Genomic DNA, 72,089 nt, shown 5'->3' with positions numbered 1-72,089 from the left:
AATTTCTTCAAATGTTTCATCTTTGTTCTCATGCTTTTAGGTGGTTGGTGGGTTCGACAGATGCCAGTAATAGCTCCTAGAATTACACTTGTTTACTGTAAGTTTCATTATATCACTATTGGTAAAGGATCACACGTAGGGTGGATAAGAGGAGGAAGAGAGGGTCACATACTCTGGGGGAGATGAAAGGCAGACTTATCAGAACACAGCTGATTATTCCCAAACACAAACAGCCACCAAAACTTTCTTTTTCATGGGGTTTTAACTCACACAACTATCTGCTTCCATTCCCAAGGGTTCTTCCTCTTCATAGAAATATGACATTCAACTACCTAATTTACTTAGTCCATCAACTTGCATATGTGCAGAGAAAGAAACTTTGCTTGCTGGCTTCATCAAAGAATTTCAACATTCTGTTTGAATAGTTTCTAAATTATAAACACAAAATACTGATCACTAATGCTCACTGCATCACAGAGCAATATAATACAGAATAACTAGAGCTAAATAGATAATAGTTACAATGAGCTTTTGACAACTGATTGAAAAGAATATCTAATTAGATTTGGTCCATTGAAACTCTCCTTTGTCCTAGTGCATTTTCAATTTCTAATGAATAGATGTTTCCAGCTGAGACCCTTCATCAGCATTGAAATGTTGACTGTCCATTTCCCTCCATAGATGCTGCTTGACATGCTGGGTTCCTCCAGCATTTTGTGTATGTTGCTTAAGATTTCCAGCATCTGCAGAATCTCTTGTGTTGGTGTGGGAAGAGAACCTGCTATCACTGATTTTCTAGCCGTGGCTGGTACAGATAAAAATAAACCTAAGGGAGTTTGTCCTGGATGGGTGGCTGGCTGAGCAGAAGTACTGGAGGAGGATGGAGAGGTCAATGGTGCACTTTGAGGAAATGGCCAAGGTGTTCTTAACACTTAGCCCTTTCTGAACCAGCTCCTTCTACCTCTCCCAGATTAAAAAATCACCATGCTTGCAAAATCAGAATGTCAGTGGTTCATCTCCAGTTGGTCCTGATCTGTATGCAGCTGCTGCTTTCTAAGGAAAGAGCAGAGTGATTGAAAGAATCTGACAACACAAGAAAGGATATTGGTCCATAGTAATTATCGTGCCTCTTGAAAGAAGTTTATATGAAGTAATTTCCCCTCTTGCTTTCCAGAATCAGAATCAGAATCAGAATCAGGTTTAATATCACCAGTATATGTCGTGAAATTTGTTGCTTTTGTGGCAGCAGTACATTGCAATACATAATAATAAAAAACTGTGAATTTTCATATATATATATAATTGACTGTATATAACTGATATATATTGATTACATATATTTAATTGTGAAGTATATGTATAAAATAGTTAAATTAAATAAGTAGTGCTAAAATGGAAATAAAAAAAGTAGTGTTCAAGTGTTCGCAGCAGGCCAGGCAGCATCTGTAGGAAGAGGTACAGTCGACGTTTCAGGCCGAGACCCTTCGTCAGGACTAACTGAAGGAAGAGTGAGTAAGAGATTTGAAAGTGGGAGGGGGAGGGATGGAGCCAAGAGCTGGACAGGTGATTGGCAAAGGGGATATGAGAGGATCATGGGACAGGAGGTCCGGGGAGAAAGACGGGGGGGGGGGGGGGGAAACCGAGAGGATAGGCAAGGGGTATAGTCAGAGGGACAGAGGGAGAAAAAGGAGAGTGAGAGAAAAAATGTGTGTATAAAAATAAATAACAGATGGGGTACGAGGGAGAGGTGGGACATTAGCGGAAGTTAGAGAAGTCGATGTTCATGCCATCAGGTTGGAGGCTACCCAGACAGAATATAAGGTGTTGTTCCTCCAACCTGAGTGTGGCTTCATCTTGACAGTAGAGGAGGCCGTGGATAGACATGTCAGAATGGGAATGGGATGTGGAATTAAAATGTGTGGCCACTGGAAGATCCTGCTTTCTCTGGCGGACAGAGCGTAGATGTTCAGCAAAGCGGTCTCCCAGTCTGCGTTGGGTCTCGTCAATATATAGAAGGCCACATCGGGAGCACCGGACGCAGTACATCACCCCAGCCGACTCACAGGTGAAGTGTTGCCTCACCTGGAAGGACTGTTTGGGGCCCTGAATGGTGGTAAGGGAGGAAGTGTAAGGGCGTGTGTAGCACTTGTTCCGCTTACACGGATAAGTGCCAGGAGGGAGATCAGTAGGGAGGGATGGGGGGGGAACGAATGAACAAGGGAGTCACGTAGGGAGCGATCCCTGCGGAAAGCAGGCGGGGGAGGGAAAGATGTGCTTAGTGGTGGGATCCTGTTGGAGGTGGCGGAAGTTACGGAGAATAATATGTTGGACCCGAAGGCTGGTGAGGTGGTAGGTGAGGACCAGGGGAACCCTATTCCTAGTGGGGTGGCGGGAGGATGGAGTGAGAGCAGATGTACGTGAAATGGGGGAGATGCATTTAAGAGCAGAGTTGATAGTGGAGGAAGGGAAGCCCCTTTCCTTAAAAAAGGAAGACATCTCCCTCGTCCTAGAATGAAAAGCCTCATCCTGAGAGCAGATGCGGCGGAGACGGAGGAATCGCGAGAAGGGGATGGCATTTTTGCAAGAGACAGGGTGAGAAGAGGAATAGTCCAGATAGCTGTGAGAGTCAGTAGGCTTATAGTAGACATCAGTGGATAAGCTGTCTCCAGAGACAGAGACAGAAAGATCTAGAAAGGGGAGGGAGGTGTCGGAAATGGACCAGGTAAACTTGAGGGAAGGGTGAAAGTTGGAGGCAAAGTTAATAAAGTCAACGAGCTCAGCATGCGTGCAGGAAGCAGCGCCAATGCAGTCATCGATGTAACAAAGGAAAAGTGGGGGACAAGTACCAGAATAGGCACGGAACATAGGTTGTTCCACAAAGCCAACAAAAAGGCAGGCATAGCTAGGACCCATACGGGTGCCCATAGCTACACCTTTAGTTTGGAGGAAGTGGGAGGAGCCAAAGGAGAAATTATTAAGAGTAAGGACTAATTCCGCTAGACGGAGCAGAGTGGTGGTAGAGGGGAACTGATTAGGTCTGGAATCCAAAAAGAAGCGTAGAGCTTTGAGACCTTCCTGATGGGGGATGGAAGTATATAGGGACTGGACATCCATGGTGAAAATAAAGCGGTGAGGGCCAGGGAACTTAAAATCATTGAAAAGTTTAAGAGTGTGAGAAGTGTCACGAACATAGGTAGGAAGGGACTGAACAAGGGGGAATAAAACCGTGTCGAGGTATGCAGAAACGAGTTCGGTGGGGCAGGAGCAAGCTGAGACAACTTTGATGTGCGCTGCTTGAATTTCCAGCATCTGAAGAATTCCTGTTGTTAGTGTTCAAGTGTTCATGGGTTCAATGTCTATTCAGAAATCAGATGGCATTGAGGAAGAAGTTGTTCCTGAATCGTTGAGTGTGTGCTTTCAGGCTTCTGTACCTGCTTTGTGATGGTAGCAATGTGAGAAAAGCACCACCTGGGTGATTGGGGTCCTTAGTGACAGACGCCGCCTTTTTGAGGCACTGCTCCTTGAAAATGTCCTGGATACTACGAGGGCAAGCGCCCAAGATGGAGCTGACTAAGTTTACAACTCTGCAGCTTATTTCGATCCTGTGCAGTAGCCCCCACCCCCTCCCATACCAGAGGGTGATGCAGCCACTTAGAATGCTCTCCGTGGTACACTGGTAGAAATTTTCGAATGTTTTTGGTGACATACCAAATCTGCTCAAACTCCAAGAGAAGTATAGCTGCTGTCTTGCCTTCTTTGTAGCTGCATCGATATGTTGTGTCCAGGTTAGAATCCCAGAGATATTGACATGCAGAAACTTGAAATTGCTCACTCTTCCCTCTTCTGATCCCTCCTTGAAGATTGGTGCGTGTCCCCTTGTTTAACCCACACTCAGTTCTTTGATCTTACTGACATTGAGTGCAAAGGTTGTTGCTACGACACCACTCAACTAGCTGACAAATCTCACTCCTGTGCGCCGCCTTGTCACCGTCTGAAATTCTGACAACAATAGTTGTATCATCAGCAAAACTATAGATGGAATTTGATCTGTGCCTAGTCACACAGTCATGGATGTAGAGAGAGTAGACCAGTGGGCTAACTGCAGGTCCCTGAGGAGTGCCAGTGTTGATTGTCAGCAAGGTGGAGATGCTACCTCTGATCCACACAAATTATGGTCTTCTGGTTGCACTGCAGAGTTTCAGAGGACGGTATAAAGGCCCGGGTTCTGGAGCTTTTCAATCAGAACTGTCAGAATGATTGTGTTAAGAACTTTCAGTACTTGTCCTTTCTTGTCAGTTTTACGTGCCTTTGATGCCATTCATTGCAATACTGTCAATTATGGCAACATTTCAAAGATAACATCAAAAAGAGCCTGAAGAAATTCAACATTACATCTAAAAACTGGGAAGACATTGCACTCGGTAGATACACCTGGAGGAAATCTGTTCAAGAAGGACGATTTCTGCTGTGCCGCAGAGAATAAGTGGCAGCTGTGAAAGTAGGGACTGAAAAAGCAGAAAACCCAGCCACTAACCACAACCACCAGTTACTCTTGCCCACACTGCTCCGGAATATGCAGATCATGGACCGGCCTCGACAGTCATTTGAATTCAACTTCAAATTCAAGTTCAACTTTAATTGTCATTCAACCATGCACAAGTATACAGCTAAATGCAACAGCATTCCTCCAGGACCAAGGAGCAAAACACAGCACGTACAGTCACACACAGTACACAGCACACATAGTTACCATAACACATACAGTCACAAAATAATATTAGCACAAGAGCTTGAGTGGCATGGCCTGAAAATTGATGGCGCATGGGACGTTGCCCTGGAGCCATGTTTCTTCAAGAACAAGTACACAGCAGTTCCTCATCTCGCGCTGGTTCAGCAATGAAGGCAATCCAGCTTGTCTTCCAGGGAGAGAATGCTGGAGAGCAGCAGTGATGAGAGTGGCCAGCCCTGACCCAACACAGATTCCAGTGCACCCGCTGCACCCTTGCTCTCTCCCATGCCTCCTCTGGTGCTTCTCCCCTCGGTGGCTGTAACAGGCATGCAGGCCTGCTCCAAACAAAAACTGAAGCCACGCAGCTTCCCCCCCCCACCCACCCCGACGTCGATCTTGTCAGTGAACCAATGAACCAAAACGTGCAGTATTTTATATTACCAATGTCCAACAGGGTCTTGCAATCACAAGAACAATGTCGAAGGCACACACTTGTACCATTTGGACCCAGAGAGGCTGTTGCAACTAAACAGAATCAGAATCAGGTTTATTGTCACTGATGTATTGTCATGAAATGTGTTCATTTGCCATCTTACAGGAAATTTCACCACTAATAGACAATCCCTCAGAAGGACATCATACTTGATTTGAATGATGATACTACCACTACTGGTAATACAATTTAGGAACAAAATTGCCATAGAGATGTTTGTAAAAATGAAATATGTCCATTATCTGTAATACCACTTCCCAGCTCTTTCTCTACAGTCATGGCAATTTTTTACCTTTCACAATAAATATCCTTTCCTTTTATTGGTTAAGGAACCTGGCTGATCCGTAAGCATCAAACCCCTCTGTTCATCCTAGGATTATATGCTTCCAGAATAGCTTCCCTTTAAAACATTTTTAATAATCCCCCATGGCCAATTATTGTGAGTTTATACAGGGTTTTGTCATTAATAAAGGCAATTATGTGTTCATTGTAGAGAAAGCCTGTGGGGGACTACTATTTACATGAAATTAGGTTTATTAGCTTTTTTTATGACATGTACATCAAAACATACAGTGAAATGCGTTGTTTTGAATCAAACTGCTTTCTCTGGCCTGAACCCTTCTTGTTTGGTCCACACACACTCTTTGGATGCTGTTAAGCACTTCACTAGGTATAGTAGTCTCCAGACTGACAGCACGTTCTTTGTATGTGCCATGAATAGGGCATCCATACCTGGTTCATATTCATTTCATTGTTTCGGCTGACAAAAGGTTACTAAAGTACAGATCACATATACAATAAACAATGACAAAGGCCTTTCCAGTCGTGCACAGGTGGCGACGACAAGGAATGTAAGAAACCAATCAATGGCCTGGCATAGGAAGTAGAAAATCCACAAAACTGCTGCCAAGATGAAAAATGAAGTTATTATACACCGCTTGAACTTGTTTATGGAAGCCTGGGGGGGGGGGGGGGAGAGGGGGAGGGGGAGAGAGAGAGTGAGAGAGAGAGAAAGTTCAAGGTTATCTGCTAATTTGCTTTTCACGCAAAATTGCCTCTTCTAAATGACTTTTGATGTACGTTGTAATTTGAATACATTGACTTACATATGTGCATTAGCATTAATTCACCTCACAATTATATATTAGAAAATCACTTTATTACAGTTCTGTGTTCCATTCATTCAAACTGTTAAATGACTCCCCAGAGACTGGATTGAGCCTTCTGTTTGCTCTCAGCAATCTTGCACAAACACCAATTAAAATTTATGAATATTACCCATGGGTAAAATTGACATGTTTGCTTGTAAAACTGCATATCCTTGCTGTACTCAAAGCAATAAGCAGTGAAGGCTTTTTACTGCAGTTTTCAGATGCATTGAGATTTACTGAAGCCTTTCATTAGGATGCCTGCTGAAGGAGCCTAGGAGCACGGAGCAGACAAGAACTAAACCTGGTAAATCAAGGTTGTCTAATGACAAGATTAGTACGATCAAATATGGAAGGGAGGAGGAGAATTGTAAATTGAAATCAGAAGTGTACTGAGTCAGGCTTGGATAATGTAGGCACATGAGCATGTTTTTATATTAGTGCAGCAAGGAAGTGTGGGGATAGCCTCCATTTGAATCATTGACGAAGAAGACAAGTGCTACTACAGGCCCAAGGTATACATAAACATGAAAAAGCCTGCAGATGCTGGAAATCCAAAGCAACACACATAAATTACTGGAAGAACTCAACAGGTCAGGCAGTGGCTATGGAAATCAATAAACAGTCAATGTTACAGGCCAAGACCCTTCTTCAGTTCTGGGAAGGAAGGGGAAGACACATGAATAAAAAGGTGGGGAGAGGGGAAGGAGGCTAGCTAGAAGGTGATAGGTGAAGCCAGGTGGATAGGAACGGTAAAGGGCTGGAGAGGAAGGAATCTGATAGGAGAGGAGAGTGGACCATAGGAGAAAGGAAGGGAAGAAGGGATCCTGGGGGAAGTGAGAAATGTAAGAGGCCAGAGTAGGGGTGAGAAGAAGAGGGAAAGGGGGGAGGGAAAATGTTCTTACTGGAATGTTTTTACTGATATTTATGCCATCAGGTTGGAGGTCACCCAGACAGAATATAAAGTGTTAGAAACAGAGAAACATAGAAAATCTACAGCACAATACAGGCCCATCGGCCCACAATGCTGTGCCGAACATGTACATACTTTAGAAATTACCTAGGGTTACCTATAGCCCTCTATTTTTCTAGGCTCCATGTACCTGTCCAGGAGTCTCTTAAAAGACCCTATCATATCTGCCTCCACCACCATCACTGGTAGCCCATTGCACACACTCACCACTCTCTGCATAAAAAACTTACCCCTGACATCTCCTCTGTACCTACTTCCATGCACCTTAAAACTGTGCCCTCTCGTGCTAGCCATTCCAGCCCTGGGGAAAAGCCTCTGACTATCCACACGAACAATGCCTCTCACCATCTTATACACCTCTATCAGGTCACCTCTCATCCTCCTTCACTCCAAGGAGAAAAGGTCAAGTTCACTCCACCTGTTCTCGTAAGGCGTGCTCCCCAATCCAGGCAGCATCCTTGTAAATCTCCTCTGCACCCTTTCTATAGTTTCCATTTCCTTCCGATAGTGAGGTGACCAGAACTGAGCACAGTACTCCAAGTGGGATCTGACCAGGGCTCTATATAGCTGTAACATTACCTAGTGGCTCTTAAACTCAGTCCCACAATTGATGAAGGCCAATACACCGTATGCCTTCTTAACCACAGGGTCAATCTGCGCAGCAGCTTTGAGTGTCCTACGGACTCAGACCCCTTGATCCCTCTGATCCTCCACAATACCAAGAGTCTTACCATTAATACTGTATTCTGCTTTGATATTTGACCTACCAAAATGAACCACCTCACATTTAGCTGGGTTGAACTCCATCTGCCACTTCTCAGTGCAGTTTTGCATCCTATCAATGTCCCGTTGTAACCTCTGACAACCCTCCACACTATCCACAATACCCCCAACCTTTGTGTCATCAGCAAATTTACTAACCCATCCCTCCACTTCCTCATCAAGGCTGTTTTTAAAAATCATGAAGAGAAGGAGTCCCAAAACAGATACCTGAGGCACACCGCTGGTGACCGACCTCCATGCGGAATATGACCAGTCTACAGCCACTCTTTGCCTTCTGTGGGCAAGACAATTCTGGATCCATAAAGCAAGGTCCCCTTGGATCCCATGGCTCCTTACTTTCTCAATAAGCCTTGCATCGGGTACCTTATCAATTGCCTTGCTGAAATCCATATACACTACATCTACTGCTCTACCTTCATCAATATGTTTAGTCACATCCTCAAAAAATTCAATCAGGCTCATAAAGCATGACCTGCCTTTGACAAAGCCATGCTGACTATTCCTAATCATATTATGCCTCTCCAAATGTTCATAAATCCTGCCTCTCAAGATCTTTTCCATCAGCTCAGCAACTACTGAAGTAAGACTCACTGGTCTATAATTTCCTGGGCTATCTCTACTCCCTTTTTTGAATAAGGGAACAAAATCTGGAACCTCTCCCATCCCCTTTGATGATGCAAAGATCATTGCTAGAGGCTGAACAATCTTCTCTCTCGCCTACCACAGTAGCCTGGCGTACATCTTGTCTGGTCCCGAAGACTTACCCAACTTGATGCTTTCCAAAAGCTCCAGCACATCCTTTTTCTTAATGTCTATATGCTCAACCTTTTCAATCTGCTGTAAGTCATCCCTACAATCGCCAGGATCCTTTTCCATAGTGAATACTGAAGCAAAGTATTCATTAAGTACCTCTGCTATCTCCTCCGGTTCCACACACACTTTTCCATTGTCACACTTGATTGGTCCTATTCTCTCATATCTTATCCTCTTGCTCTTCACATTCTCGTAGAATGCCTTGGGGTTTTCCTTAAGCCTGCTTGCCAAGGCCTTTTGATGGCCCCTTCTGTCTTTCCTAATTTCATTCTTAAACTCCTTCCTGCTGGCCTTATAATCTTCTAGATCTCTATCGTGCCTAGTTTTTTGAACCTTTTGTCAACTTTTCTTTTCTTCTTGACAAGATTTACAACAGACTTCATATACCATGGTTCCTGTACCTTACCATCTTTGCCCTGTCTCACTGGAACATACCTGTGCAGAATGCCACGCAAATATCCCCTGAACATTTGCCACATTTCTGCCATACCTTTTCCTGAGAACATCTGTTCCCAATTTATGCTTCAAAGTTCCTGCCTGATAGCTTCATATTTCCCCTTACCCCAATTAAACACTTTCCTAACTAATCTGTTCCTATCCCTCTCCAGTGCTATGGTAAAGGAGATAGAATTGTAATCACTATCTCCAAAATGCTCTCCCACTGAGAGATCTGACACCTGACCACCGGTTCACTTCCCAATACCAGATCAAGTACAGCCTCTCCTCTTGTAAGCTTATCTACATATTGTGTCAGGAAACCTTCCTGAACACACCTAACAAACTCCACCCCATCTAAACCCCTTGCTCTAGGGAGGTGCCAATCAATATTTGGGAAATTAAAATCTCCCACCACAATAACCCTGTTATTATTACACCTTTCCAGAATCTGTCTCCCTATCTGCTCCTTGATGTCCCTGTTACTATTAGGTGGTCTATAAAAAACACACAGTAGAGTTATTGGCCCCTTCCTGTTCCTAACTTCCACCCACAGAGACTCAGTAGTCAATCCCTCCATGACTTCCTCCTTTTCTGCAGCCATGACACTATCTCTGATCAACAGTGCCACGCCCCCACCTCTTCTGCCTCCCTCCCTGTCCTTTCTGAAACATCTAAAGTCTGGCACTCTAAGTAGCCATTCCTGACCCTGAGCCACCCAAGTCTCTGTAATGGCCATGGCATCATAGCTCAAAGTACTGATCCACATTCTAAGCTCATCTGCTTCGTTCATGATACACCTTGCATTAAAATAGACACATCTCAAACCATCGGTCTGAGCGCATCCCTTCTTTATCACCTGCCTATCCTCCCTCTCGCACTGTCTCCAATCTTTCTCTATTTGTGAGCCAACCACCTTTTCCTCTGTCTCTTCAGTTTGGCTCCCACCCTCCAGCAATTCTAGTTGAAAAATCTCCACAATAGCCTTATCAAACCTCCCCACCAGGATATTGGTCCCCCTCGGATTCAAGTACAACCCGTCCTTTTTGTACAGGTCACAGTTGTCCCAGAAGAGGTCCCAATGATCCAGGAATCTGAATCCCTGCCCCTTGCTCCAATCCCTCAGCCACGCATTTATCCTCCACCTCTCTCTACTCCTGTACTCACTGTCACGTGGCACAGGCAGTAATCCTGAGATTACTACCTTTGAGGTCCTGCTTCTCAATTTCCTTCCTAACTCCCTGTGATCTGTTTTCAGGATCTCTTCCCTTTTCCTACCTGTGTCGTTGCTATCAATATGTACCATGACCTCTAGCTGTTCATCTTCCCACTTCAGGATATCGTGGATGTGATCAGAAACATCCCGGACCCTGGCACCTGGGAGGCAAACTACCATCTGTGTTTCTTTCCTGCGTCCACAGAATCGCCTGTCTGACCCCCTAACTATAGAGTCCCCTATTACTGCTGCCTTCTTCCTTTCCCTACCCTTCTGAGCCACAGGGCCAGGCTCTGTGCTAGAGGCACGGCCACTGTTGCTTCCCCCAGGTAGGCCGTCCCCCCCAACAGTATTCAAACAGGAGTACTTACTGTTAAGGGGAACAGCTACAGGGGTACTCTCTAGTATCTGACTCCTGCCCTTCTCTCTCCTGACTGCTACCCACTTATCTGTCTCCCGAGGCCCCAGTGTGACTACCTGACTATAGCTCCTCTCTATCACCTCCTCACTTTCCCTGACCCTGAAGGTCATCGAGCTGCATCTCCAGTTCCCTAATGCAGTCCCTAAGGAGCTGCAGCTTGACACATCTGGCACAGATATGGCCGTCCGGGAGGCTGGGAGTCTCCCGGACTTCCCACATCTGACACCCAGTACAGAACACCGAGAGAAGTGTTATTTCTCCACCCTGAGGGTGGCCTCATCTTGGCACAAGAGGCGGCCTTGGACAGACATGTAAGAACGGGAATGCGAATTGGCATTAGAATGTTTAGCCACTGGGAAATTCTTCTTTAAGTGGATGGAGGGGAGGTGCTCAATGAAGCAGCTCCCCAGTGTACGACGGGTCTCACCAATGTAGAGGAGGCCACATCAGGAGCACCAGACACAATAGGCAGGTTTGCAGGCGAAGTGTTGTCTCTCCTGGAAGGACTGTTTGGGGCCCTGAATGGAGGTGAGAGGAGAGGTGAATGGCCATTTATATAAAGCTACACATAACCCTGGTCTTTCAGAAGCATAGAGATTAGTGGACCAATAGTCTGGGACATGGTCTAGTGACCCAGAGATGTTCAATTTACATCAGGATTGCTGAGGAATTAAAGATTAGGATTTAGAACTATGCACACAAGAACAAGTCCCTTGGACCATAATGTCCGTACTGAACATGGTGCCAGATTAAACCAAATCGCCTCTGCCTGAAAATGATCCATATCCCTCCATTCCATTCCCTGCATATTTGTGTGTCTGTCTAAAATGTCACTACCATATCTGCTTCCACCACTACACCTGGCAGCCTGTTCCAGACACCTGCTGCTCCTTGTTGAAAAAAAACTTGCTTCTCACATACCTTTTTAACATTTCACCTCTCACTTTAAACACATGCCCTTTAATTTCTACCCTGAGAAATGGTTCCTATCTGTCTACTGTCTCTGAATTTCTAAACTTCTATCAGGCCTTCCCTCAGCATCCAACACGCCAGAGAAAATGATCCAAACCTCTTCTAGTTTCTCAGACCCTCTAATCCAGGCAGCATAGTGGTAAACCTTTTCTGCACCCTTTCCAACACCCCCACATCCAGATTTTATTCATTTGGAAAGCTTGTTATCAGCAAGATATCAGAAACTGGAGGTTAGTGGCCAGATATGAGCAAGTCTGCAAGTTCAGGCCAGAGACTGGAGATTGGAGACCCAGTGTCTGTGAATCTGAGAGCTTGGGGCCGAGGACTGAAGGCCCAGACGTGGCCTGCATCTTGGAGTTGCAGGCGTGTGTTTGAGGGGCTGGGAAAGGGGCCTGTGTATTGCTGTTTTGTTCATTTGGTTGTTGTGCTGCTTGTGTTGTGTTGGTGTGCTGAACATTGTTAGCTCGCTCTGTTGGCACTGGGTTGTGTGGCTGCTCCCTTAACATCCTCTGGCGTGTCGGTTGTTGAAGCAAACGGCGCAAATTACTGGATGTTTCGATGTACACGTGATAAATAAATCTGAATCTGAGATGAGCATGAAACTGTCTAATTATTATTAAAGGCCCAGCTGGGGCCTTTCGTAGCCTGATATGCAGGTAGTTGATTCTTGGGAAGCCATTCAGTTGCCAAGAGAGTGGCTCATCTCCAGCGTCTCAAGGAATGTTGTCAAGGGGTAATAAAAGCTGCCCTTGTCAAAATTGCCCACAGCCTGGAAATGAATCCAGAGGACCCTGACCAGACGTAACCAACAAAGCAGAGATGGAGATTAAATATTTGACTACAAAGAGAAGACCCTACTATACAATGTATCACTTTATCATATTCAATATTAATAGTGCTTTTTAAAGATAATGATTAGTTTTATTTGATACATGTGCTGTATATTGAAACATACAGTTGTTGTTTCGGAGAGTAAGTGTTTTTCTCTTCACACTTCAGATTGGTTGTTGTCAAGCTGCTCCTCCAGCTCGTGGCCACATTGATGAACCATGGCAAAACCATCTCACATCTTTGTGCGAGAGCATGTCTGGACCAGGTGGAGAACGTCCTGGGTTGGGGCAAGCTGGGGTTTGCCGGGCAGCCCATCGGCGTAGTGCTTGCATCACTTTGGCATGTCGACTTCTGAAATGCATCAAATAAAATCAGGGAGGATTGAGCTGTGCTTATTTAGCACATTTCTGGCGGCAACCTAGTATGCCTGCAACTGGCTAACTCTGAGCATACGTCTTTGGAATGTGGGAGGAAACTGGAGCACTCGGCGGGAGCCCACGCATTCATGGGGGAGAACAGACAAACTCCTTACAGACATTGACAGGAATCAAACCTCTATCTTACAGCTGGTGCTGTAATGCCCTGTGCTATCTGCCACGCTACCACGTTAGAGAAGGAGTAAACTTTAATTAAACTTTTGCACAGCTGCTGAAGAGCACTTCTTTTGACTTGTTGACGCACGAGACTGCGGACGCAAAAGGCAACCTGCCAAAGGAACTCGGCGGGTAGTGCTGTTGCAGAAGCTCGCCCAAAACGGACAAATCCCCTCTTCCCATAGATGCTGCTCGAACTGTTGAGTCCCTCCGGTACTTTGCTTTCTGCTTTGACATTTTATTATTTATTGGTTTTATTATTGTCACATGCACCGAGATGCAATGACAAACTTGGTTTTGCAGGCCATTGGGGACTGCGGCTGCCTGTGTTCAGCACGATGGAGCTGGAGATGTTGCTGCCAACACGGACTGTCTGAAGTCTCTCCATCAAGAAGTCATAGTAGTTATAGAGGGAGGTGTTAAGACCCACAAGGACAGTTTATCTACCAGCTTCTGAGGAATGATTGCATTAAATGAAGAACCAAGTCGATGAACGGCATTCAGATGTTGACACCATCCTCCATGTGGGACAGGACTGAGTGGAGGGCAGACGCTCTTGCACCATTGGTGAACCGATTTGGATAACATGCACACTGGTAGGGGTCTAATGTGATGGGAGGGCAGGATATAGAGCAGTTCAGGTCCTGCTGCACAAAGCACTTCAGTAATATTGAGCTTGTAGCACTGGACAGTAGACATTAAGGCAGGTTACTATCGGCCTCTTGGGCACTTCACTTGAAGCCTGTAGGGACAGTGGGCTGTTTCAGTAAGATGCTAAGGATATCCATGAGAGCATCTGCGAGCTGGGCTGCGCAATCTTTTAGCCCCCGATGGTAGGTTGTCAGGCCCCACAGCTCTGCATGGGTTGACCCTGACTAGGGTCTTCCTAGGGTCTTCCTCGCATTAGCTGCAACCAGACTCTTCAGGGGAGGAGGCGGGCCTTCCTCACTGGCACATCGTTCAGTGCATCAAACCACGCGTGGAAGATGTTCAACCTGTCAGGAAGCGAGGCATCGCTGAGCTTAATGCACAGTGTGATCTTTTAGTCCTTTATAGTCTGAATGCCCTGCCATGTTCACTGTGTGTCCCCGGTATCACAGAAATGGCTGTAGATTCTCTGTGTGTAGTCATGGTTCACCTTCCTGATGACACGGGAAAGCACAGTGCTTGCTGATCTGGGAACCATCTTATCCCCCGAACTGAAGGCAGTATCCTGCTCTTGCAGCAGTGGGTGGACCTCTGCTGTCAGCCATGGCTCCTGATTGGCCCAGATGGTGATGGACTTAACGACAGAGATGTCCTTGATGCACTTCGCCAGTTTGCCAGTCACGAATCCTGTATACTCATTGACGTTTATATGATGATCATAGGTAGCTGCCTCTCAGGATGCCTAAAACCTGAAAGCAAATACCAATTGCTTCAACTTAGGGAAACTAATGATATCCTATAATTGCAATATCTTATGGCAGGTAATTTAGCAAGGTATGTTCCAGTCTGGACCTAGGACTAGGGAGAGACCCTATGAAGTCCGTTGACAGTGATTTCAAGATTTGTTTCGAATTGAAAACTATTTATAATTTGTGAGACAATGCAATTTCATTATTGCAAAGGCACACAGGAAATAATGTGCAGATGTAGAGCCCCCGGTAGTTTCCTGTTTTGCATCTGTTTAAGTTTACCCATTGTAACCACAAAATAATTCAGAGTAATATGTTAGAAGAAATTAAAACAGTACCAGTTTGATTTTGATTTACTTGATAGAATTGCAGATGTTATTGGAGTAGCTTTAAGCTAACCTGCTGATGGGGTATAAGGGATAAGATTAGACTGGCCATCTGCTGTACACCTTCAATTATTTTATTTTTGTACTTCAATAACTTCAAACGAAATATAATCAGACTAGTTATAGATAGAGGGACTGACCAAATCCTGCTGGATTAAGATAGGATCCTGCAATACAGAGTGAGGTTGCCTAACATCGCTTTGCCAGTTCCTGTCTTATAACCAACCCCTTGATCTGATGAAATTCCATCCCCTTGAAATTTTTTCTGATCTAAATTGATGAAAGTGATTTACTTTACTGCCCTTTTCCATCTGAAATATCACATTCTTTTCAAATAATTCCCAGTTCTCTGTCTCCTCGGGAATTAGGCTCGGGAAATTGGGGCTGCATGGGAACGTAGTGGTTAGTAAAATGCTTTGCAGGACTGATGACCCAAGTTCAATTCCTGCCACTGCCTGCAAGGATTTTGTATGTTCTCCCGGTGACCATGGAGGTTTGCTCTAGGTGCTCTGGTTTCCGCCCACAGTCCAAAGACATACCGGCTCATAGGTTAATTGTTCATTGTAAATTGTCCAGTGATTAGGCTAGGATGACGTTGGGGTATTGGTGGCTAGTGCAGCCTGAAGGGCCAGAAGGGCCTATTCCATGGTACATCTCAATAAATAAATAAATACATTTGTATTAGTCAAACACAAGTAAGACTAATGAGGGTCAGCTGGTGGTGTAGTGGCATCATCACCGGACTTCAAGGCAGATAGTCCTGAGTTCAAACCCAGCTGATTCCCAACCTGGGCAGCAGCAGTATCTGTGCAGAAGAAGGGTCTGGCAACCTAATTCTCTATCTTGCCATGGTTTGTGAGGTCATGAAGAGTCGAATTCGACTTAACGATTGAACAACAAAGGACTAATTCATCACAGAACTGGAAAACAGGTTAGCTGGGTTAGGCCAGACAGAATGTCATGACAGACTTGATGTAGAAATAGGCTTTCCAGCCCAATTGATACACGGAGGTGCTTACCTTCAACATGAGCAAACAAGTTTAGCAATTGGATCATCTGTTTTTCAAGAGCCAACACAGAGGTTTTGCATCAGTTGTAGAGTGGAGCCAACTACTTCCATAGCTATTGATAGTAGTGTGTTTGACCTTCTCACAGTGGTGCCTGCGTTGACTCACCTGCTGACTCACTGTTGGAGAACGAGTATAACTGGTGGTTAATTCCCTCACACACACATACACTTGGCACCAACAACCACAGGCAAACCTTTCCTCTAATGACCTGCTGGCCATGTACAGCTCTTCAAGGTCATGGAAGAGTTGATATTATTACTCATGTACCACTTATTTCCATCCATACAGACATAAAACGAGTGCCAATCAATCCTACCACTAGTTTTCAGACCTCCGCATAAAAGACACTCAGTGGCCACTTTATTAGGTACACCTGTACACCTGTAATGAAAATATCTTTCTTTCTTTTTAAATCTTTTTATCAATTTTCCAAAATTATAAACAGAATAACAATATTGATACAGAGAGATTGTAATAATCTTATTGTTGATAAACATGTACAAAAAAGATTTCAAATAATACAGGTGTAATAGACTTCCAAACTCTTAATATAGTTAATCATAGAGAAAAAAGAAATAAAAAGAAAAAAATATACAAAGAAACCCCCCCCCCCCAAAAACAAAAAAAAAACTAAATACTAAACCCAAAAAAAACAAACGGGACAAAACAAGGCTGGACCAATATCTTAAATCGAATACATTCAATAATATCGTCAACTCCGCTCCTCTATTCATATATTTTCAGTTAATAAGAAGGATTCGGAAAGGTCAAATTACATCATATGAAAATGTTGAATAAATGGTTTCCAAATCTCTTCAAATTTAACCAAAGGATCAAAAATGTCACTTCTGATTTTTTTCTATATTTAAACATGATATAGTTTGGGAAAACCATTGAAATGTGGTAGGAGGGTTGGTCTCCTTCCAGTTCAATAAACTAGATCTTCTGGCCATTAAAATAACAAATGCGATTATCCAACAGGCTGAAAAGGATAAAAATCTATGTTCTGTCATTGGCAAACCAAAAATTGCCATAATAGGATGGGGTTGTAAGTCAAAACGCAAAACTGTTGAGATAATATCAAAAATATCTTTCCAGAATTTTTCCAAAAGAGAACAGGACCAAAACATATGAGTTAAAGAAGCCACCTCAGAATGACATCTGTCACAAATAGGGTTTATATGGGAATAAAAACGGGCTAATTTATCTTTAGACATATGGGCCCATGAAAATATCAAATCAGAAAATCATGTGTAGTAACTCAATGCATAAAAGCACGCAGACAAGGTCCAGAGATTCAGTTGTTGTTCAGACCAAACAATAAAATGGGGAAGCAATGTGATCTAAATGACTTTGACAGTGGAATGATTGTTAGTACCAGACAGGGTGGTCTGAATATCTCAGAAACTGCTGATCTTCTGGGATTTTCAAGCACAACAGTCTTTAGAGTTACATAGAGTGGTGCGAAAGACAAACAAAAAAACATCCAGTGAGTAGCAGTTCTGTGGGTGAAATTTCCTTGTTAATGAGAGAGGTGGGACAAGAATGGCCAGACTGACTCATGCTGACAGGGAAGGCAGTTGTAACTCAAGCAACCACTTTTGCAACGGTGCTGTGCACTCTGAACGTACAACATATTGAACATTGTAGTGGACCGGTACAGAAGCAGAAGACCACAAACATACGCTCGGTGACCACTTTATTAGGTACAGGTGGTACCGAATACAATGGCCTCTGGGTGTATATTTTTCTCTGGGGATCTTCACTCTTCAGGTGTAAACAGTGGTGAGCAGATCACCTTGATCTATCTTATGAAGACATAGATTTTCTTTATGAATTGGCGCTTTGTCTGGGAATTGTCAGACCCCAGCATCTCATAGTCTTTTCCCACCACTCTCTTGTTATGGAGGGTTTGGCGGGTCTTCTTCCTCCTGTCATATATAAAATTGACTTGAGTCTGTTATTGTATGAATGTGGGAGTTGTCTCCCTCTCACCTACAATTTCTGTATCCTCTGTGGTCTCCACAGTCTGTGACACTGTTTCAGCCGTTCAGCAGAGGAAAGGCTTGCCTATGGATGTTGTTGCTGTCAGTGTATGTGTGTGTGTGAGGGAAGTAGCCTTCAGTGGAGGTCATACAGAAAAATGTCAGGGTACGCACAGAATTGGATGATATTTTGTTTGAAATAGCTCAGGTCCTGGTTTACAACTTATTTCTAGTTACATCTATCCTCTTTCAAATATATTTATGACCAATTTTGCATTACTTTGAAGAGATCTGATTTCGCATTATGTTAAAGTCAAACAAAAGCAGGTGAAATCCAAACATTTAAGCATTTATTTACTGCCATACAGAGCAGAATAGGACCTTCCGATTCTTCGAGCCATGCAGCCTAGCGACTCCTGATTTAACCCTAGCCTGATCATGGGATAATTTACAATAACCAATTAACCTACTAACCGGTACATCTTTGGACTGTGGGAGGAAACCAGAGCACCCGGAGTAAACCCACGCAGTGACAAACTCCTTACAGGCAGCGGCAGGAACTCTGGGCAATAACTTTAACCACATTGACCTTCAGTGCCCCCATGTCTTATCAGTCCAATTGTCATTATTTATTGTTATATTCTAATTTTTTGTCCCATCAATCATTACCCCGGAAACTGAATTTACACAAGTCCCTGAAGTTTTTTTTCTTTCTGTACTAAATCTCAGGACTTTTTTGTGTGGATTTAGTCACAACTTTTCCAGTGAAGTTTGACAAATAGTGTGTTAGTTGATGAGACTGTCTGTCAATACATTAAAGGAACGGTCAAGAAACGGATGAGTGGCAAATCGTCTACTGTTTGGCAAAACAAGTCAATTTACAAAGACAGCAGAGTTTGTTTGAAAATCAGAAAAAAATCCTCCTTCTGAATCCATAATAATATCTTCAGGAACAAAACAAAAAGAGTGGAAGAACAGTTAAATATAATTAATGCACATAAAACCTGTGCCGGAACAGGGCCGGAAACAAGTTTGATTGATGGGAAGACAAAAGTGACTTCAGATGCTGGAATCTGGAACTTGCACCTTCTTCCTGCATAGATGCTGCTTGATCTGCCGTGATCTTCCATTGTTGGGATTTTTGAATAGTGGGAGGTTACTCTATTCACTCCAGACCGGCTGACTATATGTATCGCTATCATGTGAAGTTATCGACAAATGTTGAGAACCCTCAATAAAAGGCAGTAAATATATTCCATATCATTACATGTCAATTATTTTTCACTGACACAAACAAAGCCATTTTGAGATTGAAGTTTTCAGCTAAACCTCATGCTGAGTTTGTAATGGTTCATTTGTTCGATATGAGCCGCGTCAAAAAGGTTCAAAGGTTCATTTATTATCAAAGTATGTCTGCAGTATACAAATCTGAGATTCGTCTTCACCAGATAACCATGAAACAAAACAAAACATGGAAGCTGTTCACAGAAAAACATCAACCCCATCCCTCCCGTACAAAAGAAAACAAATCTAGCAAAAGGCAACATGAGCGTCAACCACCCCCACGCAAAAAAAATTACACAAATGACAACAAGAACATCTAGATCCAAACCCCAAACCTCTCCACTTGCATAAGGAACAACTAACAAGTCGTGCTAAACAGCAACAGGAAAGAACCGGTGAAAACACAGAATATAAAAAACAGAAAACTGAAAGAAACCAGTTTGATCTACAGTCCACAGTCCAATCCATAAGTTGCAGAACTTCGGTAACACCTTCCGACAGCATCAAGGAAGAGAGAGCAAGAGACCATTCGAACACAGAGCATTTCTCTTTAGGAGGAGCGACCAGGAGATCTGTAACACATAGACAACTTATCTAGCAGCAGCAAACGAGAGATCCGTCACATGCAGACACCTTCCTTCAGGGACAACAAACGAGAGGCCGTCACACAAAGCCAACTTCCCTCGGGAGCAGCAACATGCAGACAGCTTTTCCAGCAGCAACAAGTGAGAGACAGGTAGTCGACGCTGAACACTCACTCATCTCTGCATTTGCCTCAATATTTCAATCTTCCTTGATGCTTTAGTCGGTGAGAAATGGAGTTCATCATGGACTTGCACTCCATCCCTAAGCTTCTTCAGCTGAGGCTGCTCGCTTCGTGGAATTTTCTTGGAGACAGCAGAGTGCTAGAATCCTCAATGAATCTATAAACTGTAATTCGTAGGCTCTAACAGTACCAGAAATGCATTTAAAATAGAAAGATGTAGAACAGGTGAAACAGACACTTCTATACATATGACGTGGGCAATCATGGTCCTTCCATGACCATGACTGTTTGTGGCAATTTTTTTTACAGAATTGGTTTGCCATTACCTTCTTCTGGGCAGTGTCTTTACGAGATGGGTGATCTCAGCCATTATCAATATTCTTCAGAGATTGTCTGCCTGGCGTCAGTGTTCACATAACTAGCATCAGTGATATGCACCTGTTGCTCTTATGACCATCCACCAGCTGGTCTCGTGGCTTCACTGACCCTGATCAGGGGTGGGGGGTGGTGGGGGGTGCTAAGCAAGTGCTATGAAAAAAAAACTATTGAACACTTGTTGCGTTTTAGTGGTGCAATGCCCTGGTTGATATTTTTTTTACTTTTCTGCTGTTCTGTACTTAATTTTTGTGCTATTCTCTGCGAGCTGCTTGTTGGGTTACCGTTGAAGATAAGAGATAGGAGAACTGAGTGCCACCCAATTAGGATGGCTGGATTAAGGGGAGGTTTCTCTGGTGAGGGACACTAAGGTTGGGCTTGGGGCTTTTGGTCGAGAGAAGCTGCCGGAGAGAAGAGGTTGTAGGATTCGGTCCAGAGTGGGGTCGTGATTTGACGAAGCCTGGGGTGAGATTGAAGGGAGATCGGCGAAGGGGAAACTGTGAGCTCCAACTTGTGCATATTAGACTGTTTCATTAAACTGGGCCCTTTTCTTTTTTTTGTTCTTTTCTTTACTAACCCTTTAGTCAAATTAACAATTATAAAGCTAACACGAGGAATTCTGCAGATGCTGGAAATTCAAGCTACACACATCAAAGTTGCTGGTGAACGCAGCAGGCCAGGCAGCATCTCTAGGAAGAGGTACAGTCGAAGTTTCGGGCCGAGACCCTTCGTCAGGACCAACAAAGCTAAATTGTTTAATTATAAAGCTTATTATAAAGCTAAATTGTTTAATTGTATGTGGTGTACTATCTGTTATTTCGTGGCACTCATTTTTAACAGGCTAATGAATCACACAGCATCCACACAAACGAGGTCTAGGGTGGGCTTGTCCCTCAATATAACACGTTTGGCGGGGCCGGAGGTTGTCTTCCCTAGACTTACGCAGCTGAGGAAACCAGAGTGTTTAAAGGGTGTTGGGCAAAGTCAGCTCAGGTTAATGATAGAGAAATCATGCCGAACAAATCTACAGGAGTTTCTTGAGGATCCGACTAATAAACTGGATAAGGGACAAACAATGGACTTGGACCTTCAGAATGCTTTTGTTAGGGTGTAAGTTTAAGGCCCTTGTGATTATGCACATATACGACCTAATCTCTCTTTGATCCTAAATGCAAGAAATTCTGCAGATGCTGGAAATCCAGAGAAACATGAATGGTCTCGGTCTGAAATGTTGACTGGTTATTCCTTCCCCATAGGTGCTGCCTGGCCTGCTGAGTTCCTGCTGCTCTGGGAGGGCGTTGCTCTCTTTCCCACACTCCCTGAGTTTGTGCTGCCTCACCTTGTTCTTCTTAATGAAACACCAAACTCTGTACATTTTTGAATCAGGTTTATTACCACAAACACTTGCTGTGAAATTTGTTGTTTTATAGCAGCGGTACAGTGTAAAATTTAGAAAAAACACCAAGTATATAGTGCAAAAGTGAGCTAGAGTTCATGGCTTCAAGGATCATTTGGAAATCTGGTGATGGAGGGGAAGAATTTGGTCTTAAAACGTAGAGCGTGGGTCTTCTGGCTCCTGTACTTCCTCCCCAGTGGTAGCAATGAAAAGAGGGCAAGTCCCAGATGGTGAGGGTCCTTTATGATGGATGCTGCCGTCTTGAGGCACTGCCTTTTGAAGAAGTCCTTGTTGGTGGGGAAGATTGTACCAGTGATGGCACTGACTAAGCCTACAACCCTCTGCGCATTCTATTTCATTTGGCACCTATCTGCGCCATTGCACCAGCCGATCTATAACCTGTTGAAGTGTACTACTATCCAGCTCACTACCTTTCCACATATCCCATGCAGTTCATTAACGTATATTAAGGGCCAGATGTGTGCAGAAGAATCGTTAGGTACTGAGCCTTTGGAAATTCCTCTGCAGGCTTCTGTCTGGTCTAACTGTTTTCTCTGTTTCTTATCACTGCTGGCTTTCTATCCATGCAGCTGCTGGCTTTTCAGTTCTAAAGACTTCAGCATTTCTCTGGATCCCATCAAATAGATTAGAAACATGTGAACATACAAACAAGTGAATTAGGAAGAGGAGACCACCCTCCCCCTCAAGACTGCACTTTGTTTAATAAGATCATGGCTGATCTGATTTTGCCTCATTTCCGCATACCCCTCTATACATGGTAAACTTCCACCCCCTTGCCTATCAGGCAACGAGTCATTCTCACTCAGTGTTAGCAAGACCAAAGAGCTGATTGTTGACTTCAGGAGGAGGAAACCGGCAGTTTATGAGCCAGTTCTCATCAAGGGATCAGAGATGGACAGGGTCAGCAACCATAAAGTCCTTGGTGTTAGTAGTTCAGAGGATCTGACCTGGGTCTAGCACAGGGCTGACCTATGCTGGTTTCAACTGCTCTTCTTTGCCATTTGTCCATATTCTTCTATTCCCTGATCGATCAAATATCTATCCACCTTAAATGCTTCTAATGATCCAGTTTACTTATTCCTCTTAGATGCAGCATTGTTGATGGTTTCCAGGGGTAATGATTGATGGGTAAAGAAATAGGATGTAACAATAAATAATGAAAATAATGAAAAGATATGGGGTCACAGAAGGTAACATTATTGCCCAAAATTCCCACTGTTGACTGTAAGGAGCTTGCATGATCTCCCCTGTTTGCGTGTATCCCAGACAATATTTAAACCTGAATTGACTGCAATAAAAATGAATTTGATTCATACAGCACTTTCATAATGACATTACAGATCGACAGGACATGAGTCAATGCTAATAAGGCTAATCTTTGCTCTAAATCTTTAACTTCCCTTGAACTGAATGGCTTGCTAGATCATTCCAGTGTCAACCACGTTGATCTGGGTGTAGTTATATATAAGAAAATGCACAAGAATGGCATTCATGGCCTCTCCTCCTTTTATTTCTCCCATAGTCCACCATCCTCTCTTATCAGAGTCCCTCTTTATCCTCCTCCCGCACCCATCTACCTTTCCTCTCACATGGCTTTAACTATCACCTATTCCAGTTGTTGCTGCTCCTTATCACCCTATCACTTTCCCAACTACCCCTCCCCCACCTTCTTACTCTGGCTTCTGCCCCCTTCCTTTCCAGTCCTGATGAAGGGACTTGGCCTGAGACATTGACCATAGATGCTGCTGAGTCCCTCTAGCATTTTGCGCGTGTTGCTCGAGAATTCCAGCATCTGCAGAATCTCTTTTGTTTATGATTGGCATCAGCGGCCTGATGGATTTTTATGCCAATCCAATAGCTACCGTAATTGAAGCTAGGATTTTATTCCAGGTTAGTTTAATAAATCTGGGCCTCTGGGCCATCCAGCAAAATGGAAATTCAAAGCAACAGAAAAACTTACAAAAAAATGATGAGTATTTGAAAATCAAGGCTCATTTGGGATCTAGCATAGGCATTGGAGTGACAGCTGAAGAAGACTTTCTGCAAAACACTGGGCAGCATATTGTAGAGTTTTAGCGAGAGGAAGATGGCGCTTTGGAATGTCAGTCAAGAAATAACAAAGACGCCGGCTTGGATTTCAGTAGCAGCTGTGGCAGAGGAGAAATTGCACAGAGCTTCAGAGTGAAATGAATTGTTCTTAGTAAAGGCATCGAGATATGGTGATTGCAGGCCGGGTACATCACCTGAGTGTGAACAGTCTGGCTTAGCCTCAGATAGCCACCAGGGAGAGATGTTCATTATCACACAGTTGTGTCATAACACCTTGCAGATATATTACAAGGATACTTCAGAAGTGTTTATTTGGCTGTGAAGGCATCTTGAGATTAAGAGCTGAATATATAATTGCATCTTTTCCTTTTAAGTGTTTTCAGTCTGAAAAGAAATGTCTATGGGAGAGGTAATTGCTTGTGAAACAGGGCAAGGGGCCAACATGCCTGATCTCGTCAGCCTCTGCTCATGTGTTTCTTTCCTCGTGACATCAACGTGGAAAGTCCAGGACCATAGTAAATGTGAGTGCAGATAATAACGGACTTCAGGAGCAGTGAGGTAGACTGTTGAAAGGGGCAGGGTTCAAGCAGACTTAATTTAATGCAGAAAATTGTGCGCTGGTGGATTGGATGAGGAGAAGCAATATCAGTTAAACAAGACAATTCACGGAGGTACCGGGGACTCTGTGCACACCAAGGATAATTTGAAAAGACTGTTAAAGAAATAATATTTTTGGCTTCAAGAATGAAAGCTGGTGGTGTAGTGGCATCAGCACCGGAGTTTGGGGCAAATGGTCCTGAATTCGAATTCAGCTGGCTCCTTACATGCTTTCCAACCGTGCTGGGTTGAGCGTCAAGCTAGCAACTCGGCCTCACGAAAAGACAGTCAACTGCTACAAAAACAGCACAAGTGCTGCCTGATGCACCAGAAGGCATGAACAGCAACATCAACAACAATTAGCATTAATGATAAGAGAAGAATTGATTTATTCACAGGGGAATAAAATGGGGGAGATCGAGGGGTGAAGGGTGTCTGAGGCTGGAGCAGAGGAGTGAGGGGTTAAGAAAGGTTGGTGCAGCAGTGTAGCGGTTTAGTGTGATGTTATTAGTGCCAGTGACCAGCTTCATTTCTGCTGCCCTCGTAAGGACATTGTATATTCTCCCTGTGACTGTGTGGATTTCCTCTGGTGCTTCGGTTTCCTCACACATTCCAAATATGTAAAGGTTAGTAGGTTAATTGGTCACTTGGGTGTAATTGGGCTGGAAGGCCCTGTTAAGGTGCTGTATCTTTACATAAAGAAATACATAAATAATAAATCTTTATGGAATATTATGTCTGTGTCAAAAAGCAGAACGCTGGAAGAATTCAGTCAGGCAGAATCTGTGGAGACAAAAGATGTAAGTGTCTGCATTAGTACCCTGCGTTGGGAGGTCTTCCAACATCTGTTTTTGGTTTTGGATTCCAGCAACTGCAATCTTTTGTTTTCTTTATTCATATTTCTTTCAATTCTTTGCTTACCGCCAAAGGGAGGGTTTCTGGATCTGAGAGAGGGTGATGGAGAGATTTACTCAGCAGGTTGGACTGCAGTTATATGGATGGACTGGTAAAACAGTGGTTGGACTCCTTTGAGGAGATAATGCCAAGAGAAATTTTGATAAAGATGTTCTCAATTCCATCACAACAGTTCTGGAAGATAGAGAAGCTCTTTTTAGTGATAAAAATGAGAGAGAAGATGAACCAAGAGGTTCATCATCTGCTGAGGGCTAGATCTGTGGCATTTATGTCTGGTGACCCGGGTCTGTACAAGAAAATCAGGTATGACTTATGGAGGACTGTTCCAAGAGCAAAGAAATAATACGGAGTGAGGCTGGAGGTGACATCGGATGCACAACAACTCTGGCAGTGTTCACGCCCACTTTGAAAGTGAAAATCCCTGCAGCATCTGATGACCCTGTGATCTCTGTCTCAGAGGCTGACGTCAGGCTGTCTTTCAGGAGGGTGAACCCTTGCAAGGTGGTAGGCCCTGATGGAGTACCTGGTAAAGCTCTAAAAACTTGTGTATTCAAAGATATTTTCAATCTCTCACTGCTACAGTTGGAAGTTCCACCTGCTTCAAAAGGGCAACAATTATGCCAGTGTCCAAGAAGAGTAATGTGAGCTGCCTTAATGACTATTGTCCAGTAGCACTCACATCGACAGTGATAAAATGCTTTGAGAGGTTGGTCTTGGCTAGAATCAGCACATGCCTCAGCAAGGACCTGGACCCACGGGAATATGCCTGTTACCACAGTCACAATCTCAATGGATCTTCATATGGCCTTAGACCACCTATGTCAGGATACTGTTCATTGACTATAGCTCAGCAATTAATACCATCATTCCTAAAGTCCTGATCAAAAAGCTGCAGAACCTGGGCCTCTGTACCTCCCTCTGCAATTTGACCCTTGACTTCCTAACCAGAAGACCACAATGTGTAGATTGGTAATAACATCCCCTCGCTGACGATCAACACTGGTGCACTTCAGGGGTGTGTGCTTAGCCCACTGCTCTACTCTCTCTATACTCATGACTGTGTGGCTAGGCAGAGCTCAAATACCATCTGTAAATTTGCTGATGATACAACCATTGTTGGTAGAATCTCAGATAGAACTGAGAAGGCGTACAGGAGTGAGGTATACCAGCTAGTTGACTAGTGCCTTAGCAACAATCTCGTACTGAACTTCAGTATGACCAAAGAGCTGATTGTGGAATTCAGAAAGGGTAAGACAAGGGAACACGAACCAATCCTCATAGAGGGATCAGAAGTGAAGAGGGTGAGCAATTTCAAGCTCCTGGATGTCAAGATCTCTGAGGATCTAACCTGGTCCCAACATAATTGACGCAGCTAAAAAAAAGGACAAGACAGTGGCTATATTTCGTTAAGAGTTTGAGGGGATTTGGTTTGTCACCTAAAACACTCTGAACTTCTATAGATGTACGGTGAAGAGCATTCTGACAGACTGCATCAATATCTGGTATGGGGGTCTCCTGCACAGGATTGAAAGAAGCTACAGAAAGTTGTAAAATTAGTCAGCCCCATCATGGGTACTGGCTTCTGTAGTATCCAAGACATCTTCAAGGAGCAGTGGCTCAGAAAGGAGGCGTCCATTATTAAGGACCCGCATCACCTAGGACCTGGCCTCTTCTCATTGTTACCCTCAGGAAGGAGGTATCGAAGCCTGAAGGCACACATTCAACGATTCAGGAACAGCTTCTTCCCCTCTACCATCCGATTCCTAAATCGACATTGAACCCATGAACACGACCTCACTTTTTAAATTATTTCTGCTTTTCCACTGCTATTTTTAATGTAATTATTTGATATACATATATATACTTACAGTAATTCATTTATTTATTTTTAATATATTTATCATGCATTGCAATGTACAGCTGCCACTGAGTTAACAGATTTCACGACATATGCTGATGAGAAACCTGATTCTGGTTCTGATTTGGCAGAAGTCAGGAGGCAGCAACGTTTTTGATGCAGCAGGCTATGAAGAAGTGGAATATGCTGCCTACTGTGGCTGTTGAAGTTCCAACAGTAACACAGATGCTGGAAACCCAGAGCAACACACACAAAATGCTGGAGGAACTCAGCAGGTCAGGCAGCATGTATGCAGAGGAATAAATGTGAAGCTGAAGTTGTCCCCAGTTCTCAGTAATCTGAGAGACAACATGTATTTAAAATGGCAATGCATTTGGAAGGATTCAATAGAAAGGGGCTGTATAGGAGCATCAATAAACAGGGGTCTCGTACCAAAACTTTGATTGTTATTCCCTCCTAACAGTGATCTTCGGACTGGAAGTGGTTCAAAACCAAAGGAAGAAAGAAATGCAGAGCTACAGGGGAAAAGGAAGGAAGAACAGGAATAACTAGCTGGCAAGAGGGCAAGTAAGATTCCTCCTCTGCATATCTTTCACTGTATCTGCCCTGTTGTCCCCAGACAAGTAAAATTCTTAGAACAGGCTTCTGAACTGCTTTGAGGAGAGATCAGCACAGAAGTACAACTCCACAGTGAAAGGGTCAATGATGGGTTCTTTTTTTCACGAAGAAGCACAATGAATAATGTTGCCCCACTGCTTCCTGGCCCTGCTGGTTGGCTTCCTACTCTGTCGAAGCTAATGCTTCAGTTACTTCAGCATCGCATTTCTTTCAGGACCGAAAACTGGCAGCCGAACAGCAGACTAAATGCTGCTCTTTATACCGTTTTTTTTTCTCTTTCTCCCATTCCTTGGTGCCCAAGTATCTGACTAGCTAAAGACCAGGAGCCAAATGCACATCACTGCCACAATGCTTTAACACCAGTGACTCAGGCATCGTTGGCCTCAGTGATGAACTAACCCCTCATCCCCACCAAACCCACCTCTTACAATCGCGTCTTTTTTACTGTGTGGGGGGTGGGGGTTGCCGTTTGGAGTGAGAAATAGCAGCTGGGTGCAGGAGAGGGCAAAGCAATCCATTTAGTTAGCAGAAGAAGACCAGAGCGGGTACCAGACAGCGAGACAGGAGTGAAACAACATACTGTAATTTAGTGAGCCTAGTTTATAATGAACTTGGATCCAGCAAAAAAAATGCCATTTACAGTGAATAAATAAACATGTCTACTTTTCCCTGTAAAAGAACTGAAAAGTCAGAAATATCGCTGTCATGAAATTACTACCGCTTACAGTGGGAATCTGAGTTCCAATCTTCCTCTAATTAAGCCCTTAAGTAGCAGTGGAATGCACCGCATGCAGCAAGGGAGCCCAGTGCCTCCAGGCACAAACCACTTTATCTTTGTCGACACAGTGACCAATCTCTTAATTATACTTTTAATATATGTTTATTCGACTTCAACTGCAGGAAGTGGATAATTTTCGGATTGCTGACTTTTATTTCGGTAAGTCGCAGGTCAGGTGGCAACCTGGAAAAGTAGAGGAAATCCCTTTGGGGGTAATGATCCCTCTTGGCCAATGCTGGTGGCGGCGTCGGCTCTGGAAGTGAAGTTAAACAGGCTGTTTTCTCTCTTTGATCAAAGTTATTGGCTTTCAATGTGGTGAACTGCATGAAGGAGAACTGAATCCTTGTGGCACAGGCTGGCAAAGGACTGGAAATCAGATGACTATGAGTGGGGTGGGTGGTAAAGTGAACCTTCTATGACTGATAATGGGTTACAATGTGTTCTCACCATATGTGTGGAGAAACATCAAAGCAATAGAGAGGTGTACATCCAAAGTTTTAAACTGGAAGTTCAAAGCTGTCTCAGACCGCTCCATTCTCTGTGTAAGTCAAGTCAATTGGCCAGACTGACCTACCAGAACTGGTATCCCAGTGAGGAAATGTGAAAGAAATCGTCAAATCATCAAACCTTAAATTCTATGATATATTAAAGCACCAGGGCAATCACCGGCAAGTAATCTCCTTGTGGTAACCATCGACCGCACTACCCATCAGTACTCCTCCATGATGAAACTTTCTCTTTTATACCTGTTCCCTAGGCTCTGTTGTCATTGAGTTGGTTACTAAACACAGTCATGCCACAGCATGTAGTCTGGATGGAGGACTTCGCTGTCCGTCATCAGGGGCGACTTGGTGGTGCTATCATTGTGCTAATTGGATAAGTTAGAGTCAGGCTCAAAAATGAACTAACCAGCAAAATTGTACTCCAGATGTATCTGTCTATCAAGCCAGGTAACCAGACTAGCTTCACTGAGGGGTGTATGACACTGGCCCAGAAGCTCTACGAGGCATAAAGCACCAACCAGGCAAAACTAGCACACAGAAAAAGAACAATGATAAAGCAATCACTAATACAGTCACAGCTGTCCTGATTTTTGGTCAGATAAGACCTGACCTCAGCTCCACCTTCCGGTCATATCTCTTACTGCCTCGGTAGTCCAAAATATCTACTTTATGCTTCTACTTAATGACTCAGCATCACTTTCCTCTGGGACAAAGAAGACATTTGAATGACCATGTAAACAAATCACAATTTAAAGAATTGGCGAGAAACAGGAAAGAAGAAAGTTGCTTGAATATTTGCCTTTACCCCAGTGGGGTTCTGATAGGTAAGTGATTCTATAGAGTTGTTCCAGCTCTAAAATGATTTCTAAAGCTTATTCATACCACATTCATGAACTTCGATTTTTGGAAACTTTCTCAGTTCATTTCATATTGATAGAATCGCAAGTGGTTCTGATCAATAATCCTGTGAGATCATAAATCTGTTTTTCTTTTAACAAGCAAACTATTCTTTTGCTGTTGTTTCCTAAAATCAACAAATAATAAAATAACTTTAAAGTTCTTGTTAAAAATTAATTTGATCAGAATTTCCTGATTTTCTCAACTCTTGGAGTTACCTCCCCACTGAGCCAGAGGATCTTCAAGCCATAAATTCCTCATCCTTAATTTTCATCACCTCTGAAGTGATGGTCTGAGCCTTAAGTTCTTGAAGTCCCTGCTAAGGTCTTTTTGCCTCTTTGTCTTATGTCTCACTTGTATGATGATCTTTTAAATTAAGATCTTCGATCTTTTTTCATTTGCCTTCCAACGACAAATGCAAAAGAGTAGAATGGTGGAAAGACTGTTGTGCAAACTGAAGTAGAGCAAAATCAAATGCTTAAGTGACAGCAACAGTGAGAGGTATAATTAAGAGTACTTAATTAAGACAAAAACTTAACGATGGCCTCTCCAGTTCTCTCATGTCCCATGACAGAAGTTGAAGAAGAGAGGGGAAATTATCCTGATAAAAAAAATCAGAAACTGATGAAAATACTCTGTCAGGCAGCAGCTGTGGAGAGAGAAACAACAGTGATATTTCAATAAACTGGACCTGTCGATGTGTGTGTCATTGCAAGGAGTCCATAACGTTGTCAATTTCAGATGCACCTATTAATTTATAAGATTATTATATATGGAAAACATAATATATAGTTGCATTAATATTTATTATATTGTATATTATTATATAAACATTGCTTATAAAAATTTATAAATTAATTTCTGAAGATACAAAACTTGCACGTTGCCCAGAACAGTCTGTGACTATTTGTTTTGATGCATTTTACTGTACATTTCGATATTTCAGTGTACATGCCACAAATCAAGCTAATCCTTCTTTCTTTAGAAAATGAACACAGGCATAAATGAAGTTACTATATGTTTTTCATAGTTAACGATTCGGCAATGTGTTGTCATGTTGTGTATTGTACAACTGACGCTGACACACACAAGGCAACGTGTACAATCTAAACGTCAGACAGCAACTGTGTCAATCTGGAGCTCCTTGCCTCATATTTTAGTTAAAACATGGAGATCAACATGGGAACATAAAACTATTTTGGAGAGAGACACCGAATTAATGGGGTGCAGAGTGTAACTGAGGCGCCAGCATAGAGGTGGAAAGCAAACTATAATGAAGACTAGAGGAAACTAGAGAGATCAGATTGCAGAACTGCAGGAAGCTAGGTCATAATTTGTAAACCTGAGCTCCTCAACTCTGTTCAATAAATCTTTCACTGAGTAGTATACAAGCCATGCAAGTGTGCTATGGTTGAGTTCTGGTTAAACAAAGTCTAACAACATCAGCTATTCTGACTGATAAGATAGGAAGATACATCTGTGACCTTGGATGTATGCTTGGCTGCTCCATTGAAGCAAAGGCAATGATAAAGTGCTGTAATTTTAAAATTCAATGATTCAAAGTACATTTATTATCAAAGTATGTATAGAGTTTGCAACCCTGATATTCACCTTCCTGCAGACAGCCATGAAATAAGGAAACACCATGGACCTAATCATTAAATACCCAATGAGCAAAAAAAAAAACAAATTTAGATTATGATTATGATTATGAAGACACACAGTCCTCCTTTATTGTCATTTAGTAATGCATGCATTAAGAAATGATACAATATTTCCTCCGGTGTGATATCACGAAAGATAGGACAGCCCAAGACTGAAAAAACTGACAAAACCACATAATTATAACATAGAGTTACAACAGTGCAACAATACCATAACTTGATGAAGAAGTCCATGAGCATAGTAAAAGTTCAAAGTCTCTCAAATGTCCCACATCTCACACAGACGGGAGAAGGAAGAAAAAACTCTCCCTGCCATGCACAACCACAATCCATCTCTGAGTCATCCGAAAACTTTGAGCCTCCGAATCAGCTCTCTGACACCGAGTACTGAGCACCATCTCTGTCCAAACGATTCGACCTCAATCTCGGTTGCCAACAGCAGGCAAATCCAGGGATTTTGAGGCCTTCCCTCTGGAAGATTCCCAACCGCGCAGTAATGACAGCAGCGAACGAGTGTTTCAGAAATTTCTCCAGATGTTCTTCTGTGCTTTCACGTCCGTCTCCATCAAATCAGAATTGTCCACCGCCCCTATTTAATGGATACAATATCGTTTTTCACTGGAGGACTGCGCACAAATGGCAAAAAATGAGTGAATAACACACAGAATATTAAACATCAAACTGCGGTGCTTTGAAGCAGTCTACGAATGTTCAGTTTAGTTCAGTTCAGTGCAACTTAGCACTGTGTCGTTTGTTGGCTGCAGGCCGCAGAGCCAGTCACCTTGATCAAAATTATACAAAATAGCAATTAAAAATAAGGAGTAATCAGAAACCAGAAACATGTATAACTTGAACTGCAGAGTCCTCTAAAAATGCGTCCAAACCATGCCTATCAAACCTTGTCCAATACCCAAGACTCCAGCACATTCCTTCGGCAGTAGTAAGTAAAAGGGAAGGGGAGACCAATCAAACACAAGTCAAAAATGTTGAACACCTGCTCACCTTCCACTCTCGTCCTCGTCGATTTCAATCTTGCTTGATGCTTTAACTGGTGAGGTCAGCAAGAAATGGAGTCGACCATGGGATCACGGCCTGTCTCCAGGCTTCTTGGCCTCCAGGTTGCATATTCCACTCCAAACCTCACCGAAATCCCTCGGAGACAGCAAAGTGCCAAATCACTCAATCAGCCCAAAAACACACCATCAAAATGTGAATCACAGATTCCAATCACGCGCAGCTTGGTAGTAGAGTCATATTTGAAAGAAGAAGTAAAGGAAATAGCTTTGTGAACTAATAATGGTGTGACCTCTTACCTTTAAGGGGAGGAAAGAAATTTCCAATGTGCAATATCTACCTGTGGCTACTCCTTGGCCTCAGGAAATTAGGTAATTAGAGAATGGTCATTAAAATTGTAGATTGTATGCTGTTCTGTTTGGGGAAAATCAAGAGCTTTTCTAAATCAAGGAATGGATAAAAAACAGTTTCTCTGAACTTTGTATTTGCCATTTTTCTTTTAGCTGAAAGAACCAAGAATTGGGGATCAGCTATATAGAGTGATTTTAGGGAGTCCGTCAACCTGATTTTGGAAGTCAGAGAAATGACAGAAGGGAAGACGATTTACCCTAGCGTTAGACAAGGAACACTGCCCCAAGAAAGCAATATCCACCATCAAGGGCTCCCACCATCCAGACCATGCTCTCTTCTAGCTGCTGCATCAGGAATCAAGAACAGGAGCCTTAAGTCGCACATCACCGGGTTCAAGAACAGTTAATACAAAATAATCTGCAGATGTTGGGATCAAATGGGTCTAAATGAGATCACTGGGTGCAAAGAAAAAGCTGGGAATATCAATAACTGCGGCGCTTCTCTTCCTGACGAACTTAACGTATTCTACGCAAGATCAAGAACAGTTATTATCCTTCAACTATCAGGCTCCTGAAATGCTCACAACACTGAAGCGATTCCACAACCTATGGACTCACTTTCAAGTACTCTACAGCTCATTTTCTCAGAATTATGTATGTATTTATTTTGTATTTCCACTGTTTGTCTTCTTTTACACATTATTATTTTTGTCAGTCTTTGTGTGTAGTTTCTGGCTGATTCCATTGCATTTCTTTGTTCTACCATAAACACCAGCAAGAAAGTGAATCTCAGAGTAGCAAATGGTGACTATACATACTTGGGTAGTAAACTTACTTTGAACTTTGAGATACCTGTAGTCAGAGCCTTTTTTCCCAGGATGGAGATGTTATATACGAGAGGGGGAAAGTTTAAAGGAGTTGTTCGCACACAGAGAGTGGTAGGTGCCTGGAACATGCTGTGAGGGAGGTTGTGGAAGCAGATACAACAGCAATATTGAAATCTAGACAGGCACATGGACAGGGAATTGAGGGATCTGCCCCGTGTGCGGACTGAGGTACTGTTCAAATTTGCATCAGGGTCAGCGCAGTCATGGGGGCGGGGTGCCCTAGTGACCATTCCTGTGCTGTCATATTTCTATGTTCTAAGAGCTAAGCTGGTGTACTACTGCCTCTGGGTTTCTGCTGGGATTGCAAAGATGAACTGGCAGGTTAATTGGCCATTGTAAAGTTGCTTCTTGGCGTCGGTAAGTAGCAAAAAGAAGAAAAGTGAGTTGGTAAGCATGAGAGAGTGAGGAAGTAAGGGGAGTGAGACTGATAAAATTCCTTTTATTGGGGCTGGCATGGGTTTGATAGGCTGAATGGTCTAGTGTATCACAATGAATATCATCCCTTCCTTAGTTTTTGGTTGAATCGTTTTAATGGGTTTTCATCACCCCCAAATCAGTTTCATGGAAGTTGCACCTGTGTCCATAAACACTGCCTTCTCCCCCCTCAGCTCAGTATTCCCTTCATTGAAGGTTAGCTGGAGGCTGGATATTGAACAATTGGTTGGTCTAGCGGAGGAAGCAGTGGAGTGGAGAGAAGTGCAGCTGTCATCCATGTATTGTTGTAAACAGATCTCTCATTCGAAATGTTGATGCTGAGCAACAGCAACCCTGAAGAGGGGCTGTGGGATGGGAGGCTTCCCATGGTCTCTAAGTATATAACAGACAACTGCGACTCCCACCAGCTATCCGGAAGTCCTGACCAGGGATTTTTTTCCAATATATACCAGGTTCCTTATTCTGTAGTGGAAGGCCTTTACTTGACATTCTGAGGTTGCAGCCAACGGATGCTAGGATTACCTTTTCCTTCTTTCTCTCCATCCTTGTTACAGGTTAAATCCCTTGTATATTCACAACCACTGGGGTCAATCCACCACTGATCTGATGAGATGCCACCAGTTCACTTCATGACTGCAGTCCCTGTCTTAGTGATCCACCTGCATGTGACTGACTAGTTAATCCTTCCTCATTTAGCAACTCTCTCCTGACAGTAGATGCATTCTCCTGATTGCAGTAACTCGGGCCTGGCAGAAGATGCACTCTCCTGACTTCAGAAACTCGGGCCTGGATGTAGTTGCAGTCTCCTAACCTCTCTAACTCTGACTGTAATGATACTGTCCTGGCATAGCTGCATCCTGACTGTAGTTACTCTGTCCTGACTGTACCTGTATTCCAACAGCAGTTGTTCTGCCCTGATAGTAGTCATATTCTGACCGTAGTAATTGTCCGGACTGTAGATACCATTACCACATGTACACTAATGACAACTTCCTCTGGTAAATTGTTCAACATCCAGCCTCCAATGTGTGCAGTTTCCCCCACCTCACCTTCAGTCACTGCCTTTGTCCTCAGCCAAGCTCAGTACTCATCTTGCAGATTTTACACTCTTAAAATTCAACGTTGTTCTCAACCCTGGCATTCTTTTTCAACCCGAAACAAATTTTCTAATGCCAAACCTTCTGTGGGTCTGAATTCATTGCCATCCATTATTCTGTCATTGAAATGACACCTGTGGTAGTGCTATTCTAGACATGATCATTCCAAAGCATTGAAGCTGACCTCCCTAGCTGCCATCCTTTAGCCTATCTAAATTGTGATGGCTGGACCTTATCCAATCCCTGTCCAGCTCACCAATTATGTCTGCTGTTACTTAGTTCCCAGCCTGTGAAGATTCGGTGTGACATTGAAAACTTTGACAAACTTCTGTAGGTGTGTGGTGGAGAGTATAGTGACTGGCTACATCACAATCTGGTGTGGAAGCACCAATGCGCTTGAATGGAAAATCCTACACAAAGTAATGGATACGGCCCAGTCCAAAACAGGTAAAGGCTTCTCCACCATTGAGCACATCTGCACAAAGTATTGTAGCAGGAAAGCAGCTGGAGAGGGTTCCAAGGAGGTTCACGAAAGTGATTCCAAAATCGAATGGCTTGTCATATGAAGAGCGTTTGATGTCTCTGAGCTTGTATTCTCTATAATCTAGAAGAATGAAGGGTGACCTCATTGAAACTTATCAAATAGTGAAAGGCCTTGATAAAGTGGATGTGGAGAGGATGTTTCCTATGGTAGGAGAGTCTAAGACTGGAGGACACAGCCTCAGAATAGAGGGGTATCCTTTTAGAATGGAGATAAGAAGGAGTTTCTTTAGGCAGGGAATGGTGAATCTGTGGAATTCTTTGGTACAGGCAGCTGTGAAGGCCTAGTCTTATGTATATTTAAGGCAGAGGTTGATAGATTCTTGATTGGTCAGGGCATGAAGGGATATGGGGAGAAGGCAGGAGACTGGGGCAGAGAGGAAAATTTGATCAGCCATGATGAAACAGTGGAGCAGACTCAATGGGCCAAATGGCCTAATTCAGCTCCTGTATCTTATGGCCTTAGTCAGATAAACTCAATGATCCAAAAACTGGACCCTGATCTTCAACAGAGGAGAGGGCATCAGGAATGATATTGTTAGGGATAAAGGAGGTTAGATGAGAGGGATGGAGTGGTGGTGGGTGGAGAAGGAAAGAAAAGCATGAAAGGTATCAATAAGGTATATACACACTCAGAGGTCACCTCCTGTACATAATAAAGTTGTCATTAAATGTATGTCCATGGTCTTCTACTGCTGTGGGCCGTCCACTTCAAGGTTCAACATGTTGAGCATTCAGAGAAGCTCTTCTGCACATCAGTGCTGTAACATGTAGTTATTTGAGTTACTGTTGCCTTCTTGTCAGTTCGAACCAATCTGGTAATTCTCCTCTGACCTCTTTCATGAACAAGATATTTCCACGCACAAACTACTGCTCACCAATCTCCATAAACTGTAGAGACTGTTGTGTATGAAAATCCCAGGAGATCAGCAGCTTCTGAGATACTCAAACCATGGCATCTGACACCAACAGTCAAAGTTACTGAAGTCATATTTCCTCTCCATTCTGATGTTTGGTCTGAAAAATATCTGAACCTCTTGACCATGTCTGCATGCTTTTATGCATTAAGTTGCTGCCACATGATTGACTGATACAGATTTGCATTAACAAGCAGGAGTACAAGTGTACCTAATAAAGTGGCCACTGAGTGTAGGTTTAGAAAGTAATGATTTCTTTACTCGTAAACACGAGGAATTCTGCAGATACTGGAAATTCAAGCAACACACATCAAAGTTGCTGGTGAACGCAGCAGGCCAGGCAGCATCTCTAGGAAGAGGTACAGTTGACGTTTCGGGCCGAGACCCTTCGTCAGGACTAACTGAAAGAAAAGCTAGTAAGAGATTTGAAAGTGGGAGGGGGGAGGGGGAGATCCGAAATGATAGGAGAAGACAGGAGGGGGAGGGATAGAGCCAAGAGCTGGACAGGTGATTGGCAAAAGGGATATGACAGGATCATAGGACAGGAGGCCCAGGGAGAAGGAAAAGGGGGGGGGGGGAAACCCAGAGGATGGGCAAGGGTTATAGTTAGAGGGACAGAGGGAGAAAAAGAAGAGAGAGAGAGAAAGAATGTGTGTATATAAATAAATAATGGATGGGGTACAAGGGGGAGGTGGGGCATTAGCCGAAGTTAGAGAAGTCAATGTTCATGCCATCAGGTTGGAGGCTACCCAGACGGAGGTGTTGTTCCTTCAACCTGAGTGTGGCTGAGTGTGAGAATTTCTTTACTCCTCTCCCTCTACAACTGCTGGATGATGTCTGCTGGGAGCACGGATGATCTCATGCCCAGAAATGCCTGGTCAAATGTCCAGAATGACACAAAACCATCACCATCTTTCATTTTGTAAAAAAAAGTATTTTAATAGCATGATGCTGAAAAACAAATTGGCATTATGCAACAGAAGTTGCAGGCCTAATATTGAGGGGTCTGGGTACACTTAGTTAGGAAAATCCAATAGAAATCTGGGAGAGAAGTGGGATATAAATCAGAGGGAGGAAAAAGAAATCAAAGGCAGTATACATAATAACATGATTACTGTTAGATCCTGTGGTCTTGGTTAAGCCAGTTACTTTTTACTGAATCATGATGGGCAGGTTGCTTTTTAAGGAGACTGAGATTCTAGTTTTATATTCTAGTCACGTGGTTTGGGAGTGAAAGACTTTGAAAGATTCCATTCATTAGCTTTAGTCTCTGTATTCACTGTCCTAATTACAGCACTTCACTGTAACAACAGGATCATCTTGAAGGGGGATTGAATCTTTATCTGGGGTACGTTATAAACTTTCCGGTGGTATGATGGAGAGAGAGAGGGTAAAGGAATCAAAGCTTTCTAAACGTAATTAGACTGTGCTGTATCTTGGGAAGTTATCTAGATTTATTGAACATTAATCTCTCCCCCTAGGCCCTCACTTCACTCTCAATTTACAGTGCTTATAAAAAGTGTTCACCATTCTTGAAAATGTTCATGTTTTATTGTTTTACGACATTGAATCACAATGGATTTAGTTTGGCTTTTTGACATTGAGCAGCAGAAAAAGACTTTTTCGTGTCAAAGTGAAAACAGATCTCTACAAAATGATCTCAATTAATTACAAATATAAATCACAAAATAATTGATTGCATAATTAATCACCCCCTTCGAGCCAGTATTTAATAGATGCACCTTTGACAGCAAATCTGTGTGGTAAGTCCGGGCACTTCAATTTTCCCCATTCTTCTTTACTGCTCAAGCTCTGTCAGATTGCATGGGGATCGTGAGTGAACAGCCCTTTTCAAGTCCAGCCACAAATTTTCAATTGGATTGAGGTCTGGACTCTGACTTGGCCACTCCGGGACATTAACTTTGTTGTATTTAAGCCATTCCTGTTTAGCCTTAGCTTTATGCTTGGGGTCTTTGTCTTGCTGGGAAACAAATCTCCCAAGTCATCAGGCTTTCTTCCAGGATTTCCCTGTACTTTGCTGCATTCATTTTACCCTCTACCTTCACAAGCATTTCAGGGCCTGTTGCAGTGAAGCATCCCCACAGCATGATGCACCCACCACCATGCTTCACGATAGGGATGATGTGTTTTTGATGATGAGCGGTGTTTGGCTTATATCAAACATAATAATAGCCTGATGGCCGAAAATCTCAATTTTGATTTGATTAGACCATATAACCTTCTTCCAGTTGACTTCAGAGTCTCCCACATGCCTACCAGCAAAGTCTAGCTGAGATTTCATGTGAGTTTTTTTCAACAGTGAATTTCTTTTTGCCACTCTCCTGTAAAGCTGCAACTAGTGATGCACTCAGGCAACAGTTATTGTATGCACAGTCTCTCCCACCTCAGCCACTGAAGCTCGTAACTCCTCTAGAGCTGTCATAGGTCTCTTGGTGGCCTCCCTCAATAGACACCTTCTTGCATGGTCCTTATGTACACTCAGGTACCTCTTATATGTGGCTACTGAGTGTGTCTTCATGGTCTTATGCTGCTGTAGCCCAACCGCTTCAAAGGACGATGTGTTGTACATTCAGAGATGCTCTTCTGCACACCACTGATGTAATGTGTGTTTATTTGAGTTAGTCTTGCCTTCCAGCCAGTTTAAACCAATCTGGCCATTCTCCTCTGACCTCTCTCATTAACAAAGTTAAAAACCCCCCACAGAATTGCCACTCATTTGCATCATTCTGTGTAAACTCTAGTGATTTGCATTGAAAAACCCAGGAAAACAGCAGTCAGGTGTCAACAATCATTCCATGGTCAGAATCAGTTAGATCATATTTCTTTGTCTTGCTGATATTTGGTCTGAACAACAGCTAAACCCCTTGACCATATCTGTATTTTTTATATACAGTGAGTTGCTGACACATGATTGGCTGGTTAGATATTTGCATTACTGAGCAAGTGTAGATGAGGTGAATGGTGATAACCTTTTCCTCCAGAGTAGAGGAGTCTAAACCTAGAGGATATAGATTTATGGTGAGAGGCCAAAGATATAGAGGGGCCTGGGAGGTAACTTTTTCGCACAGGGGGTGGTGGGTTTGTGGAAAAAGCTGTCAGATGAAGTGGGTAAAATTACAATGCTTAAAATACATCTGAACGGGGGCATGGGCTGAGAGAAAATGGGATTGACTCAGGGAGATTTGGTTGCTATGGATAAGGTTAGCTAAAGGACCTGTTTCTGTGCTGTATAATCCCATGACGATGTGATTCAAATTCTATTGCCTAGAAGGGTGTTGGAACCAGATTCAATGGGATCTTTCAAATGTAAATTGAATGCTTCCCGAAACCATGGATAACTCTGTTGGAAGAGCAGGAGAATGAGTAACGCTAAAGAACTAGCACAAGCACAATGGGCCGGATGGCCTTTGTGCTGCTGGTTTCCTTGACTTCCTGCTGCTGTCTGTAATGAGTTTGTATATTCTCCGTGTGACTACATGGGTTTCCTCTGGGTGCTCTGGATTCCTTCCACCTTCCAAAATCACGATGCTGGTTGTAAGGAGTTTGTATGTTCTCTCCTTAACTGTGTGGGTTTCCTCTGGGTACTCTGGTTTCCTCCCACATTCCAAGGACATATGGGTTAATTGGTCACATGGGTGGAATTTTGGGCATGCTTCTTGATCCAGAAGTGCCTATAACCATGCTATATCTCCAAATAAACAAAAATTGTACGGGTTTGGGTTAGTGAGTTGTAGGAATGCTATGTTGGTGCTGGAATTGGTGACACTGACAGGCATCCCCAGCACATAGAACATAGAACATCGAAGAGTACAAGACATAAACTGGCCATTCGGCCCAAAATGTTGTGCTGTACCAGCTAAAAGGCAAATTAAAAACACCCAAGCACTAATCCCTCCTACCTACACAATGTCCATATCCCTCCATCCCTACATTCACGTGCCTATCCAAACGTCTCTTAAACGTCTCTAATGTATTTGCCTCTACCACCAACCTTGGACTGTTTTAGCCTTTGACGCCAACAACACATTTCACTGTATGTTTCGGCGCACTTGTGACAAATAAAGCTAATCTTTGTCAAACAAAGCAACACAACTGTGGCACAGCACTTTGCTGTCAACCTAGATTAGTGGTATGAACACTGTAAGGTTTGAACCCATGACCTTCAGGTCCAGAGGTGAGAGGTGAGGAGGCTGTCAGCAATATAAGTGGAAGTAAAGGGATGCATACAGTGATGGCATCTGCGATCTGGGCTAATGTTCCAGGTCTCCAGTCTGCTGGATGAGCGGGGAATTGTTCTGTGTAGTTTCACAGAGAAATGTAAATCACATGGATTCCTGACCCTACTCTACCCCACAAAGTTGGTTTGTTTTGAAATGTGACCACACAGGTGCAGGGAGCAAACCATATGACACGTCAATTAGCACAGCTGAGAAAATAACTCAGTCCACTGCTTTCTTACATTTCAACTCTGTTCAACTTCCTTCCAGGAGCAGAACTCTTTCCTCTTCTGATGTGTGTTGTTTATATCATGTATTGAGCAGCTGTCCATTCTCTTTATTATATTTAACCATACCAGGTGTCCACCAGCTACTTTTTGTGAAGTGCAGCCTTTGGCAAGTTTCTGAAATCCAATTTGTACAGACTGACAAGATAATTTCCCATGGTTTTAAAATAACTATGAGGTTCTTTCTGTGATTCTTCAGAGAATAAGTTATTGTTGGAGGGCCCTCCTCCAGCTGAACAGAAGTGGTGGAGAGCGCTTAAAATAATGACTCTGGGGAGCCGCGAGGAATACCGAGAAACTCAGTGATGATGGTCAGAAATAATGCAAGCCCCTTGAAGGTAATGGGAAAATCAAGAGCAGCAGTGGCTTTAAAAACAAACCTGGCACAGTGTTTCAAATGCTTGACTAACCACTCTTCTGGAAAGAGGAGGGCTGTACAAAAGCAATCCCTTCGCAAGAGCCGCTCGCTGTGGGTTCAAGTCTCACTTCTGCTGCATGAATGCAGTTGCTCAGCTGACCATCCAGGGTAGAATGGAGAGAGTGGAATAGTACAGTATAGTCCTGACGAAGGGTCTCGGCCTGAAACGTCGATTGTACCTCTTCCTAGAGATGCTGCCTGGCCTGCTGCATTCACCAGCAACTTTGATGTGTGTTGCTAGTACAGTATAGTCCAGGCTCTTCTGCACACCATGTGAGGCTTAAAGACATAGACCATTGAACATAGAACATAGAAATCTACAGCACATTACAGACCCCTCACCCTACAGTGTTGTGCCGACCATGTAACCTACTCTAGAAACTGCCTAGAATTTCCCTACTGCTCAGCCCTCTATTTTTCTAAACTCCATGTACCTGTCTAAGAGGCTCTTAAAAGACCCTATTGTATCTACCTCCACCACCATCGCTAGCAGTGCATTCCACACACCCACCACTGTCTGTGTGAAAACCTTACCCCTGATATCCCCCTTGTACCTACTTCCAAGCACCTTAAAACTATGCCCCCTCATGTTAGTCATTTCAGTCCTGGGAAAACTCCTTTGGCTATCCACACCATCAATGCCTCTCATCATCTTTTACACCTCTGTCAGGTCACCTATCATCTTCCATCGCTCCAAGGAGAAAAGGCCAAGTTCACACAATCTATTCTCATAAGGCATGCTCTACAATCCAGGCAACATCCTTGTAAATCTCTTCTGCACCCTTTCTATAGTATCCACATCCTTCCTGTAGTGAGGTGACCAGAACTGAACACAGTACTCCAAGTGGGGTCTGACCAAGGTCTTATATAGCTATAACATTACCTCATTGTTCTGGAACTCAATCCTATGGTTGATGAAGGCCAACACACCATACACCTTCTTAACAACACTGTCAACCTGAGCAGCAGCTTTGAGTGTCCTATCGACCTGGACCCCAAGATCTCTCTGATCCTCCACACTGCCAAGAGTCTTACCATTAATATTATATTCTGTCTTCAAATTTGACCTACCAAAATGGACCACTTCACACTTATCTGGGTTGAACTCCATCTGCCACTTCTCAGACCAGTTCTGCATGCTACCGATGTTACGCTGTAACCTGACAACCCTCCACACTATCCACAACACCCCCAACCTTTGTGTCATCGGCAAGCTTACCAACCCACCCTTCTACTTCCTCATCCAGATCATTTATAAAATTCACAAAGACGAGGGGGTCCCAGGACAGATCCTTGTGGAACACCACTGGTCACCATCCTCCATGCAGAATGCAAACCATAGGTGCAGCATTTGGCCCATATACTCTGCAGCAGGGTTTCTCAACAGGGGTTCTGTGAGAGGTCGCCGGGGTTCCGCGAGAGAGAGTGATTAAAAAAAAATCGCTTTTGAACTTTGTGCGATGCGTGATGCTAGCGCTTGCTGTGGTGGGCAGTGACTGAGCAGCCCCACTAGCAAACTCGTTAGAGATCTTGCAACCCAGTATGGCAGTGTGCAGTAGGACTGTGTTTATTCTCACTTTTTGATGAGAGATATGGAAGGTCTCAGATAATTGGTGGATGCTGTATTGCACGGAAGGAAGGACGGTAGGCTGATGAGGATCGTGAAGTACATTTTCAGAGCATTGAATGGACTCGCCCAACTTGGGCCTCTCCCTCCCGCATTACCTCCCCTCAACTTCCTCTTACGCATCACCGACTGACGTATGGGAGCGAACTCAGCTGCCGGCCTGCTGCTTTGCTATCGTTGTAAACGTTGTAAAAGGTGGATTGTGTCGGTTAGGAATTAATTGCATTGTGAAGTTTTTGTATCTTTTGTGGTTTTCACATTTAGTCATCTATTATGCCGTTCTTTTTTATATTTTATTAACCCTTGTGTTGGAAGAAGATGCAGTACGAGAAGTTGAGAAGGATTCACTCTCAAGCGGTATGATAAGTCGACGTTTGATGACACGCCACATGATGCTGAAGAGGTCTTGTGTGATAAACTGTAAAACAACAGCTTCTCTATCCAGGTTCATGAGTCAACAGATTTCACCAACAAATGTCATGTTGTGGCATTTGTAAATGATGGTGAAAACGTTTTCTGTTGCAAAGAGCTGCCCGGAGCAAGCAAGGGCCAAAATATATTTAATATTTTGTCTTCATATCTAGAAACGAAAGTCTGCCTTGGAGGAACTGTGTTGGCATCTGTACTGATGGTGTCCCAACAATGGTTGGCTCTGTGGGAGGTCTCGTTTCTCTTGTAAAAAATCCTGACATTGTCACAACACACCGCGTTCTTCACAGAGAGGTGCTGATATCAAAAACTCCTGGAGATGAACTGAAAAAAGTTGCGGATGATGCTACAAAAATAGTTAACTTTATTAAATAAAGACCAGTTCACTTGAGAATGTTTTAAAAACCTGTACGAAAACCTGGATAAAGAGCACGTCAATCTCCTGCGACATACAGAAATCCAGTGGCTTAGCAGAGGAAGAGTTCTCAACAGGGTGTTTGAAAGGTGAATCGCAAGAGAAAATGGTAGGCCAGATTTTGTTGAAGATGAAGAATGGCTACAGAAATTAGCCTTCTTAACAGACATTTTTCATCATATGAACCAGTTGAACAAGTCTTTGCAAGGCCCTGGAGAAAATGGTTTGACTTCAAGTGACAGGATTGTTGGATATGAAAGGAAACTGAATCTTTGGAAAAATCATGTTGCAAAAGGAAATCTTGAAATGTTTCCACTGCTGCTTGGGCTTGAGAGTGAGGAAGGATATCAGAAAGTCTCGAGTCTTATTGAAGACAGAAATTCATTGTTTGCCTTACAAGTCTTTAAAAATTATGAAAGGGAAAAAAAGAGATTAATTTCAAGAAAAGTAAGCAGATCTTCACCACCCGTTTTTTTCAAGAAAGGTTGGCTAAAAATCCATTCTTTACTCAAAAGAGCATTGACAATTATTTTTGGATTATTGTATCTACAACCTACCGATCACACGAACTTACGTGAGCTGTAGGAGTAATAACTTTTACGCAGGGGTGCCCTGAGTCCTGAAAATTATTTCAAGGGCTCCCCCAGGGCAAAAAGGTTGAGAAAGGCTGCTCTAGAGAATAGAGGAACCCAGGAATACAAGTACATAGTTTGCTGAAAATGGCATCACTGGTCAGTGGGATGATGAAGGCTTTTTGGCACATTGGACTTCATTAGCCAAAGTATTGTATACAAAATTCAGGATGCTCAAGGGTTGAATGGTTCAAAGGCTCAATTTAACATCAGAGAATGTATATGGTATACAACCTGAAATTCTTACTCTTCGCAAACATCCACAAAACAGAAAAAAACCCAAAGAATGAATGACAGAAACATCCCATGCACAAGCAGCCACAAAGACGTCAACTTTTGCTGCTCTTGCTCCAGCAGAAGCACTGAACCCATTCCCACAACCATGCAAACAAAAGCAAAGCGCCTAAAGACACTATGATTTAGAGTCCATCAAAAAAAATACAGTCCATCCCAACGCTTCTCAGATTATAAAATAATGAGGATATAGACATGGGTCAAATTCCGAAAAATGAGACGAGCTTAGATGACATCTTGTCGGTATGGACAAATTGGGATGAAGAGAATTTTCCCTTGGTGTGGTAGAGTAATAATGTGATCACTTGGGTCGAGTATGATGTTCTCCAAAGGGGTTGTATTTTGATGGGTCCTCAGGTGGTTTTAATGTCTTCTCCAGGATCCACATATCCGGGGTGTCAGGGCAGATTCCCTTAATGAAAAACACCTGTAGGTGACTTTGTTTAATGTGGGAGGCTGATGCACAGGCAGATCAGGCCAGGGTCCTCGACAGATCGGGCCGGGGTTCATTGGCATGGAACGCAATATGACTGAGGACCCTCCACTGCTGCAGCCTTCCTCCACCTACACTGCTGCTGCGATGTGCCAGTAATTTCCACCAGGTCTTGTTTGGATCACTCTTTGCCTGGTACTGCCATGGGTAATGCTACCAGGAGCCAAGCTCCAGATGACATCACTACCAGGATCTGAGGAACTCACAAGCCTCTTCACCACAATGAGGTGATGAACTTTGAAGGAGTTCTTTGCCTCATGACTTTGCATGTGGACTTCACTGCATTTGGCTTCTCCTGGCCAAGGAGACTGATCTCTACTCACCCTTTTCCAGTCAGGTGGTGATTGAACCTACCGTGTAGTACAGAGATTTGACGACTCTCTCAGTAAAAAAGGAAGTGGAGGTTGTAAACATTGTGGTTATGATAACGATAGCACAAGTATATTTTTGGTTCTTAAATTACATAATCAGCAATCAAACCATTTTCTAATCTTAATATATTTAAGATTATACCTGACTTGCAGGTACAACAGGTTATTAAGAAGGCAAACGGAATGTTGGCCTTTATTGCTAGAGGGATTGAATTCAACAGCAGGGATGTCATGCTGCAACTATACAAGGTACTGGTGAGGCCGCACCTGGAGTACTGTGTGCAGTTCTGGTCTCCATACTTGAGGAAGGATTATACTGGCTTTGGAGGCAATGCAGAGGAGGTTCACCAGGTTGATTCCTGAGATGAAGGGGTTAACCTATGAGGAGAGATTGAGTTGCCTGGGACTATACTCTCTGGGATTCAGGAAAATGAGAGGGCATCTTATAGAAACATACAAAATTTTGAAAGGGATAGATAAGATAGAAGTAGGAAAGTTGTTCCCATTGGTAGGTGAGACTAGAACTAGGGGACACTGCCTCAAGATTCAGGGGAGAAGATTTAGGACGGAGATGAGGAGACACTGTTTTTCCCAGAGAGTGGTGAATCTGTGGAATTCTCTGCCCAGGGAAGCAGTTGAAGCTTCTTCACTAAATATATTTAAGATACAGTTAGATAGATTTTTACATAGTAGGGGAATTGAGGGTTATGGGGAAAAGACAGGTAGATGGAGTTGAGTTTACAGACAGATCAGCCATGATCTTATTGGATGGCGGGGCAGGCTCAATGGGCCGGATGGCCTACTCCTGCTCCTATTTCTTATATTCTTATGTACTGACACTGACACTACTTAAATAAATTGGAGAAGTGAAAGTGGGAGGAGAAGATGGCAGCGTGTCGCACGTGCGCAGCCCTCCGGTGAAAAGTGATATCGTATCTGTTAAATAGGGGCCGTGGACAATTCTGATTTGATGGAGAATGGACGTGAAAGCACAGAGGAACATCTGGAGAAATTTCTGAAATGCCCGTTCACTGCTGTCGTTACTGTGTGGTCATGAATTTTTCGGAGCGTAGGCCTCAAAGTCCCCAGCCTAGCCTGCTTTTGGCGACCGAAAAGGAGATCGAATCATTCAGACAGAGATGGCACTCAGTACTCAGTGTCGGAGAGCTGATCAGAGCTCGAAGTTTTTGGATAACTCAGAGTCGGATTGTGGTCGGCATGGCAGGGAGAGTTTTTCTTCCTTCTCCCGTCTGCGTGAGATGGGGGACATTTGAGAAACTTTGAACTTTACTGTGCTCACAGACTTCTTCATCAAGTTATGGTATTGTTACACTGTTTGTAACTGTACGTTATAATTATGTGGTTTTGTTAATTTTTTCAGTCTTGGTTTGTCCTGTGTTTTGTGATATCACACCGGAGGAAATAATGTATCATTTCTTAATGCATGCATTACTAAATGACAATAAAAGAGGACTATGTGTCTTCCTAGTCATAAAAATATCTTTGAGGACTTGGTGGTTCACCTCTGATACCTGCAATGAAAATTAAAGGGTTGTACCTGGAAATTAAACTAAACTGCAATGATAGTTGACAGCATTTCTCATTCAGAGCCAAATATCTAAGGCTGAAATGTAGATTCGCTTCTGTGAAAAACTTGGGCATTTACAGGTTTTGCTCACTCACAATACACAATACAATATAATGGGTGTATTCTCATGGTCTTCTGCTGCTGTAGCCCATCCACGTAAAGGTTCAACATGTTGCATGTACAGAGACGCTCTTCTACACACCACTGGTGTAGGCATGAGTTATTGTCGCATTCCTGTCAGCTTTAATCAGTCTGGTCATTCTCCTCTGGCCTCTCTGGTTTACAAGGTGCTCTCACCCACAGAACTGCCACTCACTGGATATATTTTGTTTATCATAACATTCTCTGTAAACTCTAGATACTGTTGTGCATGAAAATCCCAGGAGATCAGCAGTTTCTGAGATACTCAAACCACCCCGTCTGACACCAACAATCATTTCATGGCAAAGTCACTTAGATCACATTTCTTTCCCATTCTGAACCTCTTGACCATGTCTGCATGCTTTTATGCATTGAGTTCCTGATTATATATTTACATTATGAGCAGGTGTACGAGTGTATCTAATAAAGTGAGCACAGAATGTAGACCCGAATTTGTTGTCAGTATATTGGGTGGGTTCTGGCAGACCCCTGTCATTTGCGTGGAAAATGAGCACTGACGTCAGGCAGAAAAGTGAATTTGTGTTTATTTACAAAATTTCCAGAGTTCTGTCTGTCATATACTCTTCTGTCATTAACATCACTAAAAGATGTGGCTCTCTATTGCACCAATGAAACACATTCAGCTAATGTAGTCTCATTAAACTAAATTATGGTGAGATTAATTCACGAGGTTAATTCCCAGGATGGCGGGACTGTCATATGTTGAAAGTTTGGAGCGACTGGGTTTGTATACTCTGGAATTTAGAAGGCTGAGAGGGGATCTTATTGAAACATATAAGATTATTAAGGGATTGGACATGCTGGAGGCAGGAAGCATGTTCCCGCTGATGGGTGAGTCCAGAACCAAAGGCCACAGTTTAAGAATAAGCCATTTAGAACGGAGTTGAGGAAAAACTTTTTCACCCAGAGAGTGGTGAATATATGGAATGCTTTGCCCCAGAAGGCTGTGGAGGACAAGTCTCTGGATGCTTTCAAGAAAGATCTGGATAGAGCTCTTAAAGATAGCGGAGTCAAAGGTTATGGGGATAAGGTAGGAACTGGATACTGATTGTGGATGATCAGCCATGATCACAGTGAATGGTGGTGCTGGCTCGAAGGGTCAAATGGCCTACTCCTGCAGCTATTGTCTATTGTCTATTGTCTATTGAGATGGTCTAAATATATTTCACCTCTCATTATTTTTTCATTCCCTATCTTGATTTCCTTTGGCGTATGTGGCTTTTAGTTTTTTTTTTAATTCACCTTCTTTAATCTCCTACTGCTCTTCTCCACAACTCTTAAACCTCAGGAGTTAAGGAACTACCAAAAGACCATAGACTTTGGAGCAGAATTAGTCCATTTGGCCCATCAAGCCTGCTGTGCCATCATGGCTGATTTATTTTCCCTCTCAACCCCGTTCTCTTGCCTTCTCCCTGTTACTCGTGTGTTGCCCTTACTAATCAAGAACCTAATCAACCTCCGCTTTAAATATACCCAAAGATTTGGCCTGTACATCCACTTGCAGCAATGAATTCTATAGGTTGACCAAAGTAGGTTTATTGTCAAAGTATGGATACATTATACAAGCTTGAGGTTCACCTCCTTACAGGCACCCACAAAACAAAGAACCCCAAAAAGACCCCATAAAAAGATCTTCGAACACCCAATGTGCAGAGAGAGAAAATGAATTGTGCCAACAATAAAAGTAAGTATGTAGCTTTCAGAACAAAAGTGAGTCCATGAGTGAGTCCATGGTCACAAGGCCCAGAGCAGCTGGAGCAGACCACAGCCTCAGCCTCAGCCTCAGATCAGTGCAAAGCTGAGTAAGCAGCAAGCACAACCAGCCTGACCCTCATCTCTTATCGAGAAACCCTGCCTTTTCAATCCATCTGGCCTGGCGTTTAAATCATCCAAGCATCAGGTCACTCCTCACTCTAGAACCCAGGCCCTGTTGCATCGATAAGCCCTGCTGCCACATTTTGGCCCGTACCCGACCCTTCCAAGTCAGCTTGAGGCTTAGATTGGGTTTAGGTGGATAAGCCTCGAATCTGTTGCTCCTCTACTCTGCTTGACTCAAATTTGTCTCACATATGCCTCAAATTGCCTCACTTTGCCTCGAACATGCCTTGACTTCACCTCGCATCCGCATACTTTGACCTTCAACTCACCCATGCCTTCCCTTGCCTCTCCATTGTTTGTTGTGATCATTTACCATAAATTTTACAAGCAAAAGTATTATCTATAAAAATTTAGTTGTATTCCTTGTTTTGTTGTCGCCAGTAGGTAGTCACTAGGTAGCATCTTAAACCAGCCTCTGGCTAAAGAAATTTCTCCTCTTCTCTGATCTAAAGCGGTATCTTTGTATTCTGAGGTTGTACACTCTGGTCCTAGACTCACCCACTATTGGAAACATCTTCTCTGCACCTACTCTACCTAGCCTAGGTGGACCTGGCCCAATCTACCTTATTGTTTTCAATACTCACGAAGATCTTAGATGCAGTGTTTCCCTCATTATTATATTATCACCAGTTCATACACTTAGCACTTTGTGGGCAATAATTCTTTGAGCTTTTGTACTAAAGATAAATTTTCTTTACACCAATGCTTACCTCTCTCCCTTTCCTGCTAAAGTTATTTCCATCCAGCTTTGAAGGTCATTCAGTGGAAAATATTTATAAGAACTTTTGCAGTGAATTTGACATGGTGTATACCTCATTAGACTTCATGTTGTTGCCATTTTGTTTTCTGAACACTTTGACCAATATCCCTTTAAGTTTGATTTACCCAGGTCCTTTATGCATTCGAGCCAAACGCACATGCGCGTGCGCGCGCGCGCGCACACACACACACACACACACACACACACACACACACACACACACACACACACACACACACACACAGTTAATTATGCAATGCACAATTCAGGCTGTAACCATATGTCTGATCCCAAATAAAATTTATTGATTATTACACTAGGGGCAGTCACAGATGTCTTCAGGATTCACTGCTGCTCTTCTTAAAGATTGGTTTCAGATGGTGCCAGTGCCATTCTTAGGAATTTTGGCCTTCCTACTTCCTTGGTTGGACACTCAAAGTAGCTCTGGTCCTTGCTAGCTTTGCAGACTGTGGCTGAGGTCCTGCTCAGTTGACTACTATGGGAGAATTATTGCTTCTATGGCCTGCTGTTGGGGGTTAGTTATACCCTGCTGTGATCTGCTGTGATGCTGTGGATGACAAGGATGACAAGGATGACAAGGTCAGAAGACTGCTGCTAATCATGTCAAAGGATAATGAGGTAAGGGGAAGTTTCGAATGCAATCCTCCAAATGAGGTAGGTGAAGGAAACCTAGTCTGGATCTCCCTTGCTTCTCATTTTTTGCACCAACACGTACATTAAATATTCAGTCACTAGTTGATGGACCTGTAACTGGCCAGCTGCATTTATTCTTGCCACACAACCACTAATCTGTGCGCTGAGACTGAATGTTTGGCTGAGCTAGTTTTGTAGATTTGGATCTCCCACCTGTCTAGGGTCACCTTGGGCAACTTTCCCATGATTCTCAGCTCCCTGTTCTGAGGATGTGCTTGTCCATAACACCACTCTTGGCTCTCTCTCCTGACCTTTCTCACCAGTAGAACCTGCAAAAGAAAATTGGCAATATTCCAAATCTATGAGAAAAGGGTTTTGATCTACTGCAGAAGTTACAGTGATTGACTTGAATCATTCTTGAGGAAATTACAATCGCATATTTTAAAATGTTTCACTCCATTACAGATGCAAAGAGGCACAGAAGTCTGCTCAGTGACCAGATACTTGAAATTTGTGACTGAATTATGGACCATGAATTGACCTTGGCTTCAATCCTATAGAAACTAAACAGGCCAGTCAGACAGTCAATGAAATCATGTTTATCCATATTTTATATCAAATTTTCATTGCTGTTCTGTAGCCCTCAGTTCCATGAAGTTACCCAAAATGAATTCAGCTGCAATCACTTAGAATTTCACCACAAATACAAGAGTTTAATTCTTGTCAAATTAACAGCTGTACAATACAAACATACTACAGATTACCCATGGGAGATCCAGCATTAGTTTCAAAATATTAGTGGATCACTCTCCTAACTTTATCCTCACCTTGCTACTGCTTGTGACCTGAATTAATTTCAGAACATTTTAGCTAAATAGCTTTGTCAGAAATGTTTTGCCCATCACTTTGTTAATTACACCTGTGCATCTGCTCGTTAATGCAAATCATGTGGCAGCAGCTCAACACATAAAAGCGAGCAGACACAGTCAAGAGGTTCAGTTGTTGTTCAGGCAAAACATCAAAATGGAAAAAAAAGTGTGATCTATGTGACTGACCGTGGAATAACTGTTGGTGCCAGATGGGGTGGTTTGAGTACCTCCGAACCTGCTGGTCTTCTGGGATTTTCACACATAGCAGTCTCTAGACTTCACAGTAAATGGTGTGGAAAAAAAAACATACAGCGAGCAGCTGTTCTGTGGGTGAAAATGCCTTGTTAATGAGACAGATAGGAGCAGAATAGCCAGACTGTTTCAAGTTGCCAGGAAGACTACAGAAACTGAAATAATCACACATTATGTGCAGAAGAGCATTTTTGAATGCACAACATGTTGAACCTTGAAGTGAATGTGCTACAGCAGCAGAAGACTACATACATAAGCCTTAGATGCCATTTTATTAAGCACAGGACCGACCTAATAAAATAGCTATTGAGTATATATTCTACCATTTGGATTTTCTGACCACCAAATAGTTTCAAGAGGTTTCAGGATTGAAAAACGTAATAGAACATGCAGAGACATACGTGTTGTTCTTTGCAGCAGGAAACAGAAGAGAAATTAACACAATGAGGGGGTTGGCCAATACCAAAGGTGGAACAGGAAAGGGAAAGGGAAAAGGGATTTGTGCGCAATTATTGATCATTCCCTGAGAGTTTCCAGTTAAAGTAAAACTGTTATTAAAAATTGGATGACATTCAAAGACATTTGATAAAATTTGAAACAAGTTATTCCAACTATACATAGATCATTGGTGGAAATGAATTTCAAATATCAGAGATGATTTGCCAATCTGGTGATGGAGATGGAGAAACACATCCAGTGAGGACTGGTTAGGGAATCTGCACTCCTGACTCACAGCTGTGGCAAATCAGATCTGACGGTCTGGTGATATTTCACCCATCAACACAACCAAAAAGAACTCAACAAATCAGGCAGCATCTATGGAGAAGTAAACAGTTGACATTTTGAGCTGAGACGCTTCATTGGGACTTGAAATTGTTCCTCTTATCTTAAACCTATGCCATCTTGTTTTAGATTCCCCTACCCTGGCAAAAGGACTGTGACTATCTACCCAATCTATGCCTCTCACAATTTTATATAATTCTATAAAGTTACCCCTCAGCTTCCTACACTCCAGGGCAAAAAAATCCGAGCTCTTCTGTCTCTCCTTATTACTCAAGCTCTCCAGTCCTGGTACCACCCTTGTAAATCTCTCCTGCGCAATCTTTCCAGCTCAATGACTTCCTTCCCACAGCAGGTGGCCAGATCTATAGCTCCCTCCTTCTCAGTTGTTAGAAATAATTAATGAGCGATGCTTCTTAAACATCCAGATCATGGCCTCATCTAACTTGGTAAACGGCAGCTATCATCAAAGAAATCAGAAAAAAATTAAAAGAACACCTTGTTGACATGAGAATTAAAGTAAGAACTTTACCATGAAGAAGACTTGAATGGTCAATAAGAGCTGCATTTAATATCCCGAAGACATTGAAACATGTTAGCCTTGATAAAATCTTTAGGAAGAAATATAGTTTGATGTGTAATTAGGAATAAGTTTAGTGACTGTTGTGAAGTATATAAATACCCTTTCCGGTGGTGCTGCCACATTCTCAGACTCTTAATGCTACCTTTCTCATTCTGATGGAATTTTATCCCTGTAGAATTTCTTTTTGCACTACTCCAGATCACATTGCCATCTTTGTGACATTCTGTCACTTTGCACTCATTGCTGTATTTATTAATACATGCACAGTATATTTGAGTTTCATAGGTATTTCATTGCACCCTGGTGTGGACCATAAGACATAGGATCAGAATTAGGACATTTGGCTCATCAAATCTGCTCTGCCATTCGATTTGTTATTCCTCTCAACACCATTCTCCTGCCTTCTCTCTGTAACTTTAATCAAGAGCCTATCAACCTCATCTTTAAATATACCCAGTGACTTGGTCTCCACAGCCGTCTATGGCTGTGAATACCACAGATTCAGAACCCTTCAGCTAAAGAAATTCCTCTTCATCTCTATTCTAAAGGGACACCCTTGCATTCTGAGGCTTTGCCATTTGGTCCTAGGCACCCCCACTAGAGGAAATATGCTTTCCACATCCATTCTGTATGGGGTTTCAATGAAATCCCCATCATTCTTGTAAACTGCAGTGAGTAGAGGTCCAGAAACATCAAACACTCCTTAAATTTTAGCCTTTTCAATCCTGTAATCATTCTTGTGAACCTCCTCTGGACCCCCTCCAATGCCAGCACATCCTTTCTTAGGTTGTTCATTTGTTACGTGCAATGTCATGTGACATAGGTGATCATGGTCTTTCCATGCCCATGATTATTCTTGGCAAAATTCTTCGACAGAAGTGGTTTCTAATTGCCTTCTTCTGAGCAGTGTCTTTACAAGATGGGTGACCCGTGCGATTGCCAATACTCTTTAGAGATTGTCTGCCTGGTGTCAGTGGTCGCATAACCAGGACTTGTGATATGCTCCTGCTGCTCATACAACCATCCACCACCTGCTTCCATGGGTTCACGCAACCTTGATCAGGTTGGGGGGGTGGCAAGTAGGTGTTAAACTTTGCCCAAGGGTGGCCTTCAGGCTAGTGGAGGGAAGGAGCACTTTACACCTCCTTTGGTAAAGATGTATCCCTACCTTGCCTCTCACTTTCTTAGATAAGGGGTCCAAAACTGCTCAAGATACTCGAAGTGCTGCGAGTATATCATATTCCAGTCCTCTCAAAATGAATGCTAACTTTACATTTTCCTTCATCACCACCGACTAAACTTGCAATGTCAATATGTCAATAAACTACTCTGATCTGATTGGAGTACCTAAAGCTGCCAGGATCAAAGGAACATCACCCTGTGGAAAATAGAGAACTTTTCCCACGTGGAGAAGAGTCGAGATTCACGTAGGAACCACACAGAATTTCCATCTGAAATAAGGACATGGCTCTGGCCCAGTTTTCCTACCCTCAGTGTATGGACAATTAGCTTCAACTTAAGGTTTTATAAAGCGATCCAACAAAAGCAGAGGGAAGCAGATACCAACTGAACTGGGCCCAAAGCAAAGAGGTTTGTCACAGCTTATTAGCCCAGGGGGTTACAGGGACAGCCCTGTGCCATTAGAAACAGTACGCGCAGTGCAGAAAGCCATCCGCAGGAAGATGTCTCAAATATGTTGAATTGATAGCGCCACCAGTACAATCAGACTGAAAGACCTTGGGAGGATAAGAAAGGAATGTGTGTTTTATGAAGCTGTCTTTTTTATTAACCAACCCGGGACCGTGTATGTGCACACAGTGACTATAACCGAGCACAAACACAAAGACATCCAGTTGCAAGCGGGCAGCGGGCCAGTAATTGAATGACCCGCTGCTTCCTCCTGATATTACATTCCATTGGCATGTCCTTTGCCCCGACTGACGCCAACCTTCTTTCCAGCCCGAAAGAAAACAGTTCCAGCTGGCACCGCCGGCTAATTTCTAAAGAGCCAATTCATACTTTCTGTAAAAAAGGGTCTCAGTTTGATTCTCCGGCAGAGGGTTTAAATCATGGAGCAAGGTCAGATTAACTGTACCATTCATTCACGGAGAAGTTAAGTAACGTCTTAAAATAAAAACCCTCTGGTTTTACAGGGCTAGTGTTGTCTTGTGTTTTTTCTGCGGGATTTTCTCCCTCTCTTTTGAAAGGAATAAGGCGATGACAGTTTATAGACATTGCAGTTTTCGTTAGGCATCGAGGTCCCAATGCCCCGTAAATTCCAATTCAAATGACTGTGAAGAGTATTCGGGTGTAAGTGATATCCCGAGCCTATTATGTGACCTTCTGATTTTTGGCTCATCTTTTATGCGTATTCTTTGAAACCTACACTCAAACCACATTGTTTTTGAAAGCGAGCCCCGGCCCCGAATGTCCAGCATTAAGCCACTTCACAACGGGGTTGCCAGTGTTCCAGTTCACAGATGTAGTCCGCCCGCCATGCACCAACAATTCCAGGAAGCCTTGCTTTAGTCTTGACCGCACGCATACTGGAACAGGCGCGCCATTACTTGCCATAGTGCTGGATGAAGACGGTGGGGTGGGGTGGGAGCAAACAACAGCCCAGAGTGGCCCCGCAGAGAAAATCATAATCCATACAGGACAGACCTCATTGGATCTTGAGTGGGATCACATACTGAAGGGTTTCTCCTGAAACTGAGCGATTTTGAAATCGGACAACTTATCGCACCAACTTGACAAATAAGGCATCGACCCCAAACGCCGAGTGTCCGTCTCCCAGAGAGCTGCTTCCTGACCTGTTGAGTCCCTACGGCTCCTGTCCCTGTTGCTCCAGGTTTCCATCAATCTGCAATCTCCCATGCCCTGATTTCCTGTCTCCTCAGGCAAGTGGACCAGGTCGCTAGAATCATATGATACCACCAGATATCGTGCAGCAGGAGATCTTCGATTCCAGTTTACTGTTGTCATGGGCATGCATACTCAAGGGATAAATGCCATGAAAAATTAGATTTTTGCACTGACATTGCAGTTCAAGATGAGGACTAACATAAATTTAAATTACACGAATTATATATATTTTACAGGTATGCCAAATAAACAACAAAATAAACAAAAAGAGACGAAAATAATATAGTTGAGGTTTTGTTTTGGTTCTTCATCGCCTCATCGGGCGGTAACCTTGCCGTTTCTTTAGCATTTGTTTGCTTTTTTTTTGCGAGACCGATTTGCTAGCTCGACACTCAACCCAGCAGAGATGGAAAGGGTGCAAGGTGCCGGATGGTCCCGGGACCCGAGACCCGAGATGGACATGAGACCACTTGGGTCCCGGGACCCGAGACCAGAGATGGACCTGAGACCACCCGCATCAAAATCGGTGCAGATGCCAGTACACCACCGGTCAGCTAAGTAGTTGAAGTGGTGTTTCTTTCCAAGTTCACTCAAGACTGATGGCATTGAGGAAGAACCTGTGGTTGAACCTGAAGTGTGAGTCTTCAGGCTCCTGCACCTCCTGCCTGATGACAGCATTGAGAAGAGGGCGCAGCCCAGATGGCGGGGGTCCAATTTCTTAGAGGCACCTCCTCTTATAGATGTCCTCAATGGTGTGGAGAGCCGTACTGGTGATGGAACTAGCTGAGTTCACCACCCTCTGTAGCCTTTTGCATCCTGTGCATTGGAGTTTCCAGATTAGGTCATTATGCAACCAGTCAAAACGCCTTTCACTGTACATCTGTCAAAGTTCTTCAGAATCTTCCATGAAATACAGCACTTCTTTAAACTTCTAAGAAGGTAGATATGTTTATAGATTGTACCTATGCATTGGGCCCAGGATAGATCTTCTGAGGAACCTGAAACTGTTCACCGTTTCCACTGGAGATCCTTCAATGATGTATTGCAGCTTCTTGAGGGGATGATAGTGTTGAATGCCAAGCTGTAGTTGATAAAGGGCATCCTGATATATGCACTTTTGCTGTCCAGCTGTTCCAGGGTTGAGTGAAGATCCAATGAAATGGCATCTGCTGTGGACCTGTTATGCTGGTAGGCAGAATGAAGCAGATCCAAGTCGCTTTTCTGGTAGGAGTTGATATGTTTCAAACTCTCAAAGCACTTCATCACAGTGGATGTAAGTATTATGGGATCATAGTCATTGAGGCAGGTCACCACTTTCATCTTAGGCACCAGTATAAGCAGGAGGGTACCATAGACTGCTGAAGTGAGTGGTTATCAATGAACACTCCAGCCAGTTGATAAGCATGGGTGTTTAGCACTTGGCCAGATACCCCATCTGGACCAGATGTTTTCCATGGGTTCACTCTCATAAAGAATGCTCTCACAATGGCCTCTGAGATTGGAACCATAAGGTGTCACAGTCCTGACTGTTAATTCCTCATTTTCTCCTAATTCCCTTTCATTGTGTCACAGTCCCTACCGTTAATTCCCCATTTTCTCCTAATCCCCTTTGATGGCAGCACACCTGGTTCTCATCAAGACCTGCAGCATAAAAACCCCGGCTTTGCATCCACCCATTGCCAGATCATTGTTTCAGCTAGTGTGGTGATTAACGTTCCCGGCCGCTTAGGATTGTGTATTCTAAGTTTTACTTCAGTTCCGAGGTTTGCCTGGGTAACTTTGTCTCTCCATGTCAAGATAAGTTCTGCCTGCCTCCTGCTTTCCTGTTTGCCGTCCAGCTCTGGCCACTCTCACACCCTCATCTGCATCCTAACCCTATCTCCGTGTCAGTGTCTTGCGTTTGGGTTCACTCCGTTCTTTGTAACAGAACGATCTAGCCACCATGGACCCAGCTGACACAAAGACTCTTCAACAAGCCCTCGCCAGCCGGGGTTCCCTACTGGGACAGCACGACCAACTCCTCCGGGAGGTCATGGAGAACCTCCGTTTCCTGTCTGCTCACGTCACGCAGATCGGTAACCAGGTGGACCGTGTCTCCACTCACTTCACTCAACCCTCCTGGGACCCTGTCTAACCAGCCCAGACACCCTGTAGCAGCAACCCCCCACGTGTCAGCAACACTCCCGCCAAGAGAGCCTCATGTACCTGCGCCGGAACACTAAGTCGGAGATTTGGGGAAGTGCCGGGCCTTCCTCCTTCAGTGCTCCCTGGTGTTTGAACAGCAGTCGTCAACTTACTCCACGGATAAGTCAAAGATTGCTTATATCATGGGGTTGTTGTGGGGAAGTGCATTAGCGTGGGCCACAGCTGTTTGGGACAACCAACTGGATGTCTGCTCATCTTTCGCCACCTTTATCATGGAAATGAGAGAGATCTTTGACCAACCCGTCCGTGGTAAAGACGCCACCAAGAGTTTACTGATTCTCCGCCAGGGCTCACGCAGTGTTGCCGAATATTCTGTGGAGTTCCGGACGTTAGCGGCCGACTTGAGGTGGAACGATGAGTCACTCCAAGGGGTATTTTGGAATGGACTCAGCGTCATGGTGAAAGACGAGTTGGCGGCAAGGGACGACACCGACAGCCTGGATTCCCTGATCTCCCTAGCCACCAGGCTGGACAATCGCCTCCGAGAACGCCATAGAGACAGAACTGGCCGTCCACCTCCTTTGGCCACTTACCGGCACTCATACCGCCTCCCGCCGGAACAAGCCTCTCTCCTCCTTCTGCACCCTGAGTAGCTCCCAGCCCTGTCGTTTCCACCGCCCTGGGAGAGGAGCCCATGCAGCTGGGACGGAACCGCCTTTCTCCCACTGGAAGACTCCGGAGAATGAGAGCGGGTGAATGTCTATATTGCGGCTAGACAAGCCACTTCCTTGCCACCTGTCCCCTTCGACCAAAGGAGAAGGCTCACCAGTAGCAGGGGGGACCCTGGTGAGCCAGACAACATTCCCTTCCGTACCCCGACCCCGGATGCAGCTTCAAGTCACTTTGTGTTACAACCAACAGCCTCTGCCTCTGTTAGCACTAGTGGACTCCGGCGCTGAGGGAAACTTTTTGGATGAAGACTTAGCCTTCCAAGCTGGAATTCCTCGTGAGCCATTGTGTACCCCCCTGGAAGCCCGGGCACTGGACGGTAGACTTTTGGCCCAAGTCTCACACTGCACAGAACCCCTGCTTCTCCTTCTCTCCGAAACCATTGGGAACAGGTACAATTCAATTTCATTTCCTCTCCTCGAGCCCCTATAGTTCTTGGCCACCCCTGGTTAAGCCGTTCATAACCCCACATCGACTGGCTCACCAAGAAGATAGTCAGCTGGAGTTTGTTCTGCCATTCCACTTGTCTGCAATCAGCCCTTTCCCCAGTGGAGGTCACTGTGACCTCGTCTGCCTCTGAGCCTCCTGACTTGTCCAAGGTTCCAGTAGAGTATCAGGATCTGGGACAAATGTTTAGCAAGCAATGGGCTTTTTCCCTGCCTCCACATCACCCTTATGATTGCACTATTGACCTTCTCCCCGGAGCATCACTACCCACCCGTGTGCTGTACGACCTGTCCTGACCAGAAAGGGAAGTGCTGCAGATTTACATAAATGGCTCCCTTGAGAATGGCACTATCCAACACTCATCTTCCCCTGTAGGTGCAGGTTTCTTCCTTGTGGGGAAGAAAGATGGCTCACTGCACCCCTGCATTGACTACAGGGGCCTGAATAGCATCACCATAAAGAATAAGTATCCCCTGCCCCTTATCAACTCTGCTTTCGAGCCCCTTCACAGAGCCACAATTTTCTCTAAGCTGGAGTTCCGGAATGCCTATCACCTGGTCAGGATAATGGAGGGAGATGAATGGAAAACAGCTTTTAACACCCCCCTTGGTCATTTCGAATATCTGATCATGCCATTTGGTCTCACCAGTGCCCCTTCCGCCTTCCAAGCTCTGGTAAATGACGTCTTTAGGAACTTTATTAACCGTTTTATTTTTGGTTTATTTGGACGACATCTTAATCTTCTCCTGCAATCTTCAGGAGCACATCCATCACGTCCGTCGGGTCCTTCAGCAGCTTTTGGAGAGCAAGCTATTTGTTAAGGCAGAGAAGTGTGAGTTCCATGCCTGTTCCTTCAGTTTCCTGGGGTACATCATTGAGACTGGGCAGATGAGGGTGGATCCCGAAAAGATCATGGTGTTGGCGGTATGACCAAAACCCACGATGCTCAAACAACTCCAGCGATTTCTGGGATTCGCAAACTTCTACTATTGCTTCATTAGGGACTACAGCTGGGTGGCAGCGCCCCTTACTCAGCTCACCTCTCCTGTGACCCCCTTCCACTGGACCCCCGAAATGGACTCGGCCTTCTCAGAGCTGAAGAGGCGTTTCACCTCCACTCCCATCCTGGTCCAACCTGACCCCTCTCGCCAATTCATTGTGGAAGTCAACGCCTCCGACACTGGGGTGGGAGCGGTCCTCTCCCAATGCTCCGTCCCAGACCAAAAGTGCCAGCCCTGCGCCGCCTTCTCTCGACGTCTATCCCCCTCTGAACAGAACTACAATGTTGGGAACCAGGAGTTGCTGACTGTCAAACTCGCCTTGGAGGAGTGGAGGCACTGGCTGGAGGGCGCTGGACATCCATTCATCATCTGGACAGACCATAAGAACTTGGCATACATCCGAGCAGCTAAACGCCTTAACTCCCGCCAAGCCCGTTGGGCACTATTTTTGGCGATTTCAAATTCACCCTCACCTATCGTCCTGGTTCCAAGAACGGGAAGCCAGATGCGCTCTCTCATCTCCGAGGAGGGCCCTTCCAACCCTGATATCATCCTTCCACCATTCTGTGTTGTGGCTGCCCTCACCTGGGAGATCGAGTCCATAGTCAAAGCGGCCCAATGGACTCAACCTGACCCAGTCAATGAACCCCACCAATTGCCTCTTCATGCCTGACTCTGTCCGGTCTCAGGTTCTCCAGTGAGGGCATACTTCCCATTTCGCCTGCCATCCCGGAATCAATCGAACTCTGTCCCTTCTGAAGAGGCATTTCTGGTGGCCCACCATGGATGCTGACACTTGCTCCTTCGTCTCTGCCTGTACTGTGTGTGCCTGTGGAAAAGCCTCCCATTGGTCACCTGCTGGGTTGCTTCGTCCCCTCCCTGTCCCTGGCTGTCCTTAGTCACACATTACTCTGGACTTCATCACTGGACTACCCCCTTCACATGATAACACTACTGTATTCACCGTGGTGGACAGTTTCTCCAAAGCCGTGCACATCATAGCCCTTCCCAAACTCCCTACAGCCCATGAAACAGCTGACCTCCTTGTCCAACACGTTTTCCGACTTCATGGAATTCCCTCTGACATTGTTTCTGATTGGGGCCCCCAGTTCATCTCTCAAGTCTGGAAGTCCTTCTGCCAAGCCCTCGAGGCTTCAGTAAGTCTGTCTTCCGGTTTCCATCCACAGACTAATGGCCAAACGGAGTGAGCAAATCAGAATTTGGAAGCAGCACTACGCTGCATATCCGCCAACAACCCGTCATCCTGGAGCACCCATCTCACTTGGGTGGAGTACGCCCACAACTCCCTGGTCAGCACTGCCACTGGAATGTCTCCCTTTGAATGCTCCCTCAGCTATCAACTCCCTCTGTTTCCTGCCCACAAAGATGACATTGCTGTGCCTTCAGTTCAGGCCCATCTCCGCCGATGCTGCAAGGTCTGGAAGGATGCACGCTCGGCCCTGCTCCGCTCTGCTGACAGCAGCCAGAGGATCGCCAATCTTCACCGGATTCCAGCACCCAACTATCGGCCAGGTCAGAAGGTTTGGCTGTCTTCAAGAGATATCCCCCTCAAGAATGAATGCAAGAAACTCGCCCCTGGTTAAATCAGACCATTCGAAATCAAGGACCTCATCAACCCCTCAGTGGTCAAACTTAAACTTCCCGGATCTATGCACATTCATCCCACGTTCCACGTCTCTCAACTGAAACCCGTGTCTGTCAGCCCTTTGTGCCCTCCTGTTGAACCTCCTCCACCCACCTGGGTCATCGACAACTAGCCAGCTTACACCGTCCGGCGAATACTGGATGTGCGCCGCCGAGGCAGGGGTCTCCAGTACCTAGTCGTTTGGGAGGGATACGGTCTTGAGGAGCGCACCTGGATTCTCTGCTCCTTCACCTTAGACCCTTCCCTCATCTGAGATTTCCATCGCGACAATCCAGACAAGCCTAGTGGTTTGCCTGGAGACTCCATTTGGAGGGGCGGCACTGACACTGTTCCGACCGTTAATTCCCCAGTTTCTCCTAATTCCCTTTGATGGCAACACACCTAGTTGTCATCAAGACCTGCGGCATAAAAACCCCGGCTTTGCATCCACTCGTTGCCAGTTCGTTGTTTAGCCAGTGTGGTAATTAACATTCCCAGCTGCTTAGGATTGTGTATACTAAGTCTTACTTCAGTACCGAGGTTCACCTGTGTAAATCTCTCTGTGTCAAGATAAGGATTCTAAGTGCTATTTCAGGGCCGAGGTTTACTTGTGTAACTCTGTCTCTCCATGTCAAGAAAAGTATTGTCTACCACTTGCCTTTCTACACTCCGTGTCAAGATAAGCTCTGCCTGCCTCCTGCTTTCCTGTTCACTCTCCTGTTTGCCATTCAGCTCCAGCCACTCTCACACCCTCGTCTGTATCCTAACTCAATCTCTGTGCCGGTGTCCTGCGTTTAGGTTCACCCCGTTCTTTGCAACACAAGGTTATTGGGGGGCTGTGAGTGTTCGTGAAGGTTCCTCTATATTGTGATGGTCACAGTGGTAATAGAAGGCATTGAGCTCATCTTGCACGTGAGATGGCTTTCCGGGGAACATACCTGGATCTCTTCTTTCTTACTTGGTCACCTAGACCTGAATGCTACTGATCTGGCTCTCTGCGGATTGCAGAACTCATAGTTCATCCAGAGCTTCTGGTTAGGGAAGACTCTGAATGATTTTGTGGGAGCACACTCATCTATGACTGTTCCATAATGTCTGTGACAACCATAGTGAATTCATTCAGATCCTCTGAGTCTTTGAACATGACTCAGTCCACCTACTTGCAGCAATCCTATAGCCATTCCACTGCCTCCAGTAACACCCTCTTTGTTGTCCTAATCTCTGGAGCCTTGTTCTTTAGCCTCTGTCTGTATGCAGGTAGGGGAAAGACAGTCAGATTTACCAAAGTGTGGTCTGTGCATGGAACTGCAGACGTTTCTTATCTTAGTCCAGCAGTTGGGACTTCTGGTGCTAGAGGTTACATGCTGATGGTAATTAGACAGATTTCCTCAAACAAGCTTGGTTGAAGTCCCTGACTATGACTTGAAATGGGTCGGGATGGGTAGTTTCTTGTTTGTTGATGGCAGCATTCAATATCTCCAGTGCCTGGTTAACGTCAGCTTTTGGCGGTATGTAAACTGTGGTCAGAGCCACAGAGGAGAACGCTCTTGGTTAGGATGCTACTTAGCTCAGGAGTGTGAAAGTGGAGTTTCAGCTGAAGCATTGTGGTCTATTTTAAATTCTGAACGATTGGAACAGTACCTACAAATGAAAAATACTCGGAGAAAGGTCTAGTGACTTTTTTAGTTCAAAATTCTTACTGTGTGCAATTCAATGTGATTTCTATTTATAAATGTGACACGATCTTTGGACCAGAGGTTTGATATTATATGAAGTCCATTAATATAATTATTTATCTAACAAGATGGCTGTGAATACTGTCCACAGAGCAGCAAATTCAACAATTGTTTTTAAGTCCGAAGAAGCAAATACAGACCATATTCCTATGGTCTGTTTACTCACTCATTTTCATGATGTGAGCATCATTGGCAAGGCCAATTTTCATTGATCAACCCTACCTGCCCTTGAACTTGAGTAGCTTGTTCAGCCATTTGAGTGTGAACGACATTTCTGTGTGTCTGCAGTCAAGCCGAGTCAGAATCAGGTTTAATATCACTGACATACGTCATGAAATTTGTTGTTTTGTGGCAACAATACAGTGTAATACATAAAATATAAATTACTATGAGAAAAATATACATCAAAAGATTAATTAAGTACGTAGCACAAAAAGAGAGTGAATATCGTAAGGCAGTGTTTATGGGCCATTCAGAAATCTGATGGCGGAAGGTTAGAAACTGTTCCTAAAACGTTGAGTGTGTGTCTTTAGGCTGCTGTACCTCCGCCCTGATGGCATTAGCAGGAAGAGTTCACATCCTGAGTGATGGGGCTTCTTAATAATGGATGCCCCTCTCTGAGGCATCACCTTTTGAAGATGATCTTGGTGGTAGGGAGGCTAGTGCCCATGATGGAGCTGGCTGAACATACAGCACACTGCAGTTTTTTCTGATCCTGTGCAGTGGCCCCTCCGTACCAGATGATGATGTAATCAAAGTGCTCTCCACATACATCTGTAGAAGTTTGCTGGGGTCTTTGGTGATATACTCATGAAATATAGCCCCTGGCCTGCCTTCATTATAATTGAATCAATATGTTGGACACAAGATAGATATTGAGAGATGTTGACACCTAAAACTTGAAACTGTGAGACTACATAGGCATGATAAAATTTGTTTCCTGTAGGATATTAGGAACACTGTCTGTCTTTATACTGTACACTATATAACAATACATTAGCTTTTGTATCATCATTACTTGTACTATTTTTTAGTCCTGGCTGTTGACTTCCATGGTGGGATTAGAACTCAGGTCTTTGGATTTTAAGTTCTCCACCATCAGGAATAAAATACAGGAGCCTCAGGACTCTCACTACTGGGTTCAGGAACAGCTCTTCCCCTTCAACCATCAGGTTCTTGAACCAGTGGGGATAACTTCATTCCACTTCACTTGCCCCATTACTGAATGGTTCACCCAACCTATGGGTTCACTTTCAAGGACTCTTCATCTCATGTTCTCAATATTTATTGCTTTTTTCCCCCTCTCTTTCGTATTTGTACGGTTTGTTGTGTTTTGCACATTGGTTGTGTGTCTGCCCTGTTGGGTGTGGCCTTTCATTGATTCTATTATGGTTCTTGGATTTACTGAGTATACCCGCTAGAAAATGCATCTCAGGGTTGTATATAGTGACAAGTATGTAGTTTGATAATACATTTACTTTGAACTTTTGTACTTCGAAGTCCACACCTCTAGTTTACTAGCCTGGTGATTTAACTTGCCATACTATCTTCTGAAAATCTGTTTCTTTTGGCATATGGATGAAATAAAAATGGAGGGAGGGAAGGGTCAGATTGATCTTGGATTAGGTAATGGGTTGGCACAACATTGGGGAAGAGCCTGTACTGTGCTGTATTGTTCTATGTTCTATTATGGCATAATGTTATCAATGGAAAATAGAAATATGCAAGATCGTAAGAGACCAGAGTTTTTTGAGGAGAGGCCTGACAGAACTTTATAAGATAATGAGAGGCACAGGTAGACAGCCAGTTCCTTTTTTCCAGGGTTGAAATGTCTCATACAAGATTGCCTGCATTTAAGGTGAGAAGCAGTTGTTCATATGACAAATGGGGGTAAAGTTTTTTTTTTACAGAGGTAGGTCCCTTGAATATTTTGCCAGGAGTGGTAATGGAAGCAAATACAAGAGGCATTTTAGAGGCTATTAGATAAGCATATGAATGTGTAGAGAACATTGACATTGTGTAGGCAGAAGGCAAAAGTTTAATTGGGCATTTAATTACTAGTTTAATTAGTTTGGCAAAATTAGGGCCTGTTCCTGAATTGCATTGTTCTATGTTCTTGTTCAATGAAGATGGGAACATTAATCTCTCTGACCATTAAAACCCTTTTTTGTTTGCCTTTTATTTAAATTTTTGCTTGAAGCTTCCATGCTATCTGCAACTCCAAACTGCTTGTTCCATTCATTCACTGCCCTGTGTTAGTAGAAGTTCAAGTTAATTTGGAAAATATTTTTAATACAGAGAGACTGGCTTCTTAACAGAAATCAGGGGCTGGAGGTTGGCCCCATTGTAAACCAATGTTGGCTGAGCTTGGCTGTATTTTGCAAGCTGCTGAGTGTTTTATGCAACTTGCGATAAATGCAACCTGTATTAATGAGCTGCAAGTAACCATTGTAACTAAAAGCAGTTAACTTTGATTGGGTGTTTAAATTGGAATAAATCCCCCTGCTCTAAAGTAGTCTGAAGAGGATATTAATGTTACCAAATTTGTAGATTGGAGCTGATGGGGGAAGATAAAACAAAGGGCAACAACACACAGCTTAGACAGTAATTCACTGGAGATCATTGTTATTCACATTTAGATTTCTGATTTCCCAAATGAGACAGATTGTAAGTGGCTTGTTAACTGCTAGCTATTTTAATTCCAAGGTTTCGAGCACAACTAAAACACATGAATACAATATACATGTCTCCAGATACAATTAGCTGGCAAATGCATTTCAGCTGAGGAACGATATTCTGTTGGTTCCATGTGTCTGCAACTGCAATGTGCCAGAGTCTCCATTCTGACACTTTAATACAATACCGATCTGACCTGGTCCCTCAACACCACCTCTTTGGTCAAGAAGGTGCAGCAACACCTCACTTCCTGAGGAGATAGAGGTGAGTGTTTTGTAGTATTTTCTGTTTTCATTACCTATCTGTAAAGTTTGGTTCTGTGAGTGTGACTACGTCAGGCTGATTTTGACCAGTCTAGGCACTGGCCCCCAGATATTTATGAGGTCAATCCAGCACCAGTTGGGCTGGAAGTGACTTTTCTATGTCTAAAACTTTCAGTTATGAGGAGGGACTCGATAACCTGGGTTTGTTTTCCTTGGCATGGAGGAGGCTGAGGGGATGGGGGGGGGCAGGGGTGGGTGTAATCTGTGTGGTATACACAAGGTTGTAGGAAATCTACTCTCCCCATTACAGATATGTGTAAAATCAAAGAATAATGCTTATTTTAAGGGGTGAGAGAGGATCTGAAGAAGATATTTTCATCCAAAGGACAGTTGAATCTGACAACTGGTTGATCCAATTACACTCATATCATTCAAGAAACAGCTTGGATCTCCAAGGCAATAAAGCCTACAGACCAAGTATAATGTTGAATCAGGTTCACCATCTGGCAAGACAGGAAATGCATTGACTTCAAATAGGTATATTAATCATTTATTTACAAACAGTAAAAACTTAACCAAATATTTGTTACCCAAGTTACAGACATTACAAAGCTGAATATTCAACAAACATACTTGGTTAAAGGTGCACATAGAGCATCCCTTCCCTATCATCTTGTCTTCAACAAAGGAAGGAGAGAAAGCCCCTTCCACGTGCTATTTTATATACCAGGGATAGAACATAGAATAGTATAGCACAGTATAGGCCCTTTGGCCCACAATGTTGTGCCGACCCTCAAACCTTGCCTCCCATATAACCCCCCCCACCTTAAATTCCTCCATATACCTGTCTAGTAGTCTCTAAACTTCACTAGTGTATCTGCCTCCACCACTGACTCAGGCAGTGCATTCCACACACCAACCACTTTGAGTAAAAAAAAACCTTCCTCTAATATCCCCCTTGAAATTCCCACCCCTTACCTTAAGCCATGTCCTCTTGTATTGAGCAGTGGTGCCCTGGGGAAGAGGCACTGGCTATCCACTCTATCTATTCCTCTTATTATCTTGTACACCTCTATCATGTCTCCTCTCATTCTCCATCTCTCCACAGAGTAAAGCCCTAGTTCCCTTAATCTCTGATCATAATGCATACTTTCTAAACCAGGCAGCATCCTGGTAAATCTCTGTACCCTTTCCAATGCTTCCACATCCTTCCTATAGTGAGGTGACCAGAACTGGACACAATACTCAAGTGTGGCCTAACCAGAGTTTTATAGAGCTGCATTATTACATCGCGACTCTTAAATTCTGTCTCTCGACTTATGAAAGCTAACAACCCATAAGCTTTCTTAACTACCCTATCCACCTGTGAGGCAACTTTCAGGGATCTGTAGACATGTACCCCCAGATCCCTCTGCTCCTCCACACTACCAAGTATCCTGCCATTTACTTTGTACTCTGCCTTGGAGTTTGTCCTTCCAAAGTGTACCACCTCACACTTCTCCGGTTTGAACTCCATCTGCCACTTCTCAGCCCACTTCTGCAGCCTATCAATGTCTCTCTGCAATCTTTGACAATCCTCTACACTATCCACAACACCACCAACCTTTGTGTCGTCTGCAAACTTGCCAACCCAGCCTTCTACCCCTACATCCAGGTCATTAATAAATATCACAAAAAGTAGAGGTCCCAGAAGAGATCCTTGTGGGACACCACTCGTCACAGTCCTCCAATCTGAATGTACTCCCTCCACCACGACCCTCTGCCTTCTGCAGGCAAGCCAATTCTGAATCCACCTGGCCAAACTTCCCTGGATCCCATGCCTTCTGACTTTCTGAATAAGCCAGAAACTAGACACCAGGCAGCTATCCAATGGGAAAAGCAGCTGCAGTTTCGAAACTAACCAATCACAACAGAAGCAACTTTCAACATTCAGAATAAGGGAGGTCCCCACAGGATACCAACTACTGGTAAATGGAGATGTATACTTCGTGGTCAGGATAAATGTTGTGGGCCCAAGGGCCTTTTTCTATACTGTTCTGTTCAGTAACACTGTTCTGTTGATAGTTTCTTGATTAGTAAGGGTGTTGGGGAAAAGGCTGAGAATGGGGTTGATAGGCATAATAAATCAGCCATAATTGAATAGTGGAACAGACTTGATGGACCCAATGGCCCAATTCAGCTCCTATGTCTGATGGTGTTATGGTGTCTATGTCTATTATCTGATTTAATTCTTTTATACTTTAATCCAGTAGTTAGGATATACTGTAACTGAGTGGTTGCTGTGGCCATTTAGAGGAAGTTAAGTGTGAACCACTTTGCAGCTGTGGGTTTCAATCACACATTGACCAGAGTGAGAAAGGATGGTGGGTTTCCTTCACCGAAGAGCGCCAGTGAACGGGTAGCAGCCTGGTAGTTTCACTACCGAGATTATTTTCTTTTGAATTCATAACATCTTAAATGAATTTAAATTTCATAGCTGCCTTGACAAGTTTTAAACTCCCATCTCTAGACTCTCAGTACAGGTCTCTGGATTGCTTGTTGCCTTAACCACTGCACCGCAACCACATCCAAATATGCCTTCACAGTCAATCAGCTTTCTGTGTCTGTGGTTGATTTGTTCATGATAAAGTTAAACAGATGATTGGTAAAGATAATGGATACAGCTACAGAGTGCATGAATGTGATTAGATATTTCTTGCTCATGGTTGGAATTTATTTTTACTTCATTTTTAATATGGGGTCTCATTCTTTAGACTAGCATTTATTGTCTATTCCTAATTATCCTTGAGGAGAGAGAGAGACTGACCTACCATCCTGGGCTGCTGCAGACCTTTTGATAAAGGCTCTCCATCTTTCCCATTCGATAGGGAATTCCAGGATTTAGAAGATGAGGGACCGGTGATATGGATTGCTGTTCAGGATAGTGGATGAGGTACCAATTCAAACTGGTGGATTTGATCCTGATGGTGGTGAGTTTCTTGATTTTTGCTGGAGTTTCACTCGTCTAGGGAGGTGAAGAGTATTCCATCATAGAATATAGAACATAGGCTGGCACAGGCCCATGATATTGTGCCAAACTTTTAACCTAATCTAAGATCAATCTAACCCTTCCCTCCCACATTGACATCTATATTTTCTTTCATCAATGCACCTATCTAAGAGACTCTTAAATGCCCCTAATGTAGCTGCCTCTTCCACCACCCCAGTCAGTTCCTCGCACCCACCACTGTGTAAAAGTGTACTTCTGAAATCCCCCCCATACTTTCATTTAAACACCTTAAAGTTATGTCCTCTTGTATTAGCTATTTGTGCCATGAGAAAAAGTAATTACCTATCCACTCTATCTATGCCTTTAAAATCTTGTACACTTCAACCACATCATCTCTCTCCCTCCTAAGCAACAAAGATAAAAGCCCTAGCTTGAACCTTTCCTCACAAGACCTGCTCTCTAATCCAGGGAGCATCTTTCCTGTAGGTTGGTGACTAAAACTGCACACAATGCTCCAAATTCAGCATCACCAATGTCTTGTACAACGTCAATAGAACATCTCAGCTCCTGCACTGAAAGCTCCTGGTTTTTGAAAGCCAATATGCCGAGAGCTTTCTGTTTTGGGTGTGATTATGTTTTGCATGATCTTTGTATGTGTTTCACAATAAATTGTGCTGAATAATCGTGAATTGTGCTGGAGAGAATGACGGAGCAGAATCACGCGCAGTACTTAAGAGGTGTCTAGAGAAGCATGTGAATCACCTAAACATTGATAGGAATCGGTTAAGTGCTGTAAAATTGGATTAACATGGATAGGTGCCCACTGGTCAATGTGGGTGTGCCTGTTTGCATGCGGCAAGATTACGGCATTAAAACTTGGCAAGGTCAATGTGTCTGAGAGTGGCTTTCCATTTTCCCAATTCAGACATGGGTGGGCCTTGGGATGTGGTGATAGGTACGTGCAGATGGAGATGAAAGATGGAAGGAAACTATTTCATCATTGTTTTATTCTGGAACAAGCAAAAATATTTGTGAATGTTATGGAACAGTGGAATGTGCATGACAAAGAGAAATGCAGAAAATGGAAAACAAGAAAAAAAATTGTCCACATTCAGAAATCTGAAGTAAAACCAGAATATGCTTGAAATACTCAACAGGCCAGGCTGCATCTGGATGAAGAGGAATCAGGGACATTTCCCCCTTGCCCTCTCTCCTTGCAGCCTTACAAACTCCTTTTGTTTTCCTTCCCAATTCTGGCAGAGGACCTTCAACTGAAACGATAACTCTTGTTTTTCTTCTGTAAGATGCGACCTGCCCTGCTGAGTGTGTCCAGCAACTTCTGCTTTCATTACAGAAAATAGAGGACTACTGAGGAAGTTTGACGGTATTAGCCACATTTTTGTTATGGTCACAAATATCCCAAATGTTTAGCTCAGAATTGACAGCTACGACAATCATAGAACCAAACAATACCGAAGAATGCCACACACAAAATACTGGAGGAATTCAGCATGACAGGCAGAATCCATGAGGGGAGGAAGTAAATGGTCGACGTTTTGAGTTAAGACCCTTTATTAGTGCTGATGAGACTCAGCCCAAAACGTCAACTGTTTATTCCCCTCCATAGACACCACCTAAATTGCCGAGTTCCTCCAGC

This window comes from Mobula birostris, chromosome 4 (genome assembly GCF_030028105.1).
Source record: "Mobula birostris isolate sMobBir1 chromosome 4, sMobBir1.hap1, whole genome shotgun sequence".
In the NCBI taxonomy this organism is placed as follows: domain Eukaryota; kingdom Metazoa; phylum Chordata; class Chondrichthyes; order Myliobatiformes; family Myliobatidae; genus Mobula; species Mobula birostris.
The sequence above is the reverse complement of the archived record's forward strand: the minus strand, read 5'-3'. Positions refer to the sequence as shown.